Source organism: Anas acuta, chromosome 1 (genome assembly GCF_963932015.1).
Source record: "Anas acuta chromosome 1, bAnaAcu1.1, whole genome shotgun sequence".
NCBI classification, from domain to species: domain Eukaryota; kingdom Metazoa; phylum Chordata; class Aves; order Anseriformes; family Anatidae; genus Anas; species Anas acuta.
This window is the reverse complement of record NC_088979.1, coordinates 93,204,203-93,276,291: the sequence shown is the minus strand read 5'-3', so window position 1 is coordinate 93,276,291 and position 72,089 is coordinate 93,204,203. Positions and strand designations below refer to the sequence as shown.

Here is a 72,089-nt window from a genome sequence, read left to right as displayed (position 1 = left end):
TAGCTTGACTCTGGAGTTTTCTTTTGCTCAAAAAGAGCAAGTTTGGATTTGTTGGTTTATTTATTTATTTTTAAGATGAGAAAAGAGAAAAACACACTCTCCACTGGGAAAGCAGAAAAGATTTGAAATGAAGCCAATGAAAGATAACAAGCATAGGAGACTACAATACAGTTTAATTTTGTTAATTTTCAAATGACTATGCATATCTCTTTAAATAGTTATCCAAAGTTCTCCCTCTACCCAAAATGATTCTCTTCTCTGTTTTGGAACTTGCCAGAAATAAGAAGTAAGAAAAAAATTGCAATTCTGAACTTCCTTAAGCTGTTTAAATCCAGATCTGTTGTCTAGGGAATCACCTCATTTCCTCCTAAAATCTTTTACATTACATAGAAGCCTTTTGGTCCAGCATAACAATTTACTGTGAACATTATTTCAGAGCTATCTGGCTTAGATCCTGGTGATTTATATAATGTTAATGGAAAGTCACACTTGACTGAAATGGGAGTTCAATAGCCAAATAACTCCATCCTCCTTTCCCCCTTTCTAAGCATAAGAATAAGGCCACAGGAGGGACTGGAGGAAGAGAACCTACTCTGCAAGCCTGACCCAACACATTCGAGAAGCTGGGTGGCCTTTGGACAAGTCATGTTTTTTCTTCTCCCACTTCTGGTTCCACTGTGCTTGTCAGACAAAGGCTGGACTTGGATCCTGTTACACTGCAAAAGGTTGCTGAACACCAGGGAGAGTCTGAGATCCCTTGCATTTTATGGACAGCTCCCTGTCTCTAAAACATTCATCTGACTGTGTTTTTGCCAAAACAAACAAACAAAACCCACAGAATTATATATATATATATATATATATATATATGTATATATATATATATAATATATATATATAATATATATATATAATTTTTTTTTTTCCACGTTAAATGCTTTTCATTTTATTTTAACCTACAAACTAAGAGTGACAAGGTCATAAGGAATCTACCTAATTATCCTTAATTGTTTGACCAATGATCAGTGTATAACAGTTTGGGTGGGGTAATGTAACTACTGGGACTTGTTCATACTCTTGTACAAGTTTGGTTAATACATCTCAGTAGATCAGAAAATGGTTAATAAAATTGGTTTAAGATTGCTGAAGATGAGCGTAAATGACTTTTGATTACCCTTCCTCTTTTTGCTTTATTGTACATTGCTTGCTTGATGAGGCTAGTTGCCTTTAAAATGAACATTGCTTGCTTGATGAGGCTAGTTGCCCTTAAAATGAACTCTAAATTCATTTTACTTGAACATGGGATCAGCTTGTAAGTTGCCAATCTGAGCAGCAGTTTCACTGTAGCATCTCTTACATAGTTGGACTTGGAGAGTTGCTACTGTCTCCAGCAATTTGTTCTATTTCATAGCACAAAGTAACCTTCAATTGTAGGGATTATCTCCCTTACAGTTTTAGAAACTCTGGGCTTTCCTGAAGACAGTGTATGAATGTACACAGATGCACACACACTCTACCAACCACAGCAACCTATCTTGTTTCTTGGTTGCCTGCTAGAGGGCAATGTTCTGCACCCTGACATTGGGCAGAGGTGCTATGATAAGGACACTTGAGTGTCAATTAGCAGAATGGCTGGAGGTAAAGGTAAAGGTTTTGTTGCTCTGAAAGGATGCTTTGATATATACATATGATACGACATAAGTAGAAGAAAACAGATCATTCATAACCAATATCGGAGACCTGTTCAGCTTTTGCAGACTTTCTCCAACATTGTAGAGTTTACCAGTGTACTGTGTTTACATGGGAAGGTTTTAGCAGCAGGGGTGAGGTTCAGTGGTTGCCTCTGTTAGAAGAGACTCGGGCAGCCACTGTGCTGCAAAGAAAGAACTCCAGCTTTCTGCAGAACAGACCCAAAGCTGACCAAAACTGAGCCCATCAGCCGAGCTGGTGCCTCTGGGAAAATATATTTAAGAAAGGTTAAAAATTGTTTTGTGACAACTGTGAGAGAGGAGTGAGGAAACAAAACAGTGTGAAAAAAAAAATCCCGCAAATACCAAAGTCAGAGAAGGAGAAAGAGTGAGAGGTTGTCTGGAAGCTGATTAAGGTCAACCCACCACAACAGATGATTATTCTGCCTGTGAAATACCTTTTTGATGTTCTTGTATAACTGGTGATTTTGGACTCTTCTTTTTCTTCCATTTATTCTATCCCCAGAAGCTTTGCAAAATCTGTAAAACTCCTCCTGCCAACCCCTCTTCAGTCTGCCAAACAATGAAGAAACTTAATCCCCTAAAACTCCCCTCCTCAGAGTCTGTATATGGTTACACCCTTCTGGAGTTGTGCTTGTAAAGATGTTTTTTACTACATTAATTTAGGGATCATTTATTTATTTATTTATTTTTTTTAAGAGCAAAACAACTCTTATAACAAAGTTGTATGTGAGACAAAGGAATTCCCTTCTGTAAAATATTGTTGATTTTTTTTTTTTTTTTTCATTCCATACTTAATTGTTCTCAATCCTGTTCTGGAAATGAAATGATGTAGAAATTATCTCCACAACCCAGGAGCCACCTTCAATGGTACTCTTGCTAAGAAATTTTGTTATTTTTGTTTATTATTCACTGAGGTGAGATTTTAAAGCAGGAACCTGCACTATGAAAAGTCTGCATGACAATGAAGAGGGAATGCCAAACCCTACGAAGTTCCCAGCACACATCTGGACAGGCATTTCTGTTTTCTGATTGACAATCTGAGGCTCAACATTGCTCAAAATTTAGGTTAGGATCACCTTTTAAAGCAGCTATGATTTCAGATAAAACATGAAAGTGGAGGGAAATAACAGACTAACCTGCAGGATTCACAGGTTTGTCCTGAGCAATATTAAGCTCATTATAGGGAAGGGATGGAGTTTCTCAAAGAAGAGATGAGAAAAGAAGAAAGAAGAGAGATTCTGTGAACTGAGGAACACATGAGAAAGCAAATGCTGCAGAGAGAGGTGAAGGCCTGAAGTAATCTTGAGCTAGGTTTCTTCAAACCTCCCCTACTGAAATCTGAAGGAAAACCAACTTCCTTTCTAATATGATAGTTCCTGCTTTAACTACCTCAAGTGGACACATACAGTTATAGCAGTAAAGTGAAAAGGCGGAAGAAATGTCAATTACCCCCGATACAGCATGCAGTCCTAGTTTCTGCTCCTTTTTCTGGGCCCTATTTGGGAGGCAGACTGTGATATGTTGCTGTCTGGAGAGACACAAACCCAACTCTCTTGATTTATTATGGGTTCAGATATGATCTGGGAGCTTCTGCCACTCCCTTGTTTGCTAGCAGAGATTTGTTGTAGTTGTAAACAGCTTGAACTGGCTTTGAATCCAGAGTTCATGCTTCTTTGCTCTTCTCAACCTACAAAATGTCTGCCCAAGAGCATGAGAGGAGTGCATCTTCTCTTCCTCTGTGGCTTCCTTGTGGGTTGTTCAGTCTTGCTCTCTCCTCTATCCCTGCTCCCTAATTCCCTTAACAAATTGCCAAGAAAAAGTCATGTACTCCTACTTCGGCTTCTAAGTGCCTGACTGCTGTGATCGTAGGTGATTGCTCTAAGGCAGGACAAGCCCAGAGTGCTCTGGGAGGGTAGCCATAGTCTCTGTTATATATCTGATTAAAGTAATTCAACATCTTGGCAGCAAAGCAGCAAAACAAGAGAGTGCAAGAGAAGCAGCTGAACATAAAGGCACAGTTCTCTCCTGTGTGAGTTGACAAGACTTAGCTTCAGCTCTGGGCAGTAGCAAAGACCAGATTCCCACAGACTGGGATGGATGGCTGCATCAAAAATGCTCGTCATCTAGATCATCTCCTGCTTGGTACTAGCAGGTACTTGGGTCATCTCATGGGGTGTCCTCAGGACAGACTAGAGGTGGCTGCAGTAACCTTGTATGCCAAATGGTCCTTCCCACCTGCTGGTTGGGGTCTTGTCTTCCTTGCTTCTAGGAAGAGTCCAAAGACTTGATTTGTAGGTTGTGAATTATATAATCTCTGGCAAAATTCCTGATGGATAGCAGATGTACGCTGATACAAATCTTGACCACTATGATATAAATCAGAAACAGAGCTGTAAAGAAATGGACACAGCAAGGATGAAGCACTGAAGAGTTACAAGTGACTAAAAACCTGTCAGAATTAAAACATTAATGCAGTGATAACTTATGTTTGATAAATTTGGGCTGAATCATATTTGGGGTCAGAGGGTGATTGGAGCTCAATAATGGAAGCACAATATGAGGCCAACTTGGCTGAGTTGGTGGGAAACGCCACAGGGTATCTGTGTCCTAGTCTCAGTCCTGCTGTTAACTTGCTGTGAGATCTTGGGCAAGTTATTTCTCTTCCATACTTCTTTTTTCACCTATAAAACACTGAAGATTGAATTTACCTCCTATGTGAAGCTCAGTGAGATCTTATGAATATCAGATGCTATATATTAATGCTACTGTTCTGGAGACTCCCAGTGTTGCCCTTATTTCAATGTGGGATTTTTGGACTGGGAGGAATTTAAGTGAGAAAATACTAATCTCTGTTTTATTTTTCCTCTTCTCTCTCTCTCTCTCTCTCTCTCTCTCTCTTCAATTCAATATATCTATTTAGCTTTAACTTCAGAATGTGGAAATAAACAGAAGGAAGAAAAACAAGCAGAAATCTTGGGAAATCAAGACTTTCCAGCCAGTTCTGAAATTACCTGCTTGTTGTCTACCTTCAGTAGCACTGACAAGGTAATAAAATCAGAGGACTGGTCACAACATGCAGTGGTGACGTGGTAAAGCTCAGTATGATTTCCAGTGGTATAACTGTTCCCAGCTGCACATCTTGCAGCAAGAATGGTGACCATTCCTCCTGATGAAACCACTTCTTGAAATGAAACAATTTTCTAAGGCATCAGCACTACAGCAGAAATGGCCTCTGGAGTCAGAGATATGGAGCTCTGGTATGTCGAAGAAATCAAGGGAGATTCTGAGAATTAACAGGAAGACATCCATGGACTTCATTGACTCCAAAAGTTTCCACATGTTTTATTACCTTGGCAACATACTGTGCCACCAGGGACAAGACATAAAAATCCTACCAGGGCTTTCTGACAGAGAGGTTTATTACTTCAGCTAGGCTGTAATCAGAATAGAAAAGGCTAAACATTCAAAAAAAAAAAAAAAAAAAAAAAAGAGAGAGAGAGAGAAAAGAGGTAGGGCAAGGAGAAGGGAAAAAACAAAGCTAATGCGCTAATGCACTGGAAGGGAAGACAATTCTGGAGAGTTATGGAGTGCTTTTACCTCTTCTTATTTGATCAGAACTTGTACTTGTTTGTCTTACGTAATTACACTAATTATTTCTCTGCAAAATTACCACCTGAGTTTTGAAGCTTACTTGGGCATAGCAGGCCACACAAATCATCCCACAACAGGCTGCATACAGACCTTCCTTGTATGCTCCAGGAGCTGTGCCACTGTGGTGCTACGAGTTGGGGCTGTCAGGCTCCTCGTGTTCCGTGTTGCCATTTCTGATCTTCTTCCACCTGCAGAGCTTTCCTGCTGACACTGACATCATCAAGTGCTGGCAAATGTCTAGAAGAAACCATAAAGGTTCAAAGCCTCTGAACACATGGATTTCATGACTAGTATAATGTCGGATTCATAGTAATTTTTCTTCATCTTTGGGTCAAAATGATAAATTACTTTTGGGAATAATATGCATTTTTTTATTTTTTTTCACTCTACGCCAGTTTCAGACAGATGGTGACATTTTCCTTCATTATACTTCTAATTTTTCTAAAGAATTGACTACCCCAGTAGAAAGTCAAACCAATTACAGTGGGCTTGGGGGTGCAATTTTTTCTCTCAAAAGAACATACCTGAAATCTCCTGACATATTGTTTATTTAGAAGAAATATGCACATGAATGAAGTGCCTATGCGTTTAACTGTATCAAAACAGCATTATCATTACAAAAGAGATTCCCCACAGAAGAAAGAGATTAGAGATTTTTTTTTTTAAGCAAATATTCTTTAAGCAATGATGCTAGTGATATATTAGCAAAGAGTGGATTTGCAGGGATTTTAAACTCAGATAGACCCTCAAGGTTTTGAACTCAATGGCTATATTTTTTCTCTTCATACCTAATCCATTTGATTCCTCCTGGAAATAGTAAAAACAATGACAATTTTTAGCAATAAGCTGGCAGAATAATCCCTTTCCCCAGCCACTCCTCTCTTCCCCCCTTCCCCCCCCCCAAATGTGAACCAATGTAGCTGCAGGAAGGAATAGTAGTAGCCATCTCTGTACCAGCTGTGGGTTTGAGATTGCAATTGGAAAATGACTTGGTGTGTGAGCTTTGTCCACTCTGCACTTGAAAATGTGGGTACTTCAAGAGGAGGACACCCTTACTTGTGTGAGAGATGTTGGTCAGGCAAGGGTCACAGTTAGGGCCTGGGATGTGCTGGACATCCCAGGTGCTGGTGAAAACCACAGCATGGAGGTGTATGAAGAGATACCTGAGGGGACAGAGTCTGCCAGAGACACAGGAGAAACTTAAACTTAGGCCCTGAGGCTTGCAGATCAATGCCTCATCAACTCACCTAGGGTTGCCTGGGCTGTCACCTGGCATCTGAGGTTTGGATAGCATTAGTTCCTTACTACAATATTTTTGCTGTAACTCTAATTATTATGTGCAAGAACTAGGCAGTGCCAGAGTTCTTGCTTACTACATAACCCTTAAATCACTGGAAATGCCATGATATCAAATGACACTTGTCCAACATTCAATTCAGTAATCTGTTACCCCACCCAGTACCCTGCTACCCCATTACCACGATGTTGTATATTTTTATCTGTATGGCTTTCTTGCCCTTGTAGCCATACCTGTCTTAATTACGTCATGCAATTGCCATCAGAGAAGTTACAGCTTAAATTATTATTTGATTAATATTATTATGGCGTCTGCACTATTCTCTGTTTTTAGTTTATTAGGGGCAATGTCTGTGTCTAACTTAGTCAAATACTGCAAAAATATTGAGAATCTCAATGGATATGACATATCGGCTTGTTATCACCATTTCCACCTTAATGGTATCTTCCATTGAAAACAAACCTAATCTAATCTCTGATACATTTTCCCCATTACAGTGGCTGCAGTGACACCAGAAGAGTGTTGGAGAAACAGATGAATTCCCTAAGCAGAAATCTGGCTTTTTTCACCAGCTCTTGGGCTGATGCCTGGCATTTCTTCTGGTTCATTTGCCTCAAAAGAAAAGTCAGGACAGAAGTTCAGAAATGTTCTGCCACTAAGAAAGTGCTCAGGGGCAGATTTGGGGTAAGTAATTTAAGACTTGAACCAGAAGCCATTGAATAGGATGGTAATATGATTTAAAACAAACAAATAAATAAATAGGTCACTTTATCAACAGAGCCACTTGACTGCTACTGAAGAGAAGTTCTGTGTGACAGCACTGGGGCTTTGTTTCAATTGGTGTTCTCCTACCTTGACAGGTAATTTTAAGGAATGTACTTTAAGTTTCTTTGGAACAACTTCTCTTCTATAATCTAGAGGAATATCATGGATATCCAAAGTACATAAATAATGTGATAGAGGAGAGGGGCACGTGGTGTCTTGGTGTCCTTAAGGGTGTTCACCTGAACAGATTCCTTTTGCTTCAGGACAGTTCTGTCAGTCACAGAAAAGTTGCAGGTATTTTGTCAAAATCGGTTAACTAAAGACAGGCTCTTTTTACTCCTGGTGTCAGCAAATGAACTAGTTTTCGCAGATCCAATTTCAATATGACTCCCTTTTCACTCCAGACACATCACTTGGGGCATTTATTACAAGTTTCAGTCAGCATAGGTTCTGATGAGTCTTTGGTACAGGAGCCTTGGAGATGTCTGTTAGAGATGATTTTATTCATGACACTAACCATGTCCCAGACTATATAGTGTGTACATGTTATAACACAGTTCACAGATAACAATAAAAGTTCACAGATATCAATAAAAGCCTTGTTTTGATAGTTTGACCTGATGGATTAAGCCGTAAGTATGACAAGTCTCAAAAATTCACTATCAGCATTGAAAAGATTTCTGTAATCAGAAAGCACACCTGGAAAAAAAATGTGCTGAAGTATTGAGAGAACAAATTCTTTGCTACCAGGTTTTTATGGCAATACCAGTGTTTAGGAAGGGATGTTTGAAAGGAAGATACTCCAATGCCACAAGTCTGCAGCACTGTTTTGTGTCACCATGGCAGATAAATTGATGTAGGCTAATGAAATATTTGCCTGTCTTTAATTGCTAAACGCTGGAACGAGGATCTATGAGCCGTGTGAATTGAAGAGAGTTAGATAACGCTGTGGGAGCAGGAGGTGTTTGCAGGACAGAGATGCCATCTAGTGGAAACGGTTATGGTATCTCTCTGCGGGAGAAGACGGTGCTGGCACCGCACAATATTGCGGGCAGTTGTCGTCCCCTTTGCTCTGCAGTCGGGAGCTGCAGAGGGCTATACCCCAGTGCCATACACATCCTTGGGAAGGGGACATACAGGGACACTGGATTAGGCACCCAAATGCCAAAACATTCAATGCGGAGGGGGAAAAAATTGTGCTTTTCTTCATTCCTGCACTTGGTGCAGCTGCTGACAGCTGTATCTCACACCAGTCATACACAGGGTGCTCGAAACCTGGGGTGGGGAAGGGAATCCTCTTTTCACAAGTCCCAGGGAAGTCCAGCCTCAGCTACAAGGCATCATTCTCACCTCCTCTCCTCTCCTCTCCTCTCCTCTCCTCTCCTCTCCTCTCCTCTCCTCTCCTCTCCTCTCCTCTCCTCTCCTCTCCTCTCCTCTCCTCTCCTCTCCTCTCCTCTCCTCTCCTCTCCTCTCCTCTCCTCTCCTCTCCTCTCCTCTCCTCTCCTCTCCTCTCCTCTCCTCTCCTCTCCTCTCCTCTCCTCTCCTCTCCTCTCAAGTGAAACACATTAACAGCTGATGAATTGATGCCTGCACAACCATACTAAGCCCCAGAGAATTAACTGAACACAGGCGATATAGCTCCTCATTGTTTTGCACTGGTCCAGATGCAGAAGGGAATATATCCAAGGGGTAGCAGAGGTGTTGGAGGGGTCAGGTGAGAGAGCAGGACCCACTAGGGTGGCTCTAGTCTAGGTCTTTGCTAGAGCAAATTGCCCTGCAGTTCAGTTGTTCCCTCAGCAATTCCCACTCCAAATAGCTCTCTAGGAAGCTGCTTCATCATCTGCAGTTTAGAAAACCAACCAACAAACAAACAAACAGATTTGCTCTAAATTACTTATAGGAACCTCACTGGGACCTGGGAGACCTGAAATGTGAGAGCTGGTTTTGAGGACAGGACTCCATGTGATTCTTAATCCTTGAAAAGGGACAATGTTTGCTTCCTACACTGAAAGACTATGGCAAGAGTCATTGCACCAGTGGTCATGAGGGCTTGGAAGATCCAGAGCACTATGTATATATCTAACCATTTTTCTTGATCCACAACTGTGAACAAAGGGATTATAACATCCCTAAAAATTCTTGATGAAATCAGATGTCTGGAGAACAGAATGTGAGTTGCTAGCTCCTGAGATCACTTTGCAGATGTATAATTTAAAAATGAAAAATGTCGCTCACACGTTCAGCCAGTTCCATTTTTCCTTCCTTTTCCCTGTTGCTGTTCTCTCATCTATAAATAGCTACTTGAGTGCCTGGTCCCAAAGCAGTGCTAGAGCAGCTTTTCTTATTATCATCACAGCCTGATCATTTTGTCCGCCAGAAGATTAAATGTGCTGACTTGAGTTGCTGAAAAACCTGGATATGGGGAAACTAGCCTGGCTCTGCTATTTTATGCAGGAGGGAGTTAACCAGGCTCCTTGTGCTGTAGCTAGGGGTCCCATGACACATCCTTTTTGAGGCCATTACAACAGAAACTGGCCATTTCAGCAGGACTCTGTCTTCTTGCACGCTGTAGGGAGGGTCTTGATACTAAAACCAGGGTTATAGATCCCATCTGTTGGAATAAAAAATTAAAAACATTGAAGACATTTTATGTCTATAAGATGGCTATTTGTTCTTGTTGTTACAGAACCAAGTCCTTATATTCTCAGGGTGACAAACTGTCTCATTTTCCCTGCAGTTGAATATATGGTGCTGCCCAACTCATTGGAGTGCCTTCTGTTCTAAAGATATTTTGCAAAAGTCATCCTTTGCTGTTTATACCAGAACAGTCCTAGCACTGGAAAGCCAAAGCTCCTAAGGCAAGTGGATTGCTGACCCATGGGGTCAGTAAAGAGTGTTGGTGTTAAATATGGTGCTCCAGATCTCTGCTGAACATAAATTAAATACCTCATTGCAAGACGGTGGTTGCGGCCAAAGGTCACCTCCCAGATTGAGCCTATGTTATCAATGGTACAAGCAAAACTCCAGAAACCATCTGTACCACAAAATAACATGTGTTGGACATGGGTTGTCAGCAACTGGCTTCTTCTGTCTGTCTTCACAAGAGTTGGCACAGAAGAATTGTTTAAGTATTAGTGTGAGGGAGACTGAAAAGTATTAAGGGCACTAAGCACTGTTCTTCTAAGCAAGCCTTCTGCATTAGTAGTGAAAATTTTTTGTCCCATTAACTCAAGCAAACAAGTCACTGTCAACACCAGTTGAAAAAGTACTTGGGAGATATTCAAAGCCAGAGTAAGAGAGGGATTTCTAACACTGACATCCTTGTCAGTAGCAGGTAGTTTTCCAAGAACAGATAGACCTATGTGGATTTTTTCTAGTTCTCAGTTAACAGTTTTGTTTTGCTCAGTGCCTGCTGCAGTTCACTCTGCAGTAGTCTCCTTCTATGTGAGTATTATTTATACTTCTTTCTTTGCCTGGACAGAAGAAACTGCTTCTCCCAGGTTGATTTATTTTATTTTATTTTATTTTATTTTATTTTATTTTATTTTATTTTATTTTATTTTATTTTATTTTATTTTATTTTATTTTATTTCAATAGTAAATCTTTTCTTTATTCCTTCTGTAGATTTTCTTCTGGTCTCTCTTCTTTCTCTTCTGAAAGTGAATCAATGCTTGTCTTGGTCATAAACTTGCCAGATGTTTTACAGGCCGTTTATTTAAGAATTGATCATTAGCACTTTGTATGCAGAGGGGAATATATAAACAGGCAAAAAGAAATGATGTTGGCTTTTTCATTCTCATCTTTGAAAACTCTAGAGCAAAAATATATGGAGGAATTTTCAGTACAATTGTTATCATTGCTTCAAAAAAGGAGTAGTCATGTCTGAGCTACTGAAAAAAAAATAAAAAAGAAAAGAAAAAAAGATTTTTATTAATAAAACAGCTGTATAGCCAAAATGTTCTGCAACCTAAGTCATGTGTATATATAACGTATAATTCGGTGCAAGGTCTGCTATGAGCCGTTGCTTTGAACTCTCAGCAAAAGACTCTAAGAGCAAACTAGTAGTAATAGTAATATCCATAAGACACTGGCGAACTCTGTCAAAGCAGACTATGTTGAACAAAAAGCTGCACAAGGATGCTGAAATTTTCAGGAAGATGGGAGGGTTCAGCATCACATGTTTTGCTGCTGCTGTCCATGATAAAGCCAACAGACTAAAGTTTTTCACTAACTAGTGTCCCCTCCATTCTCATACCCATTACTGATTAGCTAAGACTTGTTTTCCAGTCATTTCCATGGCTTATATAAACTTCAAGACCTACCCAATCCTTTTCTCAGTCTCAGAGCTCATTCTTATAAGTTGGCTTTGAAACTTTATCCTAGAGGTAAACAGTGCTATCCAAGCACTCTGGGTAAATTGTCTTAACTTACTGCTTTTGCTTTGATATAAGTAACCTTTCCTCTCTGACAAGAACTCTGTCAGTGATTCCAACAGCAGTTCAGATCCTGTCAAGCCTGGAGCAGTAAGCAAAACAGCAGCTGGGTGGTTCACATAATATTTTTATTCTCGGTCTTCTTCAAGTACATAAATACACTGAGAAAAGAGCACAGTCAATTGATCTTATTTATCAGGTAGAAAAGCAATTTGTAATGAGCAGGGAGTTCAGGGGGAGGAGGAATATGAGACTATTGAAAATGATTGTAAGTTTTACTTCACTTGAGTCAGGTTTGATAAGAGTGTTATCAGAGTACTGTTGATAAATGCCACTAGCTTCAAAGTGGCATTTAAAAAATGCCACTTATAAAATGCCACTTAGTTATAAAAATATAACTAACTTATATTTTTAAATCTGAACAGTGCTGTCTGCATACAGATGTGTGGCTGATGGAGTCTGTTGATTCTTTAATTTCCCCATCTGGTTAGCCCTTACTGTCCTAGTCAGTTGCAGTACAACTGCACAGGTATAGTTCAGTATGGAAAGAAACAGTATTAGTTCCTCATCTGTGGTATGGCAATTTTTCAAGCCTCTATTTCATATAGCTGTGTACAAAGCCATGGAACTGCATCAACATGTGCTGGCATTGTATAGGGCCACTTCTGGGCCATATTGTGACCTCTGTCATACTGCAATGAGAAATAAGTATACTGGGACATGCAAATGGTCCTGTTGATACTTCTGTGTCCTTTCTGGTCACTGCAGAGTGTATTTGTGCATAAAAGATATATATTATATGCATGTCCTTGTGCCTGTGTAGTTCTGTGTAAATTCTTAAGAATGGATGCAAAGAATACCCTTAACCTCCAGCTATGGGTCAGTGTAGAAGGAGGGAGTATTTGTGGAAATGATGGGTTCTTCTGCCTCTAGATGATTTGACTAAAAAGGTAAGAGAAAAAGGTAATTTAACAAAATATGAATCTTTCAACTCCACAAGATTACACAGACTTTTGTGCTTCCTATAGAAACAGAAATCAGTGGCTAGCTTTTAGAATAAAAATAATAGGAATACTTCATTTGTTTGACTGCTACCAAGGAAGCAGAGCAGAGGGGGATATTGGGAGGTCCAGATGCCACTTTCCTTTCCCTGTTCTGCATACTATGTGTCATTTCAGGTAGTGTTTACTATGACTGAAATGGAATAGCAGTGCTTTAAGACCCTCTTCCTACCAGAAGTCCTCAGGAACCTCAGCCCCGTAGCTTCTAAACAGGAATTTCTCTAGATCATACCCAGTAGCTGAAGTTCTTAATAAAACCTCACCTCTGTATGTATATCTGTATGATGAATTATAAACATTTAATGATAAAATATGCCACCCTTTTTATTATTGCATAGAAGTCTGCTCCTGGTAAGAACAGCAGACTCCCAGTTTTGTTGTTGCTTTTTCCAAATTCTAGTAAACCAATGGAAACTTAAGCTGGGAACTGTACATCCAACAGCTCAGCAGATCCAGGTGATTAATTATTCTGTTGGTGCTGGGTAATGAGGAGGGACAGCTGTTTTAAATACAATATAGCTATTACAGCATGTCTGGCCAGCTAGCCAGATTTGCAAATCTCAGAGGGAAATACATTGGAAGCTGCTAAGGTGAGTTGGGTATAGCTCTGTCTATACTTACCTATAATGAACTGTCAAATAGTCTGTGTGCTACAGCATATAAAATTCATTTCCCTTTACAGCAGCTTGCTAGCTAGAATTTCATCTTTAATTGAAAGGTAATTATAAATCATTATAATTGTAAGGAAATTATACTAGAAGTTCAGGCTACACATGAGGTTGAAAACAATCCCTTTGAATCCACCTTGAGTGTCACTCCTATTACATTTTTATGTCTTCTCACAACCCCTTCTACAATATCAAATCTGTCTGGTGTATTTTATTTAGATTACTGGCCATGTTTTTTTTATAGATGCTGGATTGCTACTAATAAACTACTAATAAAAATTTTTTGAGCAAACCTGCTCTGTGTAGAACCATACATCACATGGTTCCATAAATGGATCATGGATCCATATGTAAAGATGAATAAGTCTCGATTTACCAAGGCAGCTTGAAACTAATCATGTTCTGTGTTTGGTGAATTCACTTTGCCCAGTTTATTTTGACATAAAGCAGGCATCTGACTCTACCAACCAGAGGCGAGGTAACTATGCCTCAATAGAAACTGTTCCCTGAGGAACAGAGCAATGACGAACATGAGTCAGGAGCCGTCTTGCAGCATAGTGCCCAAACCTTCCCTTTGCAATAATGCATGATACCCCTTCATGTACTTTGGTTTCTTAGAAAGCAGTAGCTGCTCAATGTAACTTTGATCTCTGTGGTTAACCAGACACAAGTATAAACCTTTCTAAACCCAGCACCCTGCTTCCAATCACATATATTTATTTTTTTCTTTCTCCCATGGGTTGCTAGTGCTCTGGGCATTGGAAGCCAAAAGAAAGATTAAACTGGGTCAAGCCCGTTTTTCAGCATTGCATGTGATTTATTTGACCACAGCACCTGTGAAGACATGCCTACCTTTTCACTAGACCAAGCCCTTAGTGTGGGAATTTAAAGAGAATACTTGATTCTCTTTGTTTAGACAACTGTGACCAGATGGATGTCTAATGCTTGCATCTTAAAAACATGGGCCTTTGCTGTATAACATATTTCAGTTAGCTGTACAGCTTTTTAACACAGACTGAAAATACATAGATATTCAGGGGATTATAACACTTGTTTGCAAACCTAGAGCAAATCTATCAGAGCTTTCATCCAAACATCTATGGGTTTAGCATCAATTACTTCAGAAGTAATGAATAAGCAGCAAATAAAAGACAGCCCCATTACATAGACAGAAATAATCTTTTGGCAATACAAGTGGATTTGGGAGTAGCACCATAAATATGCTGGACCAGATCATTAGATTAGAGATGGTTCTTTACAGAACAATGTAGAAGGTTGAATATTGAATGGTCTTGTTTACAGTCTTCCTTCCAGAAGCTTATGACTCATTTTGGAGGGAAATAGATTAATCTTAGAGCAACATGAAACAGAATGTTGAATTACTAACAGTGCCTGTTTCACCTTAGGTAAAGATATTTTGTAATTCAGAGATGGGGATTAGCACAGGGATTAGCATTCTTTTAAGAGGTATAATCAGGTGTGGTTTATTTATTTTCTTTTACTATGAATCATCAGCTATGTCTTTCTCCTTCTCCATTTAGATCACTAAAATAGGTGGAGTGGGTTTCCCCCTGGAGTTCTCTGTCCGCATTGCCTCTGGAAGAGCCCAGGTCACCAATTTATGCTGTTAGAAGGATATTTTAGGTACCATAAATCTCAGCATGATATGGACTGAGAGGAGAAATTATTAGCTCTTGTTGCTAACACTCTGTTAGGATGCTGATACATCTAAATGATCCACCTTTTCAAAATGTTCCTCCTGTCTGTGCTCTATTCTGTAAATGAAGACTTGATGATTAGCACCTATGCAAACTAGGTGTATGTTGTGTTGAATTCTACTTTTTAGTCTCATTTCCTGGCATGTGAACACATAGGTGAGCTCTAAAACAAATGATACCATAAAAAGAAGCAGATGCTTCAGAAATGATGGCCTTAATCTTTATTTGTTCTCTACTTCTACTGTTTCCAGATAGCTAAATTGGAATTTCTCAAGTGCCTTGAAATCCTGAAAACACATGCTGCAGTCACATTGTTTCATTTAAATTTTCGCATAATCTTTAGACTTCTGTTACTTATCTTCCTGTCTGTTAGTTATATCTGATAGCTTCAACCAGCTGTCCCCAGTGCTGGCAAATATACTAAATAAGTTATATACCTTATTTTAGCAAGCTCCCTTGTTTGTAGCTTATGTACCTCATGCAAAATACTTTGTTATGGTCCTAATACCATGAGATTTAATCAGGAGTTGGTCTAAGAGGGGTTGTAGCATGGTTGGAGCAGCACATGCTGGGAAGGACAGCCAGAATTTCTAAATTCTTTACTCCAGATTTATATCACATTGGACAAGCTCCTTAATAAAAGGCACAATGTGTTAATCTTAGGGGTCAGCCTGCCATCAGACTGCTCTTTGGAGGGAACATTTGGGCTTTTGCTTGAGAAACAGTGAGCTTATCATCAGGAGCTTAGTGTCCTGAGGTTTATATTTGTCCACCCTTGCTTTTCAGATCCAGGATTTGAGTCAGGAGCTTTTAATGTCTGCATCTTTACCTTCATCTGTAGAGTAGAATAAGTAGGATATAGGAATCTGATTCTTTCCAGGTGAATGTGAGATGGAATACAAATCTATCTCATTTCTGGAATTTGTTCAACAAGAAAGTGAAACTGAAATGTGTGTTTAAGGAGAAACCACTGTGAATATAGAAGCAGCAGAAGAAGGAAGGTAATAACTGAGGGTGTACACATACAACTTGCCAAAACCATGCCCCTAGTCTCTATTTCAGTGGTCCCAAAGCCCTGCTTGCGTTCTTCCATTCTCAGGACAGGAGATCCTAAGAAATCAATTGAGTTCACACAACCCCTGCATTGGTGTATGAGGCTAGTATTTTCTACCATTTGTAAAGTCGACAAGATTTCAAAGGTATTCTGGTTGTTTAAGTACCTAGAAATTCAGACATTCATTTTCTCTGATACATTGCCTGAACACTTTCATTTACATAATATGATAAAAATGTAACATCTCAATGCCCTCTGTTTCCAATGATGTGGAAAAAAGCATAACTCTTATGGAGAAACTTCAACATTTCATTCCTGGACATAATGTGAATCTACAATTGAGTGACAATGAAAATTAAAGACAGTTTTTTTTTTTCTTTTTCAACTGGTTGTAATAATCATTCATCTATGAAAGTACCATTCAACACTAAGTTACTTTAAAAGTTTTCTGGTAATGAAAACTTTATTTCTTTATATGTGTATTTTTTAATATCTGAGATAGTTGACTGTCATAAGAAGTCTCACTTCGGAGTAAATGTAATATTCATATTAATTTTTCTCTCTATATATATCTTAAAAATGCTATTTGACTTTTAAATCAATATGTTATTTTGCAGGAGCACAACCTCATGGCCTTACTGATTAATCCAGATTTGCCCACTTGTTAAAAGCAACATTTAAAATAATTAAATAGCCTACTGTTTCTCCATATTTTTTTTTTTCCAATGAATTATTTGCACTTCTTTAAACAATGAAGATTAAGTGGAAACCTTAAGTAATAAGTATTATTCATTGTCCCTCTGTCTAAAGCTGAAATTATCACCCTGAGTTTTCACTCTCCAGGCTGTGATTTAGCAAGTCATTTAAGTATGTTGCTAACAACATACTTTAAAAATATGCAATAAATTATTAGTTTGTTTAAATTATTATATCCTCACTAATTCTGGGCTCCATGTGGGAGGGACTATTGAAGAATTCTAACAAGTTCTCATCAAAGAAAATTACAAACTTATTCTAATTTCAATTTATATATTAATAATGGTAGAAGAATAAGGAAAGTGAGATTGATCCTTCACCACCTAGGAAAATCACAAATTCTGCATCATTCAGATGCAATTTTTCTAAAACCATTGAGAGAAGGCTGGCTATAAGTTTTGATGAAATTGTGACATGCAACCCAGATAAAAGGCGTGAGAAAAAACTGAAAAGTATTACTTGAGCATTTTTGGTGTGTGTGTGTGGGGGGGAAGTGACAAAAACTCTCAACAGGTGTTCAGTCCATTAAAAAAAAAAGCACTTAATAAATGCTTAAATCAGGGAAGGGAGCTTCCCTATTGATGAGAAAATTTTTGCTAAATTCAGTAACATAAATTCAGCATAGCAGTGGGAGTCCACAGAGCAGTAGAACAAACACTTTGTCTAGTATGCAGACAGTAAACAGAAATACCTCTGTAGACATGTCCCTAGTCCTAAAATCTTGTCCCCCTCCTAATATCATTAATCTGTTCCTTACTGATTTGGGGAAATACAAGCATTTGTTAAAGAGATTGACATACTTATTCATCAGTACATGCAACTGCCAGACACGCTCTGGGATAAATCTGATTCACTGAACATCCAGAAGATGGCATAGACGTTGCAAGCCTCATGCAGGGAAGCCTTTAAATGCTGTTACATAGGGGGAAAAATAACTCCACCTAGCTTACGTTGTATGCAGCAAGGCTACCTCAGCAAATACTGGTTTCCAGAGAATAGAGACCAAGTTCTAATAACCAGTTTGTGAGGAAAGGTGTAAGGACCTTGACCAGCAGAGTTATGGGCAGTGACAGGGAGAGGGTGTAGCTTCTTGCAAAGTCTGGAGCCTACAGTCAGCAAGGGGCATCAAATTGCCTGGGTTGGCTGCAAGATGCGTAAGGGGCTACAGCAAAGTTTAAGGTGCCTGTAAATAAAGCACGGAGGTAGGAGGGTCTGCTTGCCTATCTATAGCTTCACAAGGGAAAGGCTTTGAAAAGGAAGGGTATTTCTTTGGATGTTATTAAGATGCTATGAATGTGGATTATGTTTTAATAATGGGTATTATAAAATTAACTTGGATATTATTGAGTGTGTTGCTATTATCCCTCTTGAGTTGACAAGGACATGGAACAGGTATATATTTTTACCATTTCTAGTCTCTGTTATTCAGCAAAGTAAAAAAAAATAAAAATAATAAAAATCTGAGTGACTCCTGTGGTATTTTTATAAATGTAGAACTAGCATAGAGGCAGAATTATCTATTGCCTATAGATAGACAAAGATAATCTTTGACTAAAACATACAGAATCATAGTAATTATACACAGTAGACTACTGATAACATAATACTGCAGACTGTGACTTGTCACACTTTCGCTGTGTTGTTCAAAATGTAGGAAAACATGGGTCACATAGCAAAATTGAAAGCAGTGTTGTTGACAGCTTACAGACAAGAAAGACACTGATGAATCCTAAGACATCCCAAAGTTCTGAAAAGGTCTTGCTTTCTGCCATTGCAGGGTCTGTTCTCACACCAGAAGGAAACTCATACTGTGAATGGGGTGGGAAAGTGTTGGAATTAAAAAAAAAAAAAAAAAAAACTGTAGGAAAATTCTGCTTGTTCTAACATGGTCCATTGAGTGGCTCTTGCACACGTAAGAAACGTTTCTTTAATAGAACCATCCTGGGGAAAGATATCTGTGAAGACATGACAAGAGGCAGTTGTTTTGAAAATTACAACAATTATTAATATGACTAAATTTAAACCCTTTTTTTGAAAACCGTGTTAAGAATTAATCTGAATCATCAGGGAAAAGGCGCAATTTTGTCAACTCTTCCATGCATCATTCTTTGTATTGGATCAGGACTGGACACCCACCTCTGTAGTCCTCAGGTTGAGACATGACTCAGAAACCTTGAAAGAAAGCAAAGATGGAGCTTTCACTTCTCTGAGTAGTAACTGAGACTTCTGTCTCTCATGCTTTTTATGTACAAACATAAGTGTAGCTCCCTGTTTTGTGTAAGAATGGGAGAAATAAGTAAATGAGACATGGGCTAATAAGTAAGAGAATGGACTACAAACTGGAAAACTGCTTTCTGCTTTGATACCAGTGGTTGTACAGGAGAACAGACCAGTCACTCAGAGCTGGAGTCATACAGCAAGACAAGTACAGCAAACTTAAGGTTTTCCCAAAGACCCTTTGGGAAGAGTCCATTTCCTTCCCAATGTCATTTGGGAAATTGAAGACCATTCTTAGAAAAACTGTCATTTCTTACATAAATACTCCCGTGCTACTTTAAGATCTCGAGAAGTCTTGACAGGTCTGTGTACTTATCCCATGGCTAAGCCCTGTTGGCATTCACAAGTGGGCTGTTTCCCTGCTCATCTCACTTGTGAATTCCTTGATTCCACAGGCCTTCCTACTGCACCCCTCTCATACTGGGCTCCAGACAGTATGTGGCTGCCAAGAAGGAGCTCCTTTTGTAGCCAATAGCTCAAGGTCACCCACAATGAAACATTTCATTTGGGATGGTCCACTGGAAAATTGGAAAACACTAGGAAATTTAAACTTTTGCCACAGAAATAATGTTGTCAGAAAATTACCAACCAGTTTTCCTGATGAATGATAAAGATGCTTAGACCTCAATCTTTGTTATGACCTGTAGCACTTTCTGTGGTAAATAATTAAAAATACTGCTTGGTGGAAGAGAAGCCACTATGTTTAAAGTGAAAACTGTAGTTTCTGTGAAGAATAAAAAAGAAAAAAGCAGACATCATTCCCCCCTCTCCCCCCAAACTTTTTAGTAGCATACCTCCTGTTCTGAAATATGATTTCAGAATATGAAAATATGATTTCCTTTTTCTTTTTTTTTTTCTTTTATCCAGAATTTTTATGTATAAAAGTCTCCTCAGTACATTATCTTGGAGCCAGTATTAAACTGAAGGCCAATAAATTAAAGAAGTATCTATGAAACAAAACTTAATTAATGGCCACATCCCAGCAAATCACAGAATGTCTTCCAAGTAAATATATCTGGCCTTATAAAAGTCTTGGGATGAGATATAGCATTCCTTGGCACATTCTGGCTTAGACCAATTTCTGTGTGTTTTCTTTGGTGTGTAAAGCTTGATTAACTGAGAGGAGCATGGATCCTCTCAAAAAAGGTCTTTACAACCTTTTTTCTCTAATATTTGTTGATTGAATTGTTATATTAAAGATTCAACTAAGTGTCACTTTAGAGCTCTCCTTATCATGCCTTCAGACAAACTATGGATAAACTACACATATGCAAAATATTTCCATGAAGGCATTCAAATAGTTCTGACACGAGCATGGTAGGAATCTTACAGATTCAAGACAAGAATAACTGTATTTGCTCTGCTTTTTTGATGACAAGTGTACAACTGATTTGCTATAACATGAAGGACAATTGGAAATAACCTGGTGAAGAACCAGGTCTGAAGCATAGTCACAATATCTGTGTAGCGGGGCCTGTCTGGCCATGCCTTTGAAAAAAGGAATGAGGGTATATGAGTTAGAAAAAGAAGCAGTGAGGAAAAATGTAGAGGTAAGTTCTTCCACAGGCTATGAAAGAAGTTATTAAAGTAAGTGCTAAATGTCAGCAAAATGATTTCAGCACCACCGCTAGTACATTTACCACTGAATTGTACAAACTGAAAGCTTTGGTTTCTTCAATGACCAGAACACACAGAGAAATAAATGGGAATACAAGTCAGCAAGATTTATTTCAGACAGGGGGTTGGCTGTCTATCTGAGGACAAGTTTGAGAATCAGAAGTTCCTGGGGCCAGTCACAAATCCTTCTGTGGTCTGGCTGTGTGAGGGGACGTGACACCAACAAGGGACTTGGGCAGGTTTGGTTGCCCAGCCTTTAACTGTCTATTGCCACACTGGCCATTGGAGCTGTGAGGGTAAATTTGCTGAAGCTTATACAGTACTTTATGCAGCAAATAATTATCATTGCTATCCAGTAGTTTTGTGGAAATGAAAATAACCGTGCCAACAGTTAGCTGTTTTGTAACTGAACATTTTTTGCTGAGTTCTGATGCCTCAGTGCTCAGTTAGTTAATCACAAATCACTAGTAGACTGTTTTTTTTAATGTTATAAAAGTACTTAGTTTTGGCTTTCTGCCTCTCTGTAGACTAAAGATTTCTGTCTGAAATGACACCTCAATTCATTTGCTTCCTGAGACACTTTTTTGGGCTTGTATTTTAATTTCCCCATTGCTTGTAAGACTCACCAGTAAGCACTCTATCCAGAAAGTTTGACGTTGATTTCTCCTCAGACTCAGGATTTGAATTTTAACTTTTTTGGAATTTAAACACAACCTCTTCCTCAATCAGTCTTCAAGATTAAAATACTGACTATTAACTCAATGCAGAGTTTTAAAATGCATGCATTATTCCAATCACGTAACACAGATATGGCTTGATACATTTTAAACTTTGGCAAAGCATAAGAATTTTATGTTTACTGCTTGCCAAAACGCTGCATATACTCATCTGATTGAAAACTGGATGCTGTTTGCCCTTTGTAGTCATTTATTGTTATAAATCAAACCACTGACTCTCAGTTTCTAAACAAAGAAGGAATCACTGATATTCAGCCTTTTCCAGTGCAATGGTTGGAATAGCTGGATAATGGCCCTGGGAGCCTGTGTACATAGGTTAAGAGTTGGATACTATAGAAGGCAGGCAGCTGAACAAATGGGACTGCAACGTCAAAGGGCAGCAAGCAAGACAAAGCACAGAGATTGCCCCAGGAGTAGTTCAGAAAGGTAATTCTCTTAGAAAAATGGTCATGGTGCTAAAGGACTAGTCAGGGGGTGCCATCACCCATACTGGCATTTTAGATCAGCTCAGGAGAGTGTTGCTGAAGGCAGTTGTTTGCTCTACTTTTACAGGAGTCTTATGGCATTGCTCCATGGGCCCACACTAAGGCTAGTTTGAAGTCTAGCTCCCTGACAGTATTGGTAGGGATAGCCAGGTCCATAGCATGGACAATTTAATGCTCTTTATCTGTTCCTGTTTGGCCTTTCTGCTTGTGCAGCCTACTCTGGTGCAATTCCGGGTACACGAAGGATAGAAAGTTCAACCAAAATAAGTCCTTCACTGTCCAGCTGTGGCCTTTTGTGGACTTCCCTTTCCCATAACACAGTGTCCCTTCTTAATTCCTGCTTGCTGCTGATGTGAGCAACCTGGCCTGGTGGTGCCCATGCAGTCCTGTGCATGGGTCTATGACTCAGTGTTGGAGCTGCACCCTGCCACCCACTGTGTGTAGCCTCTGACCTAGCCACTTGGGCCTCTTCTAGGAAAAGCAAACCTGGTTTGAGCATGTATTTATTAATACAGTCTTTTGGCACCCATAAAACACATCTACCTTTGTAGCTCTCATTCCACTTTGACTTGAAGTCTTTGCTGGAAGTAAAAGACTCAGACCTACAAAACTGACAAAGCTTCCCTTAAAATCTTGCTTATGGCAAAAGGAAAGCATACTTTATGTAGAAATAAAATCACAAATTTATTGAAGGCCTAAGAAACTAATCATTACTAGCCCATATTTAGTTGTTACAGAAGGAGATACTCAATACAGCTTATAGCCTGTGACTAGCAAAGGCAATACTGTCATACAGGACTACAGAAGAGTCAGGTGAGCTGAGTCTCTTGAAAGTGCTCAGCACTATCCATGCTAAAAGGTGGGGAAGGAAAAAATCTCCAGTGGTATTGGATACATGGCCATCTTTCTCTCATGCAGCAGTGAGAAGAAGCAGGATATGTTAATTCACTGGCATGACAAGAATTTTTTTTTTTTTTTAACATAAAGAAAATAAAGGGCTTTTGAAGATTATTGGAGCAGCTTGCTAACACCAGGGGAAGAAGGGCTTCAAGTGCCTCTCTTTAAACCCTGCTAGCTTTTTTCATACAAAGATCACTAGGAGTACACAGGGTTTGTGCAGGGCAGCCTCGAGTCTTTAGAGACAGCACAGAGAAATAACAATAGAGATAGAATAGGTCAGTTGAAAGGGACCTTCAAAGATCATCGAGTCCAATTGCCTAACCATTTCAGGGCTAACCTAAAGTTTAAGCATGTTATTGAGGTTATTGTCCAAATGCCTCTTGAACATTGACAGACATGGGACATCAACCACCTTGCTAGGAAGCTTGTTCCAGTGCTTCCTAATGCACTCACAGGAAAGAAATACTTCCCCCTCACAATAAAGATGTTACCTAATGCGTAGTCTGAGCCTCCCCTGGTGCAGCTCTGTGCCATTTCCACGTATCCTGTCATTAGTGACCAGGGAGCAAAGACTAGCACCTCCCTCTCTACTTCACCTTCTCAGGGACTTGCTCAAGTTTGATGCTGAATCAGTATTTCAACTGGTTGAAAGTCTACAGCTCTGCTTGGAACATTTTTTTTTTTTTTTTCTACAGGAAACTCCTTTGGCTGGACTAGGTTGACTCACTGATCCATGAATGCAATTGTGCTTATTTGCAGTCAAAGAATGTAAAAATCACCAGTCAAGAGGGCACAGTATAAATGATCATTCATATTGAGTGAGTTACACTAAAATAGAACAGAACCTGTATTAAATTCAGCTTCCTTGGGGGAAAACTAAAAGAGAGGGATGTGAGATGAAGCTATGGACTACAGGGGCCAGAGGAGGATTCCTTGGTAGGAAATACAGATGAACAGGCCCAGAAATTAATGATTCCCTTCAGAAGAAAAGTCATGGAAATCATACTATTAAGAAGGAACTGACAGAAACTAAAAGGAGGCTCCTGAGTACAGAAGTACTTCTGATTGTCATTCAGGAGTAAAAAGTAATAAGCACAACATGTCACAAATCAAGGTGATTTGACATTGTTGATATCAATGCCTATTTTGATACAGACGGAATTTAGATTAAGATACAATGGACTTAGGGTCTGTTAAAATGTATTAGAATGGAAGACGGATTATGTTTCTAAAGGCAAAATAGACTGTATTTTGTTGGTGCCATATATATCTATACATACAGTTATAAATACAGAAACTCACCCCTTAGAATGGATGGTAGAAGAGGTAGCAGATGTCTGTCTCACTAAGTTTATTTTTAACCTGTCAATGATGTTTTTTACTTCATGAATTATTGTACTTTCTTATTATGCGAGAACACTGTTCTGTTTTTATTTTTATTTTATTTTATTTTCCAGTTTACATGATATATCAGGCCTGGCTGAAAAACTTTTCTGTACCTATACGGTAAATTATTAGTACCAGGCTTCTAACAATCGGTTTGTGTGCTCAGGTATGGTACAAGTGTAGTCAGGCCCTTAGAGGGTTCTTCCTTCACACTCTTTGGCAATATGCACACTGAGAAAGGGCAAGTAGCTTGCAATCACAAACTGAATTTAAGAATATTTTAAAAACTCCAGCACAGTCACGTTAAGGAAAGCTTACGGAGAGTACACAAGTGTAACCTGAAAGAAGAAATTTCCCAAAGCAGTACTGTAGACTGCAGGGAACTTTAGCTGTCTATAAAATAGATGGTAAGTGGAAGAGAAAAAGGACCAAATCTGTGAAAATGGCCAGTCAAACCACCCAGGTGACTTTACCTGGGACCCCTCTGGTGCTGCCTTAGGCAGGAAAATAGAAAAGCCAGGCAACTTTATGCAGCCATCACTAAAATGTCTTGTTTCATTAGTTGGACCTTGTCAAAGAGCACAAAGTTCCACAGCCTGGGGAAAGCATCTCCTAAGGAAAGAACATTGGGCTTTTAAGGTTTGCTGGCCTGTGCTTTTACTCTGAGGATCAAACAGCTGCTGATGATCCTGAGTAGCATCCACTTCATGAAATGTAACTGAAATTTTTATTTTATTGGGTCTGCACATGGCACCTGAGATTTCTTCATATTGCCTTGGCATAGAATGTGCGTAGAGTATCCATATCTTGAGATATGGCAGGTTGGAAGGAGCCCAACTGCAGCTTCTGTCCAATAGTTCTTCTTTGGAGATAGATGACTATTAGTGTGAGCAGAGGGAAAAAACATCTTTACTACCCAGAGCCCTTCCTCCTCCTTTTCACAGTACACATCTTTTCACTGAGCCAGATTCACTTCTTTCTTATTTAGCTTCAAGATGGGGAACTATGCCTCCCTGTGTTTCCTACAGCCACCTTCCCCTCCCTCTGGTATGCTATGGCTTAACACTCTTAGTTTCTAATGTACATAAAAGATAGGAACAAACAGGCAAAATTTGTCAGGAATCATGAGCTGTATTTATCCTTCTCACATGGTGGCTGATACTGGCATTGAGATTACAGCTCTGCATTGATTGTCCAGATAAAGAAGACCTACCGGCCTTGAATTCCTTACAAATTACCTCCTGGAAAATGTTACACAATTTAAAATAATCCTAAGGGTTTTCTGTATCTCAGGTTCTGAAAGCCCACCACTGATCCAGACAGGAGAATCCCTTAGGCATTGCATATGGGAGGTAAAAAAAGCATAAACATTTTTTAACTAAAGATCTCTAAATCCTTTTTACTTTCCATGTGCTAAAAAGGGTAAAAAGAAAAAAAAGTTTCTTCCTGCCTTGTTTTTTTATGCCCGGGTGTGTGAACACATACATCAGTTACTCCAGGCACAAGTTAAAAGAGGGATTGAAAATACAAAACCTTTAATGGATGTCTAGACTCAGAGTCACTCCCAACACCTTAATATTATTGCCCATGTATGGGAACAAGATTGGTATGCCCACATTCATTCAGCAGCACATTCCTCCACATTTTCTCTTATTTGTTTTACTCCACACAAATGAAGCTCTCTAGCCACTTTACAGACATATAATTAGACAATTCCCTACCCTGTAAGGCATTTTATGTGGAGATGTCTCAAAAGGCATAGGACTGAAGCATGATTTTTATAGAAAGAAAAAAAACACAAAAAAAAAACACACAATTGACCGCAAAGAACAAATTAAAGTAATAGTTAAAAAATGAACTGCTAATTCAACCACATTTTCAATGGAAAATTCATATTACAATGAAAACACCAGCATATTTCTTTCTCCATTGTGAGTTTAACTTGGAATGTCACCACGGCTTTAAAACTGGATGAAAAGCAAAGAGTTTTGGAGTGAGAATTTCTAGCATCTGTTTTGTTATGGCAGTGCTACAAGTTAAAAAAAACAAAACAAAAAAAAAAAACCACACACACACACAAAACTTGTGTTAAAAGATATTAAAAGATAGCTGAGGATGTTTGGCTCAGTATTCTGACCTTGATCTTCATGTTGATACTACAGAAATACAGAAATCTGATCACTCTACCCTCTACCCTAATACATTTTTTCTTAGCTCAAGCTGTTCTTTCACACTTTCTAATAATTTCTGATATTACTGAGAGACATATCCATGCACCCAGTATGACAGTCAGGTCTTGCTTTTTTACAAAAGGTTACAGGATGTATGGTTTGAAAGCTTTCATATTAAATGAAAATTATGCTACAGTTTAAACTGACAATTGCAATCCCTAACTTCCTTGCCTAGTGCTAATTCATTCTGAGATAAAGGACTCTTTCAGCACCTTCTGCCACAGTGGTGCTTGCTCACCACTGAATTGAATGACATTCCATTCAGTCCCTATGATAATGGGAAGATCCTGATGGCTTGATTCATGGACGCATCCCAGTGAAAGAGCCATTGGAGAGGATTTGTCCCCACAGATTTATAAGAAGCTAGTCAGATCCTCAGTTAACCTCTGGACCTGAAGAAGGATGTCAGAACTGTGAAGGCAATTACTACCTAAGGGTAGGAATTCAGCCTAGCTTAACGACTCCCTCAATGTGCTTTTTCAGGATTTTGCTCATCAAGAACAGTTAAAAAATAGCCAGAATACAGTTCATATGTAATAGGAAACTAACTGATGCGTTAAACATTGTTCTTGAGTCAAAGAATATGATAACACGGTGGCTTCCACTGCATCATGGACAGATTTTGTATTTGCAGACTGTAGGTTATCTGACAAATAAGGATTGCATCTTTGTCCTTGTGATAAGAGAATCGACTGTTCACATGCTTTCACTCAGGTTTTACTATTGGATTAATGTCTTCCAAAAGACTAACAAGAGTAACTAACAAGTTTTACATAAGAAATGGGTAATTTTTGAAGTGACTGGGGAGCAAACTTATCTGGTGGTCCATAATTTCAACTGTTCATATAATACTGATCTGTTTGGATCAACTAATTTGATTGACAGCTCTGCTTGTGCACCTGGCTAGTGTATCCTGTGGTAAACAACCAAACTGTGAGCTCCTGCCTAGACTAATCATGCAATAGATAATTTCTGTATCTATGCCACCTCAAGGTTAATATTCATGTCATTGTGTATTGGAGATACTTATTACACACTGACAAAATAAGACTCCCTCACAAGATGAGCTTGTGATGCCTTAATTTATCGTATGGTAATTTTCTTTTCAACAACCAGCTTGTGAAGGAGGGTGGAAGCCCAGGTTTGGTGCTCCCCCAGGCAGACTGCTTTTGCATGGTCTGGGCTTAACCCCAATGGGAGCCTTCCGTGACTGAGGATATCCATTCAGGTGTCCCACCTCTTGGTGGAGAGAAAGTATCCGCTGATAGTTGGTCAAACTATAGGTACCATCTCCAAACAGTGCAAGGCTGGCCTAGTTCCCACAAAGAAAGCATATCTGTCCTCGGAAGAAGTCTGCAAAAAGGTTCTTTTGAGTGCCTGTGTTCCCAAGGGTTAAATTTTGGATACAGGCTCGCTTTCACAGTTTCCTATTAGCTAGATCTAAATGGAACGTGTTTTGGACACCTAAAGCACACTGTACATGAGGCCATAAATTACACTTTTGGATTCCACTTGAGCCAAACACCTAAAATCTGGCAGTCTGGTGCCGTCTGAGTCCCTTACTGGAGTCACACCTGAATAGAATCATAGAATCATTTAGTTTGGAAGAGACCTTCGAGATCATCTGGTCCAACCATCACTTTACTACCAATATCACCCACTAAACCATGTCCCTAAGCACCAGGTCCAACATTTCCTTGAACAAACACTCCAGGGACTGTGATGCCACCACCTACCCGGGCAACCCGTTCCAATGCCTAACTACTCTTTCTGAGAAGAAATGTCTCCTAATTTCTAACGTAAACCTTCTCTGGTGCAACATGAGGCCATTCCCTCTAGTTCTATCATTAGTTATCTGTGCAAAGAGGCTCCCCACACCTTCTGTTAAGGTAGTTGTAGAGACACTCATGCAATCCTTGAGAATTGGCAACAGAGTTCTTTATCGCTGGGACATCTTGCAGGTGAACCTGTGGAATGTCCATGGTGTTTGGTGGCTCCGAGCTAATGCTTGGGATGAAGGCTGTGCGATGAGTAGGGAGCTCACGAGGCACTCCTGTGATGTTATTGGTGTGCTTGCATGGCAGAGAGTGAAGACATGCTGCAGTAGTCAGAGGTCTGGTCTGGCTGAGGTGCATCCAATTCCAATGGTTCCTCCATATCTTCTGGTGGATCCGGCTCCATGGACTCCACGGTGTTTGGCAGAAGGATAAGCCAACCCTTGCCTGGAACTGCTCAAATGGGATGCCTTCCATCTGGAATGTTCTCAGGCCAGGGTGCCAAACCAGGGACTCTCCCAGTTCCATGCCTAGGTCCCATGCTACTGTCCAGTTCATTTCCATGCCTGGGTTTGACATTGCCATCTGTTTTACAGCCATGGCTGGGACCCACACTGTGTTCTGGATGACAGGCACTCCTCTGCTCCACGCGGCTGTCCAGCTGATGCTCCTGCCTTCACCCCTTGCCACCATTGTGCCAATGGGAAGGCCCCAGCCCCCTGTCGCTGTATGGCTGAGGGGGTGGCCTGTTCCCCGTGTCGTTGTGGTGCCACTGGTACCGCCTGTAAGTGTCTGTGGGCTGTGTGCCAGAGGTCCCTTGGGCACTGGTGTCTGTTGTGATGCAGGTGCTACCCCTCTGCCCACGACACTTCTCATTCTTGTTAGGTACACTCCTTCTCGGTGCTTCCTTGGACTGCATTGCTGTCCTCTCACACTGAGGAGGCCTGCCACTCACCTTGCTGCCACACAAGTTGGCTGTCAAAGTGCCTAGAAGCTCAGCAAATGTGGGCCAGCTGCAGGGGTCCTGTTTTATAGGGCAAAGGTGGGGCAGTGGAGGCCACTGTGACCTCAACAACCTGGTGTGGCCCATGCGTGGCCAAAGGCAGCTTTGTTGGGAGCAGCATGGAAGATGCCTTCACGTGGAAGAAGGAGGAGGGTTGCAGGGGCTGAGGGCCCCTTTTCTGGGGCTAGCTCCCCTGGGCCATTTGGCTTGCCAGAGAGAAAGGCTGCCCCTCGGCCACAGGGACTGCTGTCCACCTCCCATCCTGTGCCCTGGGTTTATTTTTAACACTGGTTTTGAGGTAATTTCATTCTATCCTTTATGGAAAAGAACAGAAGCAAGATGTATCTTCAGCTCTAATTCCCATGGGCACTTAGTGCATGTGCTTTCTGGTGTAAGCAGGTTGGTGCACACAGAAGTTACCACATACTAGAATTGCTGTTTTGCAATCAAAATAATAATAATAAAGAATAGGATGGTACCTACCTCACAATGCTACCTGTAATAACAGAAAATTACTAAGATACATAAACTCAGTCCTAATATAAGAAATTAGCCATCTGTAATTGCTTACATACTACTATTTTGAATCATCATGTAATCATTAAGGTTGGAAGAGACCTTCAAGATGGCCTAGGAATGACAGGTGCATCCCATCAGGGCCCATAGATTTTTAAGTGTCTAGCTTGCCTAAATAATCTCTAACCCAATCCTCTTCAAATAGGGGAAAGTTTTTCACTCTCCAGATTTTTTCTCTTGTTTCTTGTCTTGGCATTGAGTGAGGACTAGCCTTAGCAGTGAAGACTGAAACAAAGAAGACATCCAGTAACTCTGCCCTCTCCGTATTTGCCCTCACCAAGGCACCCACCTCATTTAGCAACACACACACATTTTTGCTAGTCTTCCTTTTGGTGCTGATGAATCTGAAGAAGCCTAAATTTATCTCTTAAATTTATCTCTTGCTAAATTTAATTCTAACCAGGTCTTAGGCTTCCTCATTGCATCCCTGCACGCTCTGACAATATTCCTATATTCCACACAAGCGGTCTGTACCTTCTATCACATCATGTATGCTTTCTTCTTCTGTTTAAGTTTTCCCAAGAGCTCCTTGCCCATACACACAGGTCTCCAGTCCTCCTTGCTCAGCTTCTTTCTGAGCTTGGAGGAAGTGGTACATGAATATTAGCCAGGTCTCCTGTGCCCCCTTTCCCTCTAGGGCCATGTTCCAGGGGATTCCTCCAATAAAGTCCCTGAATAGTTCAAAGTTAGATCTCTTGAAATCCAGGGGTGCAGTCCTACTTTTTGCCCTGCTTCCTCCTTGCAGGATCTTGAACTCCAACATCTCAGAAATCGCTGCAGCTCATCTGGAGATCAGGGCTTCCTGTTCTTGTCTTGTTGCTTTACCCCTGTTTTACTAGACTGTGCAACAGGGTGCTGATCAGGGCTGTTCTGAAGTCTCTGACATTAGCAACAAACACAATAGTATTTTGGCTGAAATGGAAAAATAAGTGCCTATCTACAAATTAAAGCTAGTCAAATGACTGACTTTTAGTATGGGGCTTTCTTTTCCGAGGAAAACAGTGCAAAGGCAGATGTTCCCCAAATTTTGTTGTGAGATGCAAGTGTGAGAGACTTCATTTTCCCCATCTCTGCACATTTAGACATTTTTTTCCTCACAGAGACTGGGCAAAACAATAACTGAGTCATCTAAATCCTGTGTGGAAGATATAACAGAAGGATCACAAAGCTAGATTATCCTTAAGCAGTATCTGTGGTTGCCTTGTGGTGTGATAACCTCCCACCACTCCTTGCCCTCATACCCAGCATTTACTCTAACCTGGATGCCCAGAAGTGATTGCCAGGATGTCTGTGGCATCTTGCTTGCATCTGCCTGGGGAAGATTATCACAAGTGCCAAAGGAGGCAGAAGAAGGAAACCTATATAAACATGTACTGCATGCAATTCTGCAGTTGTCATGCTTTGACTTTGACCTTAGCTCCTATTCATTTCACTCATATCTCCCTAACCATGTCTGAAAGTGGTTTTGCTACCAAACCCTCTTTTTAAATTTTTATTATTTTTCCTACTGTTGAGATGAAAATCAGCATACATCAATGCAGACCCTAATATGCTTTCATATAGATATTCTGCTTAATGTAACTTGAGGCACAAAATCTTGAAACTTAACCAAATTCCAAATTCTGCTGGCTCTGGCAGACCGCAAGCTCCCTGCCTGTCTTTCCTAAAAGTAGACTCAGTTTCAATAGATCGAAGTTGCAAAGATCATAATTTGGTTAAATTTAACACCCGAAAAACACAGATATTTCACATTTGAGTTTTCAAGTATTATGCACACCATTGCATTTCCATAGAACTGTAAACACTGATTAGGTGTTTCCAACAAAAACATCCATGCTTATTCATTTTTATGATCAGCTTTGACTATTGCAGTGTATTGAAAGAAAGGTGAGTGTTCATCTCAGTTCAGCTAACTAGGTAGTAGGATACATCTCTGTTGGACAGCCAGCAAGCTCTGAGAGAGTGTACTAGAAGGGCTTGAGTCCAGCATCCTTTTGAGGAACCACGTTCCTGTGTATCTGTGTATATGCAGGTCTGTGCACAGGTGTGGGAGTGGGGAGTTTACTCCAATGGATAAAAGTTATGGACATTGTATGGATTTATTTTTTTTGTTCTCTTTACTATAATTTCTGTGGTAAATTGTTAGTCCATTTAATTTACAGTACTAATTTACAGAACTCATAAGTAATGCCAATGATATATTTCACTAATCCAGACAGATCAAAAACAAAGTGATACAATGTTCTTGGAATTTTAATATCAAGGATAAAAACACTAAAACTTTACAAAGAATCAACATTATACACGACTCATTCTTTATGTATTTAATTTATCTGCTTAGTACAGAGGCAGCATCTGTTTTTAGTGAGCTGCAGCTTTTTTTTTTTTCTTTTTTTTTTTCTTTTTTTTTTTTCCCCCAACTCAGCAGCTGCGATAAATGAAATAGTCAAAGACCAATTTAACAGTTTCAGGGCCACAAGTCTGCTGGAATGAGGGAAACAGAGGACAGTTGAGGAGGACAGTGACAGGAGGAATTGTAACCTCCAGATGTCCCCATAATAACTTCCAGGCATACAGTCTCATAATGTGTTATGCATTATGCTCCACAGTAGACTGCTCTATCTCTGACAAGTTTCTCACTGTGCTGCTAATTCTTCTATTATCCCTTCCCTCCCACATGGCTGCAGAGAGGAGATGAGTGAAGGAGAGGTTCCTCTGAACCCACTGCACTTCACCAATGCTGGCAGCTCACAACCAGACATGGGCCACAATGTTACGATAGGAATAAACCTGCCTAGCTCTGCTCTGTAACTGGAGAGCCAAGCATTTTGGCCTCAAGTCACGTTCTTAAGCTTCTCCCTGGATTCCAGCTTCCAAAATACCAAAGTATAAATTCTCTTCTTTCTTCTTTGCTCTCTGGCTCACCACCTCAACCTTCTCCAGCAGCTGAGAGCAAAAAAGCTACAGGAGCAGTAGGGAACGAGACCGGCTAGAAGAAATGACAGAGCTGGGCAGAACAAAGGTGAGATGAGCTTCTCAGCACTCAGCAGCTGACTGCCAATGCAATCAGGAGATGCCTTCAAGAAGAGGAGACCCTGATTGCTGAGTAAGACAAGGAGGAGGGACCAAGAGTAAATGGACTGGTATGGAAAGGTATTTGTGGGTGCATGGTTGAGTGGAGAGAGAGAGGGGCTGGAATGACTGACAAGGAGTAGTGTAATGAGTTTAAATTTACTTTAATCTAATTAAGAAAATTGTGTTTTTAATCAACTCAATTTAAGTATTCAATCTTTTACCACACTTGTCCTGACTAGAATTGGTGCTATTAACCAAGTTTAATGGTTTAAAGTTTAAAAGGTGCTATTTAAAAGTTTAAAAGGTGCTATTAACCAAGATAACCAAGTTTCTCTATGCAAGTACCTTTTGTAGTCTTGCATTCTCTATTAGAATGTCTGAACCTTTCTTACACTTAGATCTCTTCATACTGCTAGAGAGATGTAAAAAGAGATGAATGGAATTGAGAATAACACCCAAGATATTCTTAATTTCCTGCTTTCAATGGCTGTATGACACTATGGAGCACTTGCTACTGGCTTTCACCTTAGAGGGTGTTATTTGATTTAGTCATGTCACATTAAAGTGGAGTCAAAGTGTCTGTCTGACTTCCTACAACCCAGTTACTCTACCAATCACATCCACACTATGAACCAGACCCTGAAGGGTGCAGCTGGTCCCCAGCAAGAGGATCCCTCTGCAAGAAGCGGGAACACTTTGGATGAGATGTCATGCATAAATGCAAGATGATAGTGCTGATAGCATTCACTACCTTGTAGTTACGCATTGCAGGGGTCGGAGATGACTGAATGATCTCTGAAACAGTATTTGCAGTAACAGCTTTGCACAAAGAAGTCGCTTAGAGATAAAGTGGCAGTTAATTCAAAACAGAATTTCAGACTTAACTTTGCCTTTTTCCCTGTCTTTGAAGGAAATGAGAGGTGACACAATTGGATTAGATACACATTTTAGGCTTTTCAGAAAACAGGATATTATTTACCAAAAAGATTGTAATAGTTCCAAGCTGATAAATGCAGTACATTGTTTTTGGCATGCATATCAATTCTTAAAACAAATATTATTTACAAGAAATTTTGTAGAAGCTCCTTTAGACTTTCCACAGTCTATTAGGTAAATATGGGCTTTGTAGCACTATAGGAAAATGTACGTTTTTACAGAAGCTTTTTAAAGTTTGGCAACACCATCCAGCCCAACCCTCTTTATTTTATAACAAAGCTCTTGAGGTTCATTTTTTATGACTCAGTTGCCAAAGTCCACAAAACTTGTCCTACTCTTAACATGATGGTAAAAAAGTGAGGGAGATAGAGATATACTTTGATTGGCAAATGAGTCAGAAGCAGAGATGTAAAAATGAGAGAGTCTGAAGTGAATTAGCTCCAGAAACCTGGGAGGAGCAAAGGACCCCTTCTTTCTCCAGCACTATGGTATCTGGGGTCACAGGAGTTGAAGATGCGTCTGGTCTACCACAGCAAGTGTGAACAGATCACTTGTAGAAAGCACCTCTGCTCCCATGTGCACACATACACACAAAATACATATACTATCTAGCATGAGTGTGTACATACAAATTTATGTTTTACACACAGGTGCATATCTCAATGCAGATATAGATATAGGTATATATGGATAGATATATAGATATAGACTACAGTTACTTTATTTGGCTTTCATTTCAGAAACTGCTGGCAGCAAGTACAGTAGTTCTTCTGAAATGGACCACTTCTCTTGGCCCTCTTTTTCTAGCAGCCAGCTAGTTTCATCTTTGCTGGAGCTCTGTGAAATGCTTTATTTACTGTGGAACTACAAATCAGGAAGGATTCACCTGCTTTGGAGTGTGTGCCCAAAACCAGAACTGGCAGGACATCTTGTAATCTGCTGAGTCCAAATGCTGTCTTGCCAATGCTGGAATTAAATTGTCTCACTCCGTTTTGATAGCTCCAGATTCCTGGAGATTCAACTTATTGGAAATCCAGAGTGATTTCCATGGGTTAGGCCTGATGGCCAAGCTCCATAAAAATCAGAGTGGCTCACAGTGTTCTTCTGGACAGAGTGGGTGTCTTTTTGGCCAGCCTGTTTTGTCCAGAAAGATGTAATGCCACGTCAGGACCCACTGAATGGCCAGGACCAGACATTGACTGTTGAGTATTGTCCTTTTGCTGTCCAAAGTGAGCAGGTCTTCAGAAATCAGATGGGAAATCAGAGCTGTCCTCAGAGGCAAACTCAGGTGTGTGGCTCTCTGAGCTACCTGCTTGCAGTCTGTGTCCCTCATCTACACCTGGCTCAGTAGCAACTTGTTCACATTATTTGGTGGATACCCTATAGATTCACTCAATATAGAGTGCTTTTCTGCTTCTGTTCTCCTGTGCAAAGCACCTCCAACTTTCTGTGTCCAGCAAGTACAGGACTATACTAAAGGATAGCTCTTGAAAGTAGTCCTCTAGGGCATTTTTGGGTGACATTGTAGGTTACTGATTTGCAATGATGAAGAAATCTCACTACAGATCATCTGAGAAATATTCAAGGAAGCAATACAAAAAAAAATAAAGGAAGTTATTGGACAGTACACATAGTTAAAAGCAGTATTGACAAGCAATGAACCAGGGCAATGTTGGGAAAATGTAAACAATCAAATTCTAAAGGAAAAAAAGAAGTGAAAGTATCTTGCAGAAAATTAACAAATCACTGCAAGGCTGGATAGGCAGAGAAAGATCTAAAGGAGGATCCTGAAAATGAGGCACAAGAGCAGTATGTTAAAGGTGAATTTTGGTGGAAATACAGTTGGGCCAATAATAGCAGCAATTAAAAAAAAAAAAAAAAAAAAAAGTGAACCATATACCACAGAAGTGTGGAGTGAAGTAGTATGGAGGGAATATTTTGAAGCTTGCTGTACTGAGGTTTAGAAGCTTGCAGAAGCTTCTTCTGGAATGCAGAAACAGTAGACGTGCTTGAATGGGCATTAACTCAGTTCCTTCATCAGGAAACTCTGTTCCAAGAAAGTGTTAAAAGCAGATGTCCTGCATGAAGAGATAAATAGCACAACTGGCCTTTTAGAATCTGGAAGAACAAATTCTACCAAGGCAGCAAAAAAATCTACAAAGGTACACTGGAGCAAGTGGAGGTATGAGGTAGCTGAATAAAGAAAATTGCTGTGTGAACCCTGAGGAAAAGAGTTACTTTCATTCCAAGCAATCCAGAGGTATAAGTTCATTGTCCTGATGAAATCAATTGTCAACAGGCTGCAGATAGCTACAGAGTAGGTGGAAGATAGAGCATGACTTCAAATCAGGGTATGTTGCAGTGTTCCAGATATCTACACCAGCAGTACTGGGAAAATTATGGAGAGTCGAGACAAAAGAGTGTCATTGTTTCTTCTGGATTTATTATGGCATTCAACTGAGGTATGTTATGAGAAGTAGAAGAGTCACAGAGAGTTCTACATAAACGCACTGATAAAAGCTGTTCTTGAAATACTGCACAACAGTGCCAAAAGGATTTATGGGGGTTAAGCAATTACTTCAGATAAAAAATTAGTGAATGACAAAACAAAGTGAATTCAACATCCCTCTTTTTGCTTTTAATCAGGTATTACATATAGTGGATATATTAGAGAACAAAGGCACTGTTTGCCTGGCATTAAGGTCCATATGCAGGTGCAATTGCATATCTGACAGACATTCTCATATACCATACAAAACTAGAGGAATTATTTGTCAGTGATTGTCACATAGATAATTTATTTGCAGCTTGGAAAAGAAGGTTATAGAACAAGCAGATTATTTTGCATACCTTGTAAGCTTTGTTTTTTGCTAGGCATTTTGTTGTGCTTGGGATTTAAAAGTATTGCATTAAAGAGTAATATTTAGTGTCAAATAGCATGTATCCAGACAGCACATGAACAGTATGACTTTATAGACTAACATAGAATATATAGAATAACATAGTCAACAAAAGTAGATAAACAGACACAAAAGGGCTGAAACTGGAATAAGAGCAGATGTAAAGTGAAATCATTTGAAGACAAATGAAGAAACTGGAAGGAGGGCAGAAGGTGAAATCAAAGCATGGGAACAGCTAAACCTGAAAAGATTATGATGGTGGGAATAGCACAGAAATTAAACAGATAACAGAATGTCAGAGATAGTCATGCAAATGCAGCCAAGGTCAGTTCAACAAGAAGCGGACTGAACTGGTTGGTCAGAATAGGTTCAGTGAAGTGGGCTGGTGCCTTGTGCAGGGAAGTAGTTAAACTGGACTCCGTGGAGGAACTAGCAGCAATGCTGTTCAGTTCCTGGTGTCTGCTGAGATCCTGGAAGATGTAGGAAAAGAAGGCATATAAAGAAATCATGACAGATTCCCTGCAACAATGCTGATGCATAAATTAAACCTTCAGTGTAACTTGTCTTTGATCATGTCTATGTTTTACTGAAGCCATCCTATTTGCTTCTAGAAAACTTATTTCATATTTTCATGCAGTTTGTGCCTTGAAATCTGTGGTTGAAATCCCTGTAAGACCAGTCCACAGGAGATGAACTGAGATATGAATATTAATGAACTACTCAGCAGTGTTAAAAGATCATATTGCGACCAAATTTTCTCTGCCTGCCACTTGGCAAAAAATAAAGCTGCAGGCTGTGGAGTGTGCATTCTCATGGACTAGGACTACTGAAACAGATATATTTGCACTCCCAGAGACCTTAGGACAACTCTAGTCTTTATTGTGGCCTATAGGGAGACTGGCTTTTCCTGTTGGTACAGTATCTTTCAGACATATTTTCTATGAATGATAAAATCAGGAGAATGTGTGAGGCTATATAAGGCCACCTGGGTGCTGTCTTAATAGTAGACATGGGCTTTTGTTTCAGAATTGTCTTTGGCTTTCAGTGCTGTTAATCATTTCTGTTCTCATGCACAGCCTGTGGTCTTTAAAACCCTGAGAGAGCATTTTCAAGCACTGATGCCTGCAATTCAGTATAAATATCTACATTTTAACACTCCTACAAATAGGCTGCTTTTGAGAAATGCAGAGAATCTAATGCACTTGGTACCACCTTACCTAACCTTTTAAGAAACCAGCTAACTTATGGCAGTGGGTGGAAATACACATCCTTTTACTTCTTAACAAATAGCTTGAGAAAAGCAAGTATGCCGAGCAGGAGATACTCAAAGTGACAAAATAGATTGTTTCCTATTATGTTGCCATGTTTTGAAAGCCTTACCTAACAGTAGTCAATAGTTGTCTCTGTAACACAGGAGTTCCTGGACTCTAACTTTCAGATATGAATATGATAGTGTCAACAATTCTCATTAAAAGAAGCTTTTGCTCAGTTTGGTATCTCCCCATTCAATCTCTCTTCTCTTTATCTGTTGCCATTTGCAAGCCTTAACAACCAAAACTTGCAAGCATTAAAATCAGGAGAGCTCTGAATTGTTTTCCATGCTTCTAATTTTCTACTTTACATGATGGATGGTAGGATTTATTTTAGCTCAGAGGAACAAAGCAGTTGTTATATAATCTGCCCCAGGCAAGCTGTCGTGACAGCAGCCAAGAAGTAATAGCTGTGGTCCCTGAAAAGATTTTGCTTAGGCTTTATGAAAGAATTCACCTTTGGGGCAGGTAGCAAGAATGGAAAAATGCAGCCCCAAAGGTCAGCATTTTGCAATGCTTATGGTATATGAAAATAGGAGGTTACAATGGAAACTATGGTGAAATCACAGCGACAATGGGTGTGGACAGCACTCCTGTGCCATCTTCTTGTCTTGAAGCAATTATTTTCTTCCAGTGCAATATCATGGAATTATATGTCTTGCTCTCAAAGCTGAGTTCAGTAGATAAATTATGACTACTCTGCTTTCTACAAAATTTCGTCTTAAAATTGAGTCTGTTTAGCACTGTCTGGACAAATGTTTGCACTTTGCTCTTGGAAAACGATTTCCCTAATCTTTTTTTGTAGTATAGATGCCAAGATCTATGTTGGAGAGAATAAGCTTGCGGATAGTCTTTGTACATACAACTCTGCACCTCAAACTCTGTACCCTTCCCTTTATTACCCTCTTTTGTGCACTTCCAGTAGTGTTGTAGGTTCTGTCAACCTCAATAGTTGTCTGTAGGCTCAACTCATAATCCCCTTTGATAAAGTCTGGCAAACCACATGTTTCAGTTCTTTTCAGTTAGCCAAAAGTTATTTTCCAGGAAGACTTATTTAAATGCACAAAAAGACTCTTTTAATTTGGCCTGCCTTTTTCATACTGTTTCCTGAGAGGTCATCTAGTCTGGGCATCTGAAGCTGGTAATAGTACTGCCATATTTTTGTCCCAGATAGTTCCAAGTTTGTACAGCTCAAAGAATTTCAGTAAGAGGAAGTCCAGAATGGGTATTCTCACAGGGCCCTTCTTGCTGCTCATGAAAATAAAATTCCAAGTAAAAAAATAAACAAATAAATAAATAAATAAATAAATTCTGAAGTTGCTGCAAAGGGGAGTTCCATTAAAACATTTCTGAGTTTCAAAGGTGAGGAAAAAACTAACCCAGCTGCTAGATTCTAACCCAGACTAAGAAATGTGTTTGACCATTAGAGATTGTGTCCCCATGGAGGAGAATTCACAGTGGACTTTCTAGATTCAGTGACCCTAAGGAACTGAAACCTGACTGGGAGAGATTTCTCTTCCCCTTTCTGTTGTCTGAGATGTGATCTTGAAGATATGTGATGGGACATAGCAATGGTATGTCAAACATGTGAGTTTTTCTTTGGATGAGGAGTGTTCTTCATGCCATAGAAAACACATCAATGGAAGGAAGGGATCCAATGGCTGAAAAGCTGTGGCTCTCCAACATTTCCCAGAAGGATTTCTGGTCATCAGAGTGGCTCTAACTGTAACTACTAAAATTCATACATCCCAGAATCATGGCTTGAGGAGAAGCCACAGGGACACCAGGGGGATTGACCATCCTGGATGATGTGGAGGAAAATGTTAGATCAGAGGAAGTATCTTCCTTTTCTAGTGGTCAATGGTTCTTGCCACTGACTGCTTTCAGTTCTGCTTCTCCCAGAATTCCCTGGAGAAACCATTCTAGACCATAACCCTTGGTCATTTCTTATGCCAGAAATCCTGCCTGTAGCTGAAGACAATTTCCAGAATTGAGTGCTGCAGAGCATTCTTCTCCACGACTGTGGACTTGTTCCTATTGCAACAAAACCAGTGTTATATTAGAGTGACCTGTAGAGCTGTCTCCTCTCACTCTTATAAGAAGGAGTATGGAAGTGGTACAGAAAGCATCGTTGCCTGCTGGGGTACTACCAGCAATTTGAGCAGACTATTCCCACAGAGAGATTTAAGTGTCCTGCTGGCTCACAATGCAGCAAACCAAACATGCGCCCACCACAGAGTATCAGAAAGCAAAGACACATGGCTGGGTTCCAGGAATCTGAGGTGAATTTTGGCTGATCCTGACATCTTGACCAGACTGAGAATTTAAAATAAATAAATAAATAAATAGATCCTTCTTGGATCTGAAGCCCGTTTTCATTTTCACTCTGGTGTGCGGAAAGTCAGTTTGAATTTGAATTCCTGCTTATGAATCTGTCCCGTCTCTGGGCTAGAACCAAAACCGGAGGAGGCTCATTTCCAGAGTCAGGGAGAATGCAGCCAAAAGTGCATGGGAATGAGTGGCTTTTCTCATGGGGTGCTTTTTTCTCCAGAGCTTTTTACCACCTGGTCATTCTTTTGACATCTTGGGCGGTAAAGTAGTATGTCTGTACTTCTGTCATCAAGAAGCAACACCTCTGGTCAGGAGCTTAAATGTTGAAGATCAGGTTCACCATCAAAATTTTCTCTCTACCCTGACAGCAGCATTGCTGAGGCTTTGAAATCCTGAGCCAGTCAGATGAAGAACACCTTCCCTAATGTGAACAGATAAGCCACATCTCAGCAATTGCTCTGTTTACAAAGCCAAGTTATTTGAGCTGAAGTTGAAGCTTTTGAAAGCACTAACTGCTGCGGCAACACGGTTTCCAAGAAGGTCACTGCTTGCTTCATTGAGAACAGAGCTGGGCTCTTCTCAGCCAGATCCTTCCGTGTGAAACTCGTCAAGTGGAATAAAATCCCATTCCAATTATATGCTTTTCATGTGCGTAAATTTCCCTTAGGAACAACACTGTCAGCCACAGCCTTTCATAATGCAAAGAACATATGGTGGAGGGCTTGTACACAAACCACTGCTTTAAACTGTGGCAGGCTAGGTAATGTGCTGTGAATTCCTTGGTACAGCCACTGTTGCAATGTCAACAAGGGGGTGACAAAAGAAAGAAGAAAGAAAAATATCAATCAAGGGTCCTACCAATGCACACATGCAGTGAGAACATGGGTAATGGTATCTTTGGAGTGGGAAGTTTCACGTGCCTGTTTGCATTGACATGTTTGGAGAACTGCATTTCCTAAAACACCTTCAGGTCCAAAATGTTAACTAATTTTGGAGGAATATGTGTAATGAATTCTATTTTATCAAGAACTCTGTGAATAAGCAGATGAAAGGTTTGATTCACAGTTTAGAGTTAGTTACAAGTAAATACTCTAATGCACACCAGAAAAATACCCCCAAAAGGAGACTATTTTAAAACAATTAAAGTAAACATACAGTAAAGAAAGTGCAAAGTTCTCACATGGAGGGTTTCTCTGTGTTTAAAAAGATCTAGTTTTGGATTAAATTTGATTTCATGTATTCAAGTGTTGTGGTTTGGAAAGTATATATTTCTACTTCCATGCAAGAAAGTCAGTAAAATTTTAGCTGTAGGGGATCTTCTAATAAGGCTATAAGAAAATAAATTTTGTGTTACTTTCTTACTTTTTAAATTAAATTCTTTCATGTGCACAGTGATGTATATATTTTTACCAGTTTTTAGCAGACAAATTTTAATTCTGGAGGTCTGTCATACTGAATGACTAGGTATAATTCAAACAATGTTTGAGAAAATGGTATTTGGGCTTAGTTCTGCATTGTGTGTTACGTTTTGTTAGCATAATATGAATATAGTTTCTGCCGCATAAGTTTTATAGTATTTGCTTTCAAATCAAGACAGATTTTGAAGTAATGAGCCCATAGACAATTTAAGCAGCATTCCAACCAGTTTTTTGTTAACACTTCTATTAAATGAAGGCCTTGGTATTTTTGATGTAATTTTTCAAAAGCCTGTAATAAAAATATAAAAAATAACTTGTGTAGATTAAGGTGGAAAGCCAGCTGGTACGTGCAGAAAATGTTAACTTCCAATAGTTTAGTACTGAAACAGAAAATAAGTGTTTGAAATTGCTGCAGAATGAGGAGCGCCATGAATTATGGCAGAATGCTTCTGGCCTTGAGCCATCATAACTGAACACATTACCAAATTGTTTTGATTTGGAAGGTGCATTAAAAATAAATGCATTATTACAAGAGGTAAATTTTTGTGCTTTTCCTCCCTATCTTTACTTTAATTGTCATGAAATGCCTATAAGGTTTGCCTGTTCCATTATATCAATATTACAGTGGGAGTCTGAGTCCTGAGGGACCACATATGCCATAATGTTAGGCACCAGTGTGATTTCTCTGGGAGCTGTGCTCCTTGGTGCTTACGAAGATCTGGACTAGGGAGACAAGTATTAGCTTTACACAGATATTTAGGTGCATAACAGTACAAAGAGGTGTTTAGTTGTTCTTAGGTGATGTGTCTGCTCAGGACATCTTAAATTTATTTTGTGCAAGGTTCATTTCTAGTCTGGTGTCTGGTTTTATATAACAACACGTTTTTCTGTACAGCAACTTTTGCTCAGACAGATAGTGATAGGACAAGGGGGAATGTTTTTAAAGTAAATGAGGGGAGATTTATACTAGATGTTAGGAAGAAATTCTTTACTGTGGGGATGGTGAGGCACTGGAACAGGTTGCACAGAAAAGCTGTGGATGCCCCATCCCTGGAGATGTTCAAAGCCAGTTTGGATGGGGCTTTGGGCAACCTGGTCTAGTGGGTGGCATCCCTGCCCACAGCAGGGGGTTGGAACTAGTTGATCTGTACGGTCTCTTCCAACACAGTGTATTGATTCTGTGATTCTTTGATTATTTATATGATGCGCGTGATGTTTTTGTTTTTTTTTTTTGTTGTTGTTTTTTTTTTTTTATCTCATGAATTTGGAGTTCACAACAACTGCAATTTTTTTTATTGTCTTGATGCTGAGAAAAATAGGTAATACTTGAAGTGTCACTGTGATTTTTCCTTATGCCTGGTGGGCACATCCTTATGCCTTGAGGGCACTGAACACTTCAGAAGTCCAGAGCACTTTTTCAGTAAAAGAGTTGACTTTTGGATTCAAGATAAATGGGAGTAACAGGTCTGATGTGTAGGACTAACTTTGTCTACCAGGGATTCTAGTTTTATTGTCTCTTTTCCTAACTTCACTCTACACAAAGCCAACATAAGAGCTGAAAATGCCCTGAGCAAACCTCTTATGATCTTGGGACATCCTGCTCGGCCTTATTGATCGAATAAGTTTGGATACGTATTTCAACTTATCTAGTCCAAACTTTTGAACACTTACCTCTTATTACTATAAGGCCCAGGCTTATGGACTTTAGTACTGAGGTAAAGCTGAAGAAACAACATGTGAGTTTACACATTTTGGAGGGTGTGAACTAACAAACTAACTTCTCCAGGGATTTAGCTTGCCTAAGCAACAGTGTGGGAACAACCCAGGAGCCTGTGGTCACCCAAGGAGAAATAAAGCTTGTTTAAAATATTTTGCTTGTAACAAAGGGCATGTAAGAGCTGAGCACAGGCAGCTATTGCCAGGCAGATAGGTTATGGGAACCTGTGTTCTGTTTTTCCTCTCCCATTCTGGATGCTTACTGGTAAGGGACAGCACAGTTAAAGCAGAAGGAAAATGGGGAATGAGAAGTTGAAAGACTACTTCTTATGCCCATGAGAAGTGAGATCAACTCAGTCATCTCCTGAAGCTTCACCATAGCTTCCTGGGAGAGAGGTTTTCTATTTGTCATTTCCTGTTAAGATCCCCAGTCTCTCATGAGCTCTCTGTTAAATGAATGGAAAACTATGTTCAAAGAAAGGTATTGCCATTTTCAAGTCAAATGTGCAAAACTGAGAAATGCATACACGACTTAAATTTCATCCCTTTGTCCCACTGCTCTGTCTTCTGGAATGTGATAGGGATCCGTGGAGTATTAGCAAAACAGCACAGTAATTAAAACCTGAATTGTGGTGTGTTTGCACAAAGTGTGAAAAGCTTCATTCTGAGCATATCCCAGTATTGCCCTCTCCTAATGATCCCTTACACTACATCTGATTTCACACACACCGTGTTGCTGTGGATGCTGATTTGGGAGATGTATGGGACTAGCACGTTAGAGTATCCATAATCAGTTATGATTTGTGCAGATTCCCAATCTTTGCCAGAAGAAAAAGAAAGTTGCACTTGGGGAGTTTTAATAATGCAAATTCAGTTACAGTTAAACAAAATTTAATTGGATGGTGAAAAATAATTTCTAGTATAGGTGCTTCATCCATGACATTTTAGAGGGCTCTGCAAATAGAAGAGCCTATCCGAAAGCAGAAAAAGATATTCACAAGCATTTATTTTATAATGAAAACTGATAGGAGCTGTTGCCATCTCCCTCATAGTAAATATAGAGAAAGAGATACCAGTGCAACAGGTTCATGGATTTGGGGAACAATCCAAGTCGTGTGAAATTCTTTAGTCTCTGGCAAAGAAAAAAAAAATCACATCTAACTGTTGTCTTTTTAAATGCAAAACAGCTGCTGCCTACTGGCACTGCCTGAATGCCTACATACTTTACCACATGAAGGCAGGATTCCAGCCTCCAGTTTCCTATGGTTGCATATCATGACATTATTCATGGCTGTTAATGAAATTTAAATGTCTGTTTACTGATTCTGCTGAGGAAAGGAAAGCTTTTGCTTTTGTTAATATCTTCTCTATGAATCTGAGATTGGAAGGATTTTGTTTGTAAACCACTCACCCTATGCTGATCTCCTTACCCCTGAGCAAAAAGAAGTGAGGGAAACCCAGCAACATCTGGGCCATGGGATGTCTTTGTGGGTGATGCGGAACTACAGGTGTGCTGGACCAGCTTGTTGAGATATGTAATTCCTGGAAGCAGTATCTCTGGGAATATGGGCACAGAATGGTATCCAAGGACAACCATTGAACACTGGCATGGTACCAAATGTAGTGTACAGGCTTTGTGATTGGAAAACCCTCACATCTCCTCCTCTCTGTGGTAAAGGTATCCAACTTTCCCCCAATCCTATCAGAACTACCTGTGTTTTCTATATCTAGAATGTAAGAGCTTCCCCCCAAATCAATCTGCTCTGTGTTTTTAGCATATGATTTTATATGAGCAGAAAGACACTGAAGCCAACCCAGAATAAGTCATCAAAGAGGAAAAGTGTAGTGGCTAAACGGACTGGAAACTTTGGTGGTCAGGGATTTCAACTGCATCCGTGGCTGCTACAGCTCAGTGTGTTACAGCCATGGTACAAATGTATTTCAGATGAGTTTCAAACTCCCTTTTGCCAGCAGGAAAAGGGTAATCAATAATGTTGACTTTTAGTTCTTACTCTTTTCTTAACGTTATACAACCACTTGTAACCTTATTTATTTAGGCAATAAGGCCTTTAAGGGACTTTGATCAGCTTGGCTAAAGTTTCTTCAAAGATTAACTGACGTTCTGTAAAAGTACATCAGTTTCCTCTTAAGCAGGTATTTGCTTACCACGTAACTGGGTGTTGAGTGCTATGTAGTTATAAGGTTTGCCGGGCTCAGCTGTAGATTTCCTTAAGACATACTGCTGACATCACTGAGTCTCCTCTCAGACTTTTTTTTTTCCTCTCTCTCTTTCCCCCTCCCTCCCTCTCCTCCCTCTCTCTCTCCAGTCTCTTTATTCAGGTAATTCCAACTCAGACTTATTCCAACTTGTTTTTGACTGACAGTGAGGGAAGGGAGACTCTCTGAGGTTTTTTTTTTTTTTTTTTTTTTTTTTTTTTTTTTTTTTTTTTAAACCGTGTACATGTGCTTTATTGAAAAGACATCCAACCTTTTACAAAAAAACAGATTGTTTGACTTGTCATGACGATAACATCTAGTAAGGAATCTGAACATTGCTCTTTTACAGGTAAGAGGTATTTGTCAAAAATGCATACATGCTTTACAGTATTTTGGAAACTGCGGAACTGCAAGCTAATGAGTAGGTTATTTTCCTATTTCTTTCTTATTTTAGTAATTTAAGGATTTAGAAACTGTCTGTAAAAGAAAAATCTGTTTATAAGCTTATTCCTTCTTGTGAACTTTGAGATACAGCAGTTTAACGATGATACGGCAAAAGCTGTCATGGTTTGGTCTGTCCACTGGTGCAAACTAATGAATGTAAGGTTTGTAATGTGTGTGGCTGATATTTTTGTGTGCTGGGGAGGAGGACAAATCCTGGTTCTATCTTTGTAAATGTATGATTTTACAAAAAAAAAAAAAAAAAAAAAGTAGAGACTTTTTCTTAAAGGAACATATAGCACTATGTGGGCTCTTAAAGACATGTCTTTCAGTCACTTGCTCATTTTTCAGTGCAGAAATCAGTTTTGCTTGACATACTGGGGAAACTTGCTTAGAACTTTATCCAGTCCCTGTTACCTATCTGTATAAGAAAAGATTATGTAAGTTTTCTGTGGTAGGTATAAGGAATGTAAACATGTCTGAGTTGGAGAACATTATGCATTTTCTTCCAACTTTTGCATGCGTCTTCACATTACTTGTTTACAACAGGTTTGGCTTATCCTCAGTAATCAGAGTCCGAGCTGTGGTGCAAATTCCCTTCTCCTTCAGTGTAGCTTGTTTTTGCCTCCCTTTTTATTTTCTCATAGAGATCATGCTGTAAAAAGATTTACAGATAAGTTCTTTTTTTTTTTTCTTTTTTTTTTTTCTTTTTTTTCTTTTTCTCTCCATGATGTGTTGACTGCAAAAAGGAACAAAGCTGGCTTTCCTTTGTAAACCAGCAGTGTCTACATTACTTTTCAACTAACCATGTTTCTTCACTTACCTTTAGTTGTATTGCTGATAGAAGCATTGCTAGGGTCTTTCTGAACACAGTGCCCGAGTACCTATCTTCCAAGTCCTTTGACTCTATTCTCCAGTGATATTGTTAGCTGTGATTTCTTCTTTCAAAACTGGAAGGGAAAGGGGGCAACATGCTATTAAAGAAACGTCTTCTTTATTTCCTTTGCTGTAAAATGTCACTATGCTCTCTGCACTCTCTAATAATCATTTTATGGAAGGGGGGAAACAAGCCTGAAAAGTAACTTAATGCAGCTGGTTGTACAGTACAAACTGACATTGCTTTTGTAGAGTGGAGCGTAGACGAGACCAAAAACTTCCCCAAGAATTTCACCCTGGTAAATGAGGCATGGCCTAGAGACAAAAACAGCAGCAGATGACTTGGGCTTCAGTCTTCCAGTGTACATACAATACTTCAGTTCTGTTACTTTTTATAGAGTTTCAAATGAAAACAAACAGTTCTTTTTTATCCTGGCTCCTCATGCAATGAAACAAACAAGTCATCAACCCACAGCCCTGATTGGAGCTGAAATTTCTATTTGTCCAGATTTCATTAAAGCAGTCTGGAATATTATTCTCTCCTCCTCTCCTGTTTCTTTCTCCTAAGACACACAGTTCACATGGACAGGCTGTGTTCTTTGGGAACAGGTAGAGACCAAAGCTGTGAAGTACCAGATGGTAGTCTTGTGAGGGGCCAAGAAAAACAGAAACTTAACTGTTTTGCATGCTCAACCTCAGAAAGTTTTGAAATAAATTTTGATTCTCTTTGCTTCCAGGAAAACCAAAACTGATTATAGGATATTTTTTTTTTTTCAATTTATGAAGGGAAAAACTCTTTACTTTGTTGGCTCTCCTATGTATATAAACATTAGAAGAAAAAAAATATTGGCTGGAACATCAAACAGTTAAAATCAAACATTTCAGTCCAAACAAATTCATTAAATGTTAAATGTAAAATGTTTGAAAGCTACCTTCCTGCTAAGCTGTCCCTAACTCCTTGGAAATGACTTACCTGAATGAGTTACTACAGGCTTGAGGCTCTCTTTAGCACTCAATATATTTGTTTCATTAACATGGTAAATAGCTTGGCATTAAGCATGTACATGCTCTTGGAATAAACAGGGCACAGTTCAAACAGGCAGCTCTCTTGTATTGGCTGTAAATTAATTGAACTGCCTGCTCATTCTAAATCTATTTGTCCTGAATGGTGTGAAATGTACATGGATAGCAGCCAAAATCAGTGGATACATTACTAATTGGACTGGAGGAAGGAAGAAAAATGGCAAGTAGTAACCGCAACATCTTGCTCACCTCCTAAGAGTATGAAATCGTCTTTGTATGACTAGCAAAGCAACCCCTGAGGTTCATGGGAAGTTAGGGGTCATGATTAGGCAGAAAGGGAACAAGAAACAACATGAGTGCTTCAAGCATTATCACCCTTTTGGAAAAATATATCTGCAGTCATTTTTACCTGAGGGGAGAAAAGTTTTTGTCAAATCCCATCTTCCAACAGAGTCCCTTGCAGTCCCTGGGCTTTCTATGGTGAAAAGCTGAAACCAGACTTCTGGGACATAGATTGGACCCATCATGTATCTCAGGGAAGTATCATGGTGATATGCAGAATTTGTCTGTCTGCTGGACACCCTTGGTGATACTGAAGAGCCTTGCAAGTTTTTAGTCACCAAGGCTTGAGAAGTCCCTTGGCCTCCACACTCAGGAGATCTGTCCCACTTTGCAGGTGTCAGTGGCCAGTGACACCATCCTTCCATTTTACAGTGATTCATTTTGATCTATACATTTTGATACTCAAAAATCCCCTGCCCTTCCTGTGTTGTGTCTGCCGAGGTATAGGAGAGGGCTGCCTTTCTGTTGCTTCCCAGGAGGGCTTTCTGTTTAAGAGATGTCTTTATTCCACTAGGTTCAAACTAGCCCCTGAAATTTGACCTTCAGGGCATACTGCATTTTAGCTGGCTCTTAAGGTGGAGAAGTCTAAAGCTTGGGAACTGAAGCTTAGTAGCTTTTAAAACCTCATTTGACTCCTTCCTGGTTTGTTTTTCTCATGGAGATTGTCAGTTAGATTTGTCCATGCTTAGAGATACTAGGTATGCCACCTTTCCTTTGTAAATCAAAAGTGATAAAGTAAAATAAGTTTTAACTGGAACAATAGTATGGCCTGATTAGATTAATTTAATCTCCATTTCTTTAACTGAGGTGATTCACTCTTAGTTAGACCATAGCTTACAGGATACCTCTGTAGTTCTACACTTTGAACTTTTCCTTATCTAAAATTAACACTTTTGGATTGAGGCTATATGATAAATATGTCTGTCTGTTGAAAAAATTACTGTAATCAGTAATGAAGCAATATAGGAAATGGTACACATATTTAGATAACTTAACAGGTACATTATTGGCATAAAATGATGAAGAGGTGAAAATTTGGTATGATGAAAATGTCCCCTTTTTCTTACTTGGATTGCACAGTCTGACAATAAACAAACAAACAAACAGACAAAATTAAATATTTGTTTGAAAAGTTTTGATCATTAAGTAAACTTTCCAAGGAAAATTTCAACCAAAACACGTTTCTGTATATTTCTGATCATCTGTAACATGCTCCCTAAATGCCCCTTTGTTTTGTGCCTAGTGATTATCCTACTCAAAGCTTCCTGCCCTTGTTCCTGCCCTTACTCTTGCTAACTTTCATGCCAGCTGTCCTCTTCTGAACCCCCCTCTTGCCTCTCACCCAAGCAAACAGGCTTCAGTTTCCTGCTGCCTTATCCAGCAATAATGTTTCCTGAAAGTTTCCTTCCTCAAACATTTAAACACCAAACCTATCAACAGTCCCCTCTCTCCACAATAAACAGCCAAACTACAGCTAGCACAGCAATGGGTAAAAGGTGTGCTTTCTGCAACTTTCACAGCATTTGAGCAAGGCTGGGCTTATTTCAAACACTGAAGGTAATCAGCACATTTGAGGAGGTGTAGGGGTGATACAGAACACTTGCAAATATGATTCATTTTATTAGGCAAATGACAAAACATTATTGAACATGCAAAAGCCTAAAATGAAAAAAAAAGAGTCTTTTAAGACTGCATTTTATTTTATTCCTGCATTGGGCCTCATTAACAGGCACACAGTGGCCTCTGTGGTACATGGTGGTTGGTCTCTTGCCTGTTCCTGGTTTTCTGTTTTTAAATTATAACCCCTCTTTAACTAAGACTAGGTAGAAAGGTGTCTGTCATAAGGGACTCCATTTATGAGTTATAAATTAGCATAGTGAACATCAGCTCATGGGTGCTGGCCTTCAATATGTGGACTACACGTTGTGGAATATGCTAAGTAAAAGGTGCGAAAATCTCTTGTCAAGGCATAAAAAAGAGTCAAAGACTGAAATATCCTGCAGTGTAAAATGCTTCCAGAAGACTAGAGGTGAATGAACACAACTTAGGCAGGTGTGGGAAAACTAACAATGCAATTTATATCTATGTATAATGGGCAAACAAAAGGTTTCAGGTCTGGTTCTTGTTTGCACTGTGCCTTTTAATACTGCTATGAGAATTGTAGAGGTTCTTCAGCTGGTGGCATCTCACCATGAGCTCCATGTTAAGATTTGTTTGGTTTCATTTGTGAGACAGATTTCAACAAGCAAAATTCAGAGAATTATGTTGTACTTCAGTTAGATTTTTACAGGTCTAAGGGTCTGTCATACTGTCAGGAATCCTAATAACGTATCTTATTTTTCCTCCTACCTTTGCTCTTCTTGAGTTAATTCTGTCAACAAGCTTAAGGCTACAAACCTCACTCACTTTCCTCAGTACAAGCCACAACATTATGGGTGCTTCACCCCAGGTTTTAAGGAGTGCCTGGTCCAGTTAATTCCTGGTCTGTTGTTCTATTGTTGCAGCTACATATATATACATACACATACGTACATATATATATATACACATACATACGTATATTTGGAAGAAGAATATCTGAAATTTAGTGTTGATTTCTTTTTCTGTCAGAATGAAATGATCAAATCTGGGCCTTGACCATGACTCAGAATAGTATTTATTGGTAGTAAATCTCCCTCCCCTAGGTAAGGTCTCAGGTGATAAGGAACATACAATATTTCAAGACTATTTTATAATGTTTATGTGCCAAGGTCCGAGAAAACAGTCCAGCAGAATGATCCCAGTGACGCATCCTACTACTGCAACTAGGTGCAGGGTTCTGCCTTTGCAGATGCATTTCTGGTTTGCAAATAGTTAAAACGTAAGGAGTGTGTGAGTGTGTGTGTGTGTGTGTGTGTGTGTGTGTGTTGGGGGGGGGTGTCTTTAAATGCTACATTACTTGTTTAGATCTTGTAAATAATGATTAGGTAATCAAGGAAAAGCTTTTGCTTCTGATTAATCTAAATGATCTTAAGAAGCTTTTGAACCACCCATGCTGCTGAATAAAGACTGAAAGTGTCACAGAAGTCAATAACCTTTGTGTTCTCACTAGAAACTGATTTAGGCGTGTAACTAATAATACTATATGAACTTAAACATTAACACTGGAATCCACAAAATTCTTTGGATGAGGATCAGATTCCCATTCCCCAGCTTCAGAAGAAAACAACGGTCAAAATTTCATAATTTGCTGTGTTCCCAAAACTGCATGTGCTATTAACAGAAATAAATTAGCCCTATTCTTCAGCTTTGCTCACCTGAAGACATGACATGTCACTGAATGGCTCTGGCTTAGTCTTCTTTTCTTCTTCATTTGATTACTAGTTCTGTCTTGCTGAATGGGCTTTTAGGCATGGTGAAAAACATGGGCAGACTTGATCAGCACTGTGAGAAGAGAAACCTTTGAAGGAAGCAGTAGTGAAAAAGATGCAGGACATTAGTGGGTGTGAAAAAACAGAGCTGAATTAAATGTGGGATATAGATTGTTTGCAAGGAGACCCAGACATCATTTTTGGAGGTGTGTATGTAAAAACATTACATACATCTCCTTTGAAGCACAAGCAGAATGATTCTGTACTTTGGTAAGTATAGTGGTGACAGTGTACATGTTGATGACATGGACAAGCAACTTGACATATGATGAGAATGTCATTGGCAAAAACCTGTAAAACAGAGCTGACATATTCCTATGCCCTGTTTTAGTTTGCTTTTGGATAGTTTGTTTTGTACAGAAGAACCTTGTTCGTCTACTGCAGTAAATATTATACATTCTTTTATGATAACTAAACTATATGTATGATGGAAAAGTACACCAAGTTATTTAATTTTACATTGGGTTCCACACCACACATCTGTCATAGGATTTAACCTGAATTTTTTCATCAGTATGAGTCAAATTGACATATATTTCTTTAATATATTCTGTCTTAAGGTATATACATATGTGATACAATTTACATACATAAGCCTGGTGCTACCAGGAAGTGTGTCACGTACACTGGAACAGTTGATTTCCATACAAGTAATAAAAATGCGACCTCTCAGAAACACTGTACTTGATATGCAAGTACAAGGATAAGGTAAATCTCAGCTGTCTATAAGTTAGAGATCTGGTCTCAGATCTTCAGGCACTGCATGGAGATGGGCATGTTCAGGAATAGAGAAAGAAGGATAGACTTGCTGGGTGGAGGTGTCAAGCTCTTTCAGTTGATTCTAGTAATTTAGAGGACTAACTAGACAGAAATCTTTTAGATTTCTAAAGTGAACAGAGAGGAATTCAGAACTATCAAATCAAAACTACTGTCTCACATTGAGGTTTCTAGTTATCTCAAATTCCCGGGCAAATTTTAAGAAAAACAAATATCCAAATTTATTTCAGACAAAACTTACTGGTAGATAAAGAAGAAATATCCAAGGCCTCACAAGAGTGGTAGTCAGAGCCTTTCTGAAGAAAGGGTGCCTCTAAGAAAACAAATAATTTATTAATACTGATGCAGAACATATCTTATAATCTGACCATGTTATTTATCATCATGCTGTTGGTCAACAATATACTTTGCAGTGAACAAAGAACAGGAAAACTTTAGATCTGCTTAAAATGTTTCCAAATCTAACAGCAAGTGAGGCATGATGCAACACAGATGTGTTACTTGCTAGGTGAACATAATGACTAGCAGATGTTTGTTAAAGTTGAAATGTGGCTCAAAGCAGGTGTATTTTCTGGGCTTGTTTGGAAGGTGGTGGTGGTGGAATTTCATATATGTCAAATGGGAAGCTGGTCTGGCATGTAATAAGAAGTGCCTGAAACATGAAGGGAACAAAAAATCCCAACGAACAAGCATTCATAAGACACAGCAGTGAGTTATCAAGAAAGAACAGAAGAAAACAAAGTTATGAATACTAGGGCAGTAGTTGTGGAAAGGTTAGGGCACAAGCTTTATGGGTACGAAGTAAAGAGATGTTTCTGTGAATGAAGTGGGAAATTACAGTAGAAATATTAGAAAGGAAATACTATTTTTACTCTAGAAGTTTGAGTGACTTGTTCCTGAGACAGATGAGAAGGACTATGAACAAGAGATTCATTGGGAAATGGCTAATTAAAGAACTGAAATTCTGCTTGACTGATATGAAGAAAAGGTAGATTTTGGAGATGCTATGGCATCAAGCTGCCTACGGACAAGGTGTCTGAACTGTACCATGAGTGGACTAGAAGAAGCACTCTCAGGCAGAACATTGGGTTTGGGAAAGAATGGGTGTGACAGGGTTTTACCAGGGCAGTGAAAGGAGTTTTCAGTATTGCTATTAAGCTGTCTGCTGCCTAGTGGAATACCAGTCTGAGACTTTCTAGCAATGCCATATCCTAACTTCATTTTTACACATGCTGCTGCAATTTGATATATTCGTAATCTGAATTAGCTACTTTTTGCAATCACTTATCTTCAACGATTACCTGCTAAATGTGAATTCTAGTCAGTAGTACTAAAATGACACACAAGCGTCTGCTGGGTCTGGTTACACAGTGTTTTACAAAGAAAATTGTGTCTTTTTAAAATTAAATATTACAGGAAAAGTACAGGAGGTTAGAGATCAAAAAGTTTGATTCTCCACTGAATGAATGATCTCTTATGGGAAATGTAGTTGATTTCCTCATACCCCGGTTGTTCTTTATGCCTGGACTCTTCAGCCAGGCTATATTTCCATTGATGTATCAAGCCTTGTAACAGGGAGACAGAAAGAAACGGGGGAATGGTGGTGTTTTTGTTCCCATAAATCAGGCTGCTTGGAAAACATCAAAGCAATTTCTGAAATTCATAGCATCTGGAAAACCTACAAAAACACAAGGTAGAAGTTGCTGAATATTGTAGACTTTTAAAAATAAGTTTGCGGTATTCTGAATGTCGTAGGAAACTATTCCCAACAGAACATGAACAATGTCCCATTCAGTGTAATTACTTCAGTGATCAAAGTTAGACTTTCCCAGGTTTCCAATTGTAAAAGATTGTTGAGCTTTTGAGATGATATGGGATCATAAAGGAACCGTCATAAAGATAAGGTATGTGTAAATAAACAAGCAAAATAACCTCTTTTGAGAATAAGGAAATATAGTGACTTTGAAAACCAGCATGAGCTTTTTCTCTTGTTTGTGCACATTATCACTGTGTTGTGGTTTTTTTTTCAGCATGTTGTAATTTAGCACCACAAAGGTTTCATGGAGATTCCCAAGAAGCTATAAGACAAAGGAAAATGACTTGTGAATTACACATTTAAATCCTCAGAGCTCAACAGTGCAGGCTGGCATTGCTTCTGCTGTCTTCGGCTAGGATGGACTGTAGTTCATTGCACAAGTTTCACTTGTCACTGAAGCAGCCCAGAACACAGGCTGGCCTTTCCAGTTACGGAAGAGTGGGATTTTTCAGCCAAATTCTTATAGACTGAAAATTCACATTTAGGTCAGATGTAAGATTTAGTGCATTCATGTTAACAAGATAAGGCAGCTTAGACTGACGAAGTCTGAAAACAATTTTCAAAAGTATAAAATATTATTTTGACTTTGTAGAAGATAGATATTATGGTCTTTCATTTCAATCAAGTCCTTGTTTCTCACCTGAGTTAAATTGGACATACACACATATCTATACAAACATAAAATCAAAATAACAGGTTTTGTTTTGGTTTGAACAAATAGTGTCTTCAGTCCAGAACAGCATTTTTATTATTATTGTTATTATTTTTTTTTTATTTGGCTTTTCTTTTGGTTCAATCTCAGTTAATTTTTTGTTTGTTTTGATTTTTTTGGCTTGGCGGGAAAATTGCAAAACACTGATGTGCACCAGTACTTTCATGCTATTTCCTCTCTTTCAGAAGCCACAGTCTCTGCTGCAGACTGAGGGGTCTGTGTCATGGAAATTGGCCGGGACCGAGTAATTTGGGAAAGCAATAAGGAAAACAAATATTCTTTTCCCTCTGATTACTTTTGAGTTTATCTGCAAGACATACAGTCTAGGACTAAGTAACCTCCTAGTCTACCGGCTTAGGAAACATCATTTTCTTTAAAAAAAAATATATATATATATAGTTGTTATTTATTTATTTATTTTCAGTATAACAGTGACAATAAGGTTCTGGACAATTATAACATTTTCTTGGCAGAAAGGCTGAATATTTAACCTAGTTTAATTTCAGTTCAGTTCTGTCCCAACTAAGGGATACAGTCCATGTATTTAAATCCACAGGATAATTTCAGCTTAATTTGGTAGGTGAGCAGATGCTTCAAAAATGATGTTCCAACAGGCTTTATGAAACTAGGTGGGTTAGTAAGCCAGGGAGGCTTTATTAATGCCTTTAGTGGGAAGAAATCAAGGGGGACCAACCTTAATTGGACATCAGAGAATATACATGGAGGACAGTGCCATACAAAAGGCTTTGCATATAGTGTTTGCATGTTATTACAGCCCTGGGGCTCACCCTGCAGATGCAACAGAGGGAAGGAACAGGGCTTTTCTGGCCCCTTCCCCATGTCCTGGGAGCTCTCACCACCCCATGAGCTACAACTGTGGCCCTTGTAGGAGGGAAAACAGGCAGAAGTAGAAAGGTGGGGGTCATGCAGTCTTCTCTCTACCAGGATATTACCAGTGAGAAGAGGAGCCCTTTGGTCTCAGCATACCACCTTTCACCAAGATACTCAAGGCCTGAAATACCCTACTAAATGGAGTGTAGAATGATACAGCTGAAAACTATAATTTCCATATAAAACTCCCTAATGTTTCTCACTATAAAACTTTGATTTTTTTTCATCCCTCTCATAAAATATCAATACATTGAAGAGCGCTACTGGAGCACTTCATATAAACAAAATAGAGACACACACCAGTCAGCAGTTTATACTACTTTTACCTTATCACTGTTAATACTTAAATCTCCTTAGCACTCCAAATTTACAGAGTCCCAAGGAAGCAGTGGGGATCAGACCCCCACGTACCTCCATCCAAGTGTGGAAACAGTATTTCCAAGGATGCTGGGAATCTCAGGTCTTTACTCTGAAATAACAGGTATAACTAAATTCCTCTAGAGGCCTTTCCTCCATCTCCTTTACCCGCCCTCCCCCTCCTCCCCCCAAAATGTGCAGAAGTGGAAAAAAGGGTATTTTTCCATTCAGTGCATGGAGAGTATGAAAGCTTGGCACACAAGTGAGCTATGTACTGGAATTCGGGTGGGTCTAGGAAAAAGCACAGACTTCAGTGGAAAACATATATGGGTGTGTGTGTGTGTGTGTGTGTGTGTATGAGAAAAAGCCTTTAAACCTTAAATTAACCACATCCGTGGATTGGTTGGGGAAAAAAAAAATAAGAGAGGGAAAAAATTGCCGTGAAATAAAACTCTTAGACATTACTGAAAATAAGCAGCCCTCCACCAATATGAAAGTGCCACTGGTGTTTTTAATTTGGCCCAGACCACTTTGAAGCAGCAGGTGAAAGCCTCTGGTTTATACACCTATGCAGTGTTCTGAGGATGTTTGGGGCCCCTGTGACCATTTCTATCAGTCCTGGGCTCTGAGACCACCCTCAACAAGGCTGGTGAGGAGGCAGCGCTTGCTCAGGGGCAGCTGCAGATTCAGGATGGGAATGTGGCCAGGAATGGGGATGGGGTGTGTGAACCCCAGTGGTGTTCCAGGGATGGTGCTGTGCCCATTTGGGCATTGCGTTGGCAAAGCTCAAGGGAAGCTTGACTGAGCAAAGACTTTACTCCAAGACCGTATCCACAGGTTGTGATTACTGGTCTTTGTGGATGTCACGTTGTGATGTGACAGTCTTCTGTGTCACCATCTAGAGATTTTATTAAAGGAAATAGTAACACTAAGACAAACATATGATAATGAAGAGGCATTCAATACTGGCTCTAAATACATCAAAATCTCTCACATCAATATTTCACATTTGCAACTGCTAGTGATTTACAGAATAACCACCACATTTATGAAAATATACATACCATAAAATATTATTTTAAACAGTAGATATGACGCTGTGATTTCTATGTAAGCGCACATATATTTTTTCCTGTGAAATAGTATAAGTCCTAATTTTATTGGACAGAACTGATTTTTCTTTTCAGCATTTAAAAGTTGTAATGTTTATTTTTTTTGTTAAATATCCGTCAAAAAAAATCATTTGAAATCACGTAAAACTTGTTTTCCTTATATCCGATATAAACAACTAGGGGAAATGGGTACTTCATGGAATATAAAACCTTTGTAGTGCAGAAAGAATGGAGTAGAAATGAACAGCTTTGAAGCTGTTGTATACCTCAAAGAGAAAGCTGGACAGACTTACTATGTAATTCACAACAAAGTAATTCATTATCAAAAAATAATCAAGTAGTCTGTATGTATGTCTGCTGTGCCAGCATCATCATTTGTGCTTTGCCTATGAGAGAAAGACATCCAACTTAAAAATCATTAGGTTAGGTTGAGGGAGGTAGATACTTTGTTTCACAGGCTGTATTTTGCTAGCATGAAAGAAGAGTCACTTTTTTTGAAAACTTTTTCTACTGTATGAACTTGTTCACACAGGTAGGGCAATTCTTAACCAAATAGCTTCTTGAGAAAATCAGCTTGTAACAAGTTTTAAGATGAAACCATGACAAACCCATCCCTCTTTCTTGGAAATGTGCTTTGCACTATTACAAAAATCACAAAGCCAAATTCATTTGTATGTCCTGGTCCTTCAGAGACCAGACATAAATCTGGCTTAATTAACAGGTTACTCTGTATTTATTATTTCTCTGCATAGATGAAGTAGGACAAAGCAGCTACACAGTACAGGAAGAGAAATGCAGAAATGGTCACAGATAGCTTTGCTATAACTGGGTCCATCCTCCTGCTGGGTCAAGGTGGGCTATTTCTCCAATTATATTTGATTCTGTCCATATCAGGCACAAGATTAGAGAAATTTCTTCAATATAATGACCTGTAGGTGTAATGCTTTTTTTCCCTTGCTGGTTTCTTTGCCTTTTGCAGGCAGCCCTACCAAGATTATCAACAGCATGGATATTTTTATATATTTAAAAGAAGCAGATTTATTATACTTTTTTTTTAATGGAAAATTCTTTGCATAGACTGATATTTAAGTATTGAAATGTAATGGCTGTATAGAGATGGAAAATTACAAGCGTTCATTTCATGAGTGTCTGCAATTGTGTACATACAGTGAGATGTTTATGAGGTACTAAGGTTGTTCCTCCAACAGCGTAATTTCTCACTGTATGGGCTAAAGGACAGCTGTGGTTTACAAGAAATGCAGCTTTCATATGTAGAGGTCACATGAAAAAAATCTGCCATAGCAGAAGCCTGACATGCTGCAGGGAGCCTCACCTCCCTGCCACACCTACACTAAGCTATGAGAGCTGTGGTGTGCAATGACTAATTGAAAAACAAAACCCAACTTGACTGGGATACAGTGCAATGAACTGGCATCACAGATGGTAATTAAAAAGAGAGCTGCTGAGCTGCTGGATGAATTCGTACTGTACAGTTGACATGGAGGTAGGAGCCTATTCCCCTGCTCGTCAGAGTGGGACAAGGCTGGTGCTGGGACTTGGTGTCCCAAGTTGCATTTGAGACTCTAAGTATCTGTAGTCCAAGAAAGGAACCAGAGGCACAAACCACTCTGAATGATTTGAAATATCCCCCTGCTGCCTGACAAATACCTTTAATGCACCAGCTGTGGTAGATGAAAAACAGATAGAAGTGGCTCTGGTGAAAGACAGACTGAAGACATTTTAGCTAGCTTTTGTGAACAATCAGAAGAATGTTGACTTTCCCCCCTGCTTCTTGCATAACCATGACTAGGCACATTGCTACTTGCTTTCAGCCACCTGCTGACAATTAAATTAAAAATCTACAGTAATAGTGTGCTTATGGCTTTGGTTGCTTGTTTGTTTGTAAATGAGACCAGATTTTTATTAGATTAAGAAATGAGAGAAAAACAAACACACACACACACACACAAAAACAAACACAAAAAGAACTAGACAAGCTTTCTGTCCCACAAACCCTTCCTCAGGTCTGAAACAAAACCAGCAAATTTCAAACCACCTGCAGGTTGGCAGGTCAGTTGCTGTGAGTTTAACTTTACAAATATTACTATCAATCAATGGCTGAGTAGGCATTTGTCAACGTGTGAAGCAGTGGGTGAGTACTAGTGAGGTTAAAATCAAGGTGTTGCCCTTTACGTGCTGTGAAAGAGGAGAAAACTAGGACATAACCAGCACAGAGTGGGCAGGGAATAACAGTCCTGGCAAACTTAGGTGGTAGCCCAGTCCTGCACTTTTGTTCTCTGCATTGGCCTGAAAGGGGACTCCCTTCTTTGTAAGCTTGGTCAGACTTTTCAATGTGAATAGCAGATGGGTTCAGGCTCGTAGTTTTCTATACAGTTCTAAAAGTCACCACCATGTGACTAAAATACTACAAGGAAACACAGCCACTCTTGATTGTGTACAGAAACATGAAACAGTCTTGGCACATGAGCTTATGCAGTGAGATTACACCTAGGTGACTGATACCAGGTAGTACATAGATACGCATAAAGAAAGGTAAAATACGCCTCAGGGCCTGAACCTGGAAACCACCTGAAATCTGAGATAGGAGCAGAGCAGTCTCTCTGGGTGCCTTTTCTCTGCTGATTTCCCTGGCTACCAAGCACATAGGAGCATGCTCTAGCCAGGTGGCCTCTCAGAAGGGAAGGGCAGCAGGAGCTGTCAGAGAGCATATACTCATAGGAGCCAAAGCAGTTGTCTTTGGACAAGCCGGTTCCCAAAAAAGGAATTAAGTACTTAAGTAGGACTTAGGTAGGCCTTAGTTGACTAAGTCAAAAAGTATTTTGCAGAAAATCTTTGCCCAGCTTCTGTCTTGAGCTGGAAGTGCTTGAAGTGTGCAGGTGCCTCTGTTTCTGGCCCTCATTTTGAAGGGCGCCCAACAGTTATGAGTTCAGGCATGTCACAAAGTGCACTGTGGGACACCAAATGTCTCAGTGTTTATCTTGTGTCTAAGCAAGATGAGCCAGAAATGAGGCATTCCTTGGCTTGACTTCAACCTCCTCCCAGCATGTCCCCTCCTCTTCTTCTCCCCACTCCCTCCTGCACAGCAAGGCTACCCGCACTGCATGGCTTCTGCCATTTGTGTTCCAAAATGTGACCATTGAAGGAGGTGGAGGTGAGACTCATCCCCATGCCTGGGGTGAATCATTCCCATATTTTCACCCTTGTAGGGGAGTTTGCTAATAAGGACCTAGGGAGATGGGTAGACTACTCTTCCTAATTAAGCTACACCACTGCATGGATGAGGATTTATAAGGACAGAAAGCAAGAAGGCATCAAGACCACTCTGTGGTCAAGCTGTTAGGGTGCTCAGCTGGCAATGGAGAGTGTGAGCTTCAGTGTCTACACCAAAGAATGCTTATATTGCTTCTGGACTCCTGAAGAAAAAGACACACAAACTGTTTTAACATAGGTGTAGAAACACCCCAAAGCATATAGTCTTGGCATTGACTTTGGAAATGGCTATTTTGTTTTGATTGATACATGAAGTAAACAAATTAATAAGAATGTGTGTTTGCTTGTGTCCAGTCTTGACAAAAGCCTCAGCCCAAACAGCTGAGGCCTTGCAAAAGTTGAAGTCCTTGAAAATGGAACCGTGTAATAGAGAGGTCAAGAGTAGTTGCTGTGAACCTGAAGTAAGATATCTGTAGAACATAAACCAGGGTACAGTCTTGTGAGAAACAACTCTGCTGACCATCTACACACATCTCTGGTGTTGTGGTAAGTATAACTAGTTTGAATCTTTTGATTCACAGAGAGCAGGAAAGAGGAGAAGAATGGGCTATTTCTCAAAATGGAGGAAAATAAGATAACGAGACATAACTTCATGGAAAAGAGAAATATTTCAGGGAGAAAGTAGGACAGGACCTTGCTACTAAAAGCCCCTGAAAGCATCCTAGAAAACAGGACCGCTATAGTTATTAGGGTTTCTGAAGTTCTAGTCCTGGTCCTAGTATTGACTGTTACTGCTGAGTGGGATAAGACATCACTCCCATCCTCTCTTTAGTTCATCTTCTCCACTGTGGTGTTGCTGATATGCTTATCTGTGTCAGAGGCCTAATGTGAGGAGTAACTAATGTTTTTACAGTTGATCAAAGAGGTCAATGATGTAGCACGGAATTACAGAGTATGAGTGTGATAAATATAATGCAATAATAATGCTCCTGTCAGCCTTTCAGGTAGTTCTGGCACCCAGCTCCTCAGAAATGGAAAGGACAGGCTCCCAGAGTCTGTTTAGACTTGTCCATGTAGAAAGAGCCAGGTAAGATTTGCACAGCAATAACAGGGAAAGGGTTAGTGGGTGGGAAAAACATCACACTGGAGGCAGGTTTTGAATGCTAAACTGTGCTAATGAAGTGTTTGAAAAAGGAGAGTTTGAAGTGGAAGTATACAGCAAGGGAGACATTCTAAAGTATTGAATATTTCACTACTGAAGAAAAGACATTCTTAAAAATGAAATAACAGAAGAGGTTTCTGGTATCTCTCTTTTCCAACAGCAGTGTATTAACCGTATAACCAAAGGAAAAAAAAAATAAATAAGAGTTTCAGAAACAGATCAGTTTACTTACTTCTTTCTGAAAGAAGACTTTGGTGCACATGAAGGTTTCCAGACAGAAGGCTGTGCACAGCCAAGTCCCCTGTTTATCTGCAGAACCCATGGCAGAGGCTGGAGAGCAGATTTTAGAAAGGACTGACAGACAGCTCACTAGCAGTATGCTAGCTGTTCAGAAGCTAGCGGTATGTGCTTTTTCTCCACTTAGCGGCCTGATCCAGAGACCTGTGAAATCACTGGGAGTTTCTCTATTAACCTCAATAAGCTTTGAGTCATCTCTTGCCTTCTCACTGCCTACTTGGTTGTTTTCCTATTTGCTTGCATCAGTGTAGTTTCCAAGGCTCATCTGCGTAAATCAATAGTTACTGCAAAGCCTTACATCCTGCCCTTGGAAGGAACAAGATTCCTGTACAAATCTCTCTCAGAAACAATGTACCATGATTCTTCTCCAGCTTTAGTTCATCTTTCATGGCCAGATGTCAGGCAGGCAGCCTAGGAGAGACAAAGATGGATTTGGGTTTTCACTTTCTTAAATACCGGTCTGTCAATGGCTGCCCTGGCCATGCTGTGAGCGGTGAAAAGCATGCTGCTAACTCCCACACAACACCACTCACCCTGACCTCCAGTACAGTCAGGTCTGCAGCCCTCTGGACCCCAGCCAGACTCTGCTGTGCCACCACTGTCACCTGCTCCTGAGTGTCACCATCCACAGGGCTGCCCTACACTGATGGGTGGCTGTGAGGAGAGGTGGGGAGCTAAATATACAGTCTGAGGAGCTGATTTGGACTTGAGGGTGTATTTACAATTCTCAGGGGTTGGTCCTCTCTTGAAAGAATATGAAATGGTGTTAATTTGTTTTTAAAGGCAGCATTGTTCACAGTGTGACCAAATCCTGGCCTAACACCACTGACTCTCAACTACACAAATAAATGTTGGTCAGTCTAAGAGCTGAAGGACTCTTTGTTGAAGGATCCAGGCTAGTAGTGTCCAGCTGTATGACTGCATGCAGCAACTGGTAGTGGAGATGAAGATTCCTTTTGCAACCATTGCTTCTGTATTCTGTAATTTTGTATTCCATAAATCAGACACAGAGCAGGATTCTGATGGCTTGTAAGCACACAGCACGGCCTTGTGCCTCCAAGAGCCTGGATAGCCCAAAGGAAGGTGTTCATGCTAGGCAGAGCACTGAGAATTCAGGAAGGACTTTTATGACCTACTGAACCACATCAAACTTAAGAAAGATCTAAAGACTGTAAGACTGTGTAATTCTTTTTAATGTTTTCTTTCCTGACCATTGTTTTTTTTTGTTTGTTTGCTTTTTCATTATATATATATATTTAATTTTATTTTATTCCACACCTGTTAATGGCTTATGCTGGTTGAAAAAACAGTTCAAGTTTTGCCCCTGTGTCAAAGTGGTAGTGAAGTGTATAGGGGTGTGAAGGGGTTGTTCAAGTGGAAAAGCATATCTGATTTGAAAACAAGAAAACATCTGAGGCCATTTGAACAAGTCATGCTCTCGTACACTTTTAATCAATTACGTCTGCCAGAAGAGATCTTGCACAAGCAAATCTGGCTTCATGCAACAGGAACATTTTTGTGTGTATTCAAACTGGCTTCAAATTCTTGATAATGTGGTCTCTGGAAGCAGTGTTAATGTACTTGTAATATCCCTGGCTGCTGGAATTACCTTAAGATCAAGGTATTCAGGGTTGTTGGTTTGGTATGTAGCTCTACATTTTATTGATTTTGTCTGTGCTAAACTCCTTTACCAGCATGTGCTACAATGGGGAGTCTCCTTTGGCTGTTCCAAAGGGCTCGTGAAGAAAGGAGGTAATTCATAGGATATTAGAGTGCTAGACAAACCTGAGACTACTTTATTTTCTTCCCTCTTGAAGTATCTGTTTCCTTTGCTGTACTTCAGTTCACTTTTATTTGCAGTTACAGTTTGTGGTTTTTGTTTTTATTTATTTATTTATTTAATTATTTATTTTAAGTAACAAAGAATACTTCAGCAGTAGAAAATCAATTAAATATCAGACAAAAGATGTTCTCTTGATGTAAAAATATGTACTACTATTATTTTCCAGGCTTGTTTGTTTATATTAACTTACCACAGGAGATATGTTTTCTGATTTAGAGGGAAAGATAGGGAGGAAAAAAAAAAAAACTAAAATCTTTCTGCTGGGGATTGTTGGGTGGTGATAGAATATCTGAGGTGCCTATGGAAGGTATGGGGTCGTAAATAGTTATGCAGGTGTTATAATATATGTTTTATACATACAAACACCCATGAAAAGTTTATTCTGGTGTACTGCACTGGTCAATTCACTCAAGAAGCAGTGGGGAAGTGGAGGGCAGGGGATAAATCTCCTTGGAAGCCTGGTTTTATTCCAATGGTGGTTGCATCAGAATTTCTTCCCCCAGGTAACTCCTGCTGGCTGCAGTGGTAAGGGCAGGGAGCAGGGGCAGTGCTGCTGTGAGGCAGTGTGACAGATCTTCTTTTCCCGTATCAGCGTGGCAAAGAAGGGAAGTATTTCTGCAGGGAAAGGAAACCAACATGAATTTCCCAGGGGAGGAAAAGAGCACTAGAAGAATTTAGGATCACACAGGAAAAAGTGATGTAAGAGAAAAAATGGGAAGTAAAAACAACAAAAAATACCCTACAACCAAAAAAAGCACCAGAAATTGGCTGGGATCCATTTCAGGAAATCACTGCAAAGCCAAGTAGCTTTGTCACATACAGAAATACAGATCAGGGGAGGATATAGAAGATGACAGAGAAGCTCTTATACAGCCATACTCTAACAGCTCTCACGATGTCCCTACATGTGGAGACTAATTTTACAAATGGAGACACTGGAGATGCAGCGTGAGAAATGTATTTGGTTATGAGCTGAAACAGTCTGGTACATGCCAGACATTGCCTTGGGCTGCAACAAAGCCACACTTCTTGGGTTAAGCGTGTCCTGGTAAATTCTGCAGCTGTCCTTTTGTTGAGGTAGACCAGGGAAGATGTTGTGCCTTGCAATTACCTTTCTACCTCCCGTCTTGTGGAAGGAACTGTTTTACTACAGCACTTTGGTACATCTGTGATGTTAGGTACCCTTCACCGGGTCTGGAAATGTGGCAGTGTGCAATGTCAGGTTTTTCTCTAGTCAGGGCTCCCAGACAAGGAGCAACTCATTTCAGGGAAAAGAAGAGGAAGAGGCAAGAAATCTTACCAGGCCATCATATGAATTGAAACTATAGATCTTACTGATGCTGCAGATAAATGGTACAGTGTATCCACACCAAGTCTGGTACACCAAGGAAGTTTCAGTGCCACAACATATGTGGGGCAGACCTGATCTGCTCAGCATACCCAATGCACCTTTCATATGCAAGCCCAGGTTTCCCTGCACCTTACATATGCACCTTACATATGCAAGCCCAGGACGTGATAGAGCCATGGCAAGTGCCAAGTGCCCACGTGCCCTTTGTCTTTAGCTACCCTTGACCCTAGCCAGGGATCTCTTCTTTCTGCAAAGACTGTGAGCACTATTCCTGAGACATCAGCTCAAGCCCACCAGCTGGAGTACCGAGGAGGGAAGGTGGAGCCTTGGCTGCCTCCATCCTAGTAGCCACCAGAGAAGGAGGAGCTGGCAGCCCTGGGGAGTATGCTCCCAAGAGCAGGTGTTCAGGTAGGCTGAGAACTATATTGGAGAGGCCAGCCATCCCCTGCCCTAGCAATCTGTGGCATAGAAATTTAGACCAAGAATGTAATGTTTAGGTCTGGAGCTAATGGCTAAGGCAAAGTGTTCTTGGGAGGAAGAGGCAAACTTATTTTAAGACAGATTTTTACATATGTTTGATATCTACGGCTTACCCAGGGTAAGGTTCAGTGTGGGGAATGGGGCCTTCTTCACAAAACAGCATGTGTTTTCCTAAAAAGCTTCCCATCAGAGGTTACATGTATTTACCGCACACTGACAGTAGTGCCTGATTTTGATTTTGCCTAAAGAGCAGTTGCTTGTATGCTCCTTCCCACCCTTACCCCCCCCTCCCCTCCCACCCCCCCACCATTTCCTCCCGTTGTTCTTTTTCAGATCACTTGAAGGTTTTTTCCTGTTTATTATCCGGACATGCTGTGCACTGCGTGTTGATTTGACTGTCATATAAGGAATCTCCTACTGGGATCATTGATATCATTGATACATTCCTTTCTTATAGATACAGATATATATATACATGGCAATGGCACTTAGAAGAGAAAAGTTGGTGGTTAAACCAAAATTGGAATGAGCTACAGGTGTTAATGGGGGTTAAGTTTTATTACCCTTTCCCAGAAAACCTGCAACACTGTGATGGGTATAGTCATAAGCAAAAATTCTCTTTAATTAACATAACAGGAAAGGTACTTCAGTGAGCAATCACACTGATGTCCTGGGCTGGCACATGTGTGTACCACGAATATATCTCGTATTTCCTGCAAATTTCTTTTAAGTAGTTTTAAGGAAGATGTTCTTTTTTTATTTTTTTTATTTTTTGGTGGTTCACAAAAACGAATCACTTACTTAAGGAGCTTTTTGAGGAAAACAATGGAACAAAACAATGCTTTTTGTATGACCTGCCAAAGCACAAAGGATGCATGGGATGTTTTTTTTCTTTGTTGCTTTTTTTTTCAGCAGGAAGTTTTGTTGTTGGAAACGAGTATAACATGCACTGTCCTTGCTCTATGTAACCACTGTCTAGTCCTGCAAGCCGGGTCTTGTTACTTGCCTCATCAAGCTGGCACAGGCACCGTACTGCTTCACTCTGTGGGCTTTGTTCCGTCCTGAGTGTCCGCACACTTACTCTCCATCCGGACCGATGAACAGTAAACAAACTTCAGAAGTCGGGTGGTCCAATGATTGCTGGGTTCGCACAGGTCAGGGCCCACAGCTAAGAATGCTGACTTTGTGAATCGCCTCCTTTTTTTTCCTTAGACTGCTTAAAGTCAGAGTGCTATACAGTACAAACAGCTTCGAAGCGCTTTTAGGTGTAAATATTCCTTTCCGAAACTCAACTTTGATGTGTTCAGGTCTGCTTTGTTTCCCTGTAGATCAGTTGTAGGTTCGCAACAAAGAGCCAGATCCGATTGAGTAAATCACTTGTGGAAGTTAATTGTTCACAGTGAAAGCTGGTCTGGCTCATTTTGCCTCTGTCACAGGAAGAGACAGAAGTGGTGTACTGGATCTGCGTTCTAAACCAAGCACTGACGCGACTTTAATTTTGATCAGATGTCTCTCTTCAGGGCACTAAAGAAAACCTTTGCAGTAGTCAAAAAGAGCTTCTTCTCTAGAGAAACGTAAGAAAAAATATAATGTATTTTACAGAAATAAAGTACTAATATAAAATTTCAGCTTGGTCAAATTTCTTTTGCAGGCTATCATAAAAGAAACCTACTTCTCCATATTTGGCAGTCACCAGAATCAAAGAATTTTTTATTTTTTTTTTTTTCTGGGAAAAAAAAAAAGTATATATATATATCAAATTATTTGTAATGTCAGATATTGTATGATGGTAGCTTTATATTTCAGTTGTTTTTTTCACTACTGCTGTGTTATGTGTTTTGATTTCTTTAAGTAACAGTCTTCTGTTCTTCTCTCCTTAGGACTGAAGCAGTGAGAATGGAAGCCACACAGATTAATATGTCCCGTGTCCCGCTGGTTAACGGAGGCATCGACACTGCACTCAAAGCACACAAACCCCGTGTGATGTCCAAAAGCGGTCACAGCAATGTGCGGATAGACAAAGTTGATGGCATTTACCTACTCTACCTTCAAGATTTGTGGACTACAGTTATAGACATGAAGTGGAGGTACAAACTCACCTTATTTGCTGCTACTTTTGTTATGACCTGGTTCCTTTTTGGAGTTATCTACTATGCCATTGCATTCCTTCATGGCGATTTAGAAATAAACAAGTTCACCCCAAAGAGGGAGCCATGTGTCAAGAACGTAGACTCTCTTACGGGGGCATTCCTCTTCTCTCTGGAGTCACAGACGACCATTGGCTATGGATTTCGTTTCATTACAGAGGAGTGTCCACATGCCATTTTCTTGCTTGTGGCCCAACTGGTCATCACCACCTTGATTGAAATCTTCATTACAGGTACCTTTCTGGCCAAAATTGCAAGACCTAAAAAAAGGGCAGAGACTATTAAGTTCAGCCACTGTGCAGTCATTACTAAACACAATGGAGAACTTTGCCTGGTGATCAGAGTAGCAAATATGAGGAAGAGCCTTCTGATACAGTGTCAGCTGTCTGGGAAGCTTCTTCAGACATATGAAACCAAAGAAGGGGAGAGAATCCTGCTGAATCAAGCCAGTGTCAAGTTCAATGTTGACTCCTCTTCAGAAAGTCCATTTCTCATTCTGCCTTTAACTTTCTACCATATTTTGGATGAAAGCAGCCCTTTAAGAGATCTCACACCTCAAAATCTCAAGGAGAAGGACTTTGAGCTTGTGGTGCTCCTGAATGCCACAGTGGAGTCCACCAGCGCCGTCTGTCAAAGTAGAACTTCCTACATCCCGGAGGAGATCCACTGGGGTTACGAATTCGTGCCTGTGGTTTCCCTCTCTCCAAATGGAAAGTATGTTGCAGATTTCAGTCAGTTTGAGAAGATTAGGAGAAGCACAGATTCTTCTTTTTATAGTATGGACTCTGAAAAACAAAAATTAGAGGAGAAATACAGGCAGGAGGATCAAAGAGAGAGGGAACTGAGAACAATGTTGTTACAGCAGAGTAATGTTTGATTGAGTGGACAAACTATCCTGATTAATCCTTTCTGCAAACTGAGAAAACATTCTTTCTGTACTGTATGTCTGTTATAAAGCCAGCAATGAAGTCCTTTTCAGAAAATAGCTTTGGTGTAGAGTAAACCTATCCCTTTGTTTGGATGAGTTGTTAATCAAGTATTTTGTAATTAGGTGGGATTTCTTTGTTCATGATCTTGACTTAGCGAAGTTGGATTTGTATTAAGTCTCTGCTTTATACCACCACTAAAAGCAGACACATCACTTTCTGTTTGGAAAGTGAAACTGGATGCACTGTGCTGATTCCTACAAATATTTATTTGACTTGGTTTTACTGTGAATGCATTCACAGTGACGGCACACCGTACGGCTAAAAGAAAATATGCTCTGTTAAAATATGTATATTTAAAATATGTATATTCTCGTACCAGTTATTACCTTTGTGGAAATTTCTGGCATGGAAAATAAGTTGATTGGAGAGACAAACTGTTAACTGTGGGAAAAGCCTGCAGGGAAGTGATAAACTCCTTCTGAAATCTTAAAGGAAGGTGACATAGTAGTTGTGCTGGGTGGTGGGGAAGAGAGCTCTCCCTCTGTTTCTGCTACACACAACCTGTTTTTTGATCGCTCACTTTTTAAAACCTTGTTAATGGCTGATTTATGTATAATAGCAAAAAAAGGGGAGATGAGGGCAAGCTACACAAAATCATAACAGTAATCAACTAAGGTTAAAGCTGACTTTGAGACACCTGTTTTTTATTCAATGTAAATAGTTTATAACAGCAGCATAACAATACATTTCTACAGATTGCTTGCTTTGCTATAGACCATATTTAATTTGGTTAAAAGAAAGCTGTATAATGTCTGTAGACAATATTTACTTTTTTCTGGCAACCATAAAGGACAAGCATTCCTTTCATCCATTTCATTTTTGGTCTATTAAAACCATTCCATTAATAAAGGAATTTAATTTGAACAGCTCCTGATCTCTTTGTGGCACAGGGAGAGGGTGTGGTACTTTGGAGATGTTGAAAGAGCAGAATGCTTGGCATATGCAGCTACATTCAGCACACAAACAAGGAACTCAGCACATCACTACAGTGGTCAGATAAAGGGGAGCAAACCAGGTAGCAGCGGTGTCCATATAACATACCAGTTATGTGTAGGTCAGCTTTTTAATGAGAATTAGATTTTTTTTTCTGATTTGTACAACTTTGTAAACCTCACGAGTTCTAGAGGATTTACTTCTCTAAAGCTCTGGCAAATAAAAGCTGTATTAAGTATGATTTTGGGGTCTGAGGTCCATGTCTTGGCCTGAGAGCCACCAAGGCCTGCAGTGATGAAAGAACTTGTTATCATCATACTTACTGTTACTGGGCCTAGCTTTGCAGCCCTGTACGGCTTGGTGGAATCTGCAATACAGTATGCTAAACTATAAGTGAATTTAGTTTGATTCCGAAAGGAGCACTCGGCAAGTTGAGTGCAGACCTACCCATGGCACCAAAAGTGAATGCCAAGGAGGGAATGTAGACTGTGGGAATACTGGGGGTGTGGGGAGGTGGTGGGAAGAGGTGAGGCTGAGTAAGAGGCTTAAAACTCTCCTGTACCTAAAAGGTTAGCTGTCTTTTTGTGAGAAATCAAAGATCCAGGTACTTGCCTGAAAAGAGAGACTTAACCCATAATGAAAAAGGTTCCCTACCTACCATGATTCAAGCAAGTTTTCTCAAATCATTGTAATTGCAGGGCCCGCCTAGCATTTTTGGAATTTCCAGGTGATACGGTGCAGTGCTGTCATACAAGTTTTCATTTGCAACGATCTATAGAAGATGATAACATTTAAATTATTGATTGTTCATTTTCAATTTTCTTTCATTTTGTCTGATTGCTTGTTTTGTTGGCAGGAACTGTGATTATTCAGTGAAGTTTTGTAGTCACTTTGTAGACCTCAGGTTCATGTCCTACAACTCAAATAACACTGCTCTGGAATGTTCTGAGGTGAAAGTGTGCAGGCATCTTCACTCTTCTTCTGCCAAATCTTAGACTCCATAGTTCAACAATCAAATATATAATTCTTTCTTATCTAGGTAAGATCACAGTTACACAGTCACTCCTAAAGTCATTCTCCAAACAGTGACTTTAGAACAGATTTCACCAACAACAAGTGAGCTGGATCCTCTCCAGGAGTACGTGATGAACTGAACTGAGCCCCTCCCCCCCATCCTATCCCCACCCATGGAAACAGACCTGGAAATTTGTGTCTTCCAGGAGAACATTCCATCCATTTCAATAACTTTTTTTTTTTTTTTTTTAAATTGCACTTTCTTGGTTGTATCTTAAAAAAAAAAAAAAAAAACACTAATGTCTTGAAACCTGCAGTGGACACATTTGTCAAGTCCCAAGGAGCCTGCATATTTCTGGATTATATCTAGGAAGTCCTGTGGCTATCCAGCTGCAGCAATGCAGTTGTGTGGGAACTTCTGGGGCAGCCAATTAGAAGACCAGGCTGCTCCAGGCTTAAACAGATACAAAGCAGTAATTTTTTAGGATTTGAACTTGTTGACCTAAGGAAGCAGGCAGGGACTTATATCCCTGTGTACACCAATCACAGACTACAGTTGTTGGGATCACTAGTCCGATCCAGTCATTAAGTTATACTGAAGGAAATAGTCATCATGAGCAAAAGTGTTGGAAAGAAGTATTACATCACAGAAGTGATTCTCTCTGAACTTCCAGTCCTACTAAACTGTAATTAAAAAAGGAAAGGAAAGGAAAGGAAAGGAAAGGAAAGGGAAAGGAAAGGAAAGGAAAGGAAAGGAAAGGAAAGGAAAGGAAAGGAAAGGAAAGGAAAGGAAAGGAAAGGAAAGGAAAGGAAAGGAAAGGAAAGGAAAGGAAAGGAAAGGAAAGGAAAGGAAAGGAAAGGAAAGGAAAGGAAAGGAAA

The 72,089-nt window shown here is 39.7% G+C and overlaps 1 protein-coding gene across 9 annotated transcripts; it reads left to right on the top strand.

Moving 5' to 3' along the window:
* Nucleotides 1–32,979: 32,979 nt before the first annotated feature.
* On the top strand, nucleotides 32,980–70,127 carry KCNJ15 (potassium inwardly rectifying channel subfamily J member 15). Of its 9 annotated transcripts, none has more exons than XM_068688163.1 (2): nucleotides 32,980–33,125; nucleotides 68,008–70,127. In XM_068688163.1, the coding sequence occupies exon 2, from the start codon at nucleotides 68,024–68,026 to the stop codon at nucleotides 69,149–69,151; it is 1,128 nt and encodes a 375-aa protein (XP_068544264.1). In that variant the 5' UTR covers nucleotides 32,980–33,125; nucleotides 68,008–68,023; the 3' UTR covers nucleotides 69,152–70,127. The 9 variants fall into 9 exon arrangements, with proteins under 9 accessions (XP_068544264.1, XP_068544228.1, XP_068544218.1 ...); XM_068688127.1 differs by lacking the exon at nucleotides 32,980–33,125 and adding an exon at nucleotides 33,224–33,246; XM_068688117.1 differs by lacking the exon at nucleotides 32,980–33,125 and adding an exon at nucleotides 33,233–33,256.
* Nucleotides 70,128–72,089: the final 1,962 nt, after the last annotated feature.

Bases quoted from the DNA above. Each gene is read 5' to 3' on its own strand.
- KCNJ15 (XM_068688089.1), top strand. From the start codon at position 63,953: ATGCAACAGGAACATTTTTGTGTGTATTCAAACTGGCTTCAAATTCTT. The intron at 64,096-68,007 runs GTATGTAGCTCT...TTCTCTCCTTAG, and splicing joins TATTCAGGGTTGTTGGTTTG to GACTGAAGCAGTGAGAATGG.